Raw genomic sequence first — 72,089 nt, 5'->3', positions numbered from 1 at the left:
TTTAAATGTTATTTTGAAATGTTTATTTCTTTGGTTTCATAAATGTAATTAAATATTGTATATATTATTTTGGTCTTCAATGTTTTGGTCATTTGCAATGTTAATCTGGGAATGGAGTAGTTGTGTTGTCTATATTTTTGTCTATGTTTTTTTATTTGTACGATTTTTTTGGTAGCTGATATTTGTTTTGTTCATATTTGACTCTTTATATGTATTGAAAGTCAGTATACTTGTGCACTGTATTAAAGCAATAATAGTTTTTCCCCACAACATTTTCGTTCTCAATACTGTGCCATAAATGTGATGGGTCATGAAGACTGCACAGACCTTTCAGGGACCCTAGCAGGGTTATTTTATGAAAGCCCTGCCATTATGGTTCTATGAAATCAAGGAATACAAAGAAATTGTATCTAAATTTTTTTATTGACTGCTCTTATGCAGCAAAAATGGTAATCAATTTTTTGCAGTGATTATAAACGGATTAGAGCAGGCAAACAATAAAAATGAAAATGCAAAGAAATAGGTTAACATCTCACAAAAATGGTGTAACAGAATCAGTCTATATATCTAAGCAACACGGCTCACCATGCAATTAAAGTACACCGCAGGGCACTGATGCCTGTTAATTTTATTTGCACACATATCTCTGAATTCATGCAAAAAAACAAAACAAAGAATCCAGAGGAAGAAAGAAGCAATGAATTACTTAACAAACAATCTAGGAACTCACTATATTTACTCCGGTAGATGCACTGTTAATTCTACTGCCATATTTAGTCATATTTAGTCCTCCCGGTTTCACTGTTTCCAGGTTAATAATGTACCAAGGCTCCATCGTTCTAAGGGTTTTCTCCCAGTGTCCCTCTATAGGATATGTTTCCACCCTATACATACCATAATATACCTAGTTTATTTGTTAAATAACTAATAGCTGATTTGTTTCGCTGGCTTCTTTGTTTTGTTTCTTTAAATAAATTCTGAAATTTATATGATTATCACTTATTATTTTTTAATTCACAGCACACCAGAGCTGAAATATGGTGATACAATTTATAAGAACTGCTTAAGTCCTCAAGTTGGAGTATGTGGAAATCACTGGACTTTATTTTGCGTTGAGGATTGGGTGTTTCAAACTATGAGAAATCAACATATTATGAGAAAGAGAAATAATACAAAGTAGTTGCTCACTTGGGCAAGAATGTATTACACCCATGAGAGATACTGTGCCGACTGGGTTTCAATATGATTACTGACTTTAACTCTGAGAAATTAGTATTCATTGTATGGCTCATGGCTCATTTAAAATATGAAATGTTCACTTGAAGTGGGTATGAGGAATTTTGAAAGATGAAGTGAATTATTTCAGCCTCTGTGTGGAGGAAGACAGACAATGGGGTGGAATACAATAGTCTGTTTCCAGTTTTTATACTATCACAGGGGTCACATGGGAGTTTAAAAGGCAGTGAGAGAATTGTGATATGAACCACGAGCAAGGACATTGCAGCCGAAACACATTTGTTTTGTTGCTGACGCTGCAAATAAAAGTCACAGGTCTCACTATTCTCGAGGCGTGTGTTTATTTGTGTGATGTGACACATTGTGTGTACATTTTTGAGGTACCTGGCCCGCGCATATCCCACCCCGCCTGGCAGAATGGGCGGATTGGGCAAAAAATAAAGCAAATAAATAGTCACCATTGTGTTGCTATGGTTCTATGGGGAAATTTTTGTTTGGTTAAAAACTTTGGTGCTATTTGACAAATCTTGCCGCAACTTTCCAAAAAGGTTTATCCACCTCAGCTGGGAAGTTTCAGGTTGATCTGTCTAGCAGGAGCTGAGGAAATGGCGGGCATTTTCCCATGCAAATTACCATAGGAATATTCAGAAGTAAAACAGAAAAAATGGCTGAACAGAATTACACCACATTTGGCAAAAAAGCTAGATCTTTACTCAGAAAGTATGGTTTTGGTATTTGGTGTAAATCAATTTACTCTTTTCAGAGACACTAAGGCCCTCATTATGACCCTGGCGGTTGGTGATAAAGTGGCGGTGATATCTCCCATAGACAGCCAATGTACCACAATGACCCCCAGGGTAGAAACAACACTCACCACAGCGGTAGCCGTCTACAGCCAGGCGGAAGACGAAGTACCACCCACCATATTTTGACAAATGATTCCGCCACCTTTGCTGGGGCGGTACCAATGCCATCAAAAGCCTGGCGGAAACACATCACAGAAGAGAAAGGACTCACCATTGGAGACACAGGGAAGAACCACACCACCATGGAACCAGAACTACAAATCTTTCAGATGATCTTCTACGTTATGCTCGACCAGGAACACCAATGCTAGCGAAGATGACAATGGTGAGTACAGCCGCCTAGCACACAAGGGAGGGGGGAAAAAACGAGAGTGACACACACGCATAACACACACCCGACACACATGTGCCATACACACAACCATATGCAATACAAAAACAATTTGACCATGAAAATCTGCAGAATAATGCAAAGGCAACAGGAATTTATGGAAATGATTGTAATCAGTCCAACAATAAAGCGAAAAATCTGATTTGGCCACTAAACAGATCTGTACATGTGTATAACAAAGGGACACTGCCTAGTTCATAGTTCACAGGGCCCACATGGCCACAGGGCACAGTCCAAGGCCCCACTCGAATCCTGCACCAATCCAGAGAAAACACTGCAGGGGCATCAGTTGCCAAATAGGAGGGGGAGGGAGGCACCTCAGCCGGATGTGGGAACAAGGCCACTGGTTCTGGAGGGGGCAAAATGCCCATTGCTCTTTGTCCTTAGGAGTGCAAGGCCACAGTCTCTCGAAGTGGGTGAATACCCCACTTGGTCTGGATGGGGTAACATGCCCTGTGCTTTGTCCTAGGGAGTGAAAGGCCACAGCCTTGCAAAGTGGGTGTCTTGCCCACTGGTTCTGGAGGGGGCAACATGCCCATTGCTCTTTGTCCTGGGGAGTGCAAGGCCACAGTCTCTGGAAGTGGGTGAATACCCCCACTTCTTCTGGATGGGGCAACATGCCCTGTGCTTTGTCCTGGGCAGTGCAAGTCCACAGTCTCTGGAAGTGGGTGAATACCCAACTGGTTCTGGATGTGGCAACATGCCATATGCTTTGTCCTGGGGAGTGCAAGGCCACAGTCTCTCGAAGTGGGTGTCTTGGCCACTGGTTCTGGATGGGGCAACATGCCCATTGTTTTTTGTCCTGGGGAGTGCAAGGCCACAGTCTCTCAAGTGGGTGTCTTGCCCACTGGTTCTGGTGGAGGCAGGCCACACAACGACCCTGGAGGCTGGACTACATGGCGTCCGCCGGCGGTGACGGCTGCACTGTGGTGGTGGTTGTGGGAGGCTCCTGCTCAGCCCCTGCACCCTCCAATGGCTGCAGAACCAGGGCTGGCGGTGGGGGCTCTGTGACGGCTGGTGGTGGTGGCGGTGTTTGTCTGTCAGCTTTCCGCTCGTGCAGATTGCCTCCTCTCCTCCTGCTCATGGGTTGGGGATCCCTTACCCCCCTCTGCCTGGTGCAGGGTCCCTCCCCTTCTTTGCAGCTGGTGCAGGCTCCTTCCCCTTCTTAGCATCTGGTGCAGGCTCCTTCCCCTTCTTTGCAGCTGCTGCAGGCTCCTTCCCCTTCAGTATTGTTGGGCTGGAATCCTTTCCAACATGAGTAGGTGGTGCTACCACTGGGCCCGTGGACTATTTGGCTGAGGTGCTTGGTTGGGTCCTTGCTACCCTGCCCATACATGCAGGATGGGGGAGGGGTAGGGAAGAGGTCAATCTGGGAAAGGAAAAGCTTTTTAGGGACATTGGGGCGGGAAGGGGGAGGAGTAATGGAGTGGAGGATGAGGTAGTGGTTGTTGGAGGTGTTTGTCTGCTGGATGTGGGTGCAGGTGCATGGGCTGTATGCTGTTGTGAGGTGGATGGCTGATGGGTGCCTGAGTGCCTGCGTTTGTGTACTTTAGGAGGGGGTCAGACACAGTGGGAGAGGACACAGGGGACGCGCGCATGGATGTTGTGGAGGTGTCTGCCAGTGAGGTGTGTGTTCTGCTTGGTGTGGTGATGATGCTGGTAGTGGATATTGACGTAGTGCATGCAGGTGTGAGTGTAGACGCAACTTGCTAGGGGGTGGAGGAGGAGGAGGAGGAGGAGGAGGGGGAGGCAGTGGAGATAGTGGATGTTGTCGTGTCTGCAACTGAATGTTGTTTGTGTGAGTGCCTGTGGGATGAAGTGTGGTGCTCATGTTTGCCTGTGACACTCTTGGGTGTTGTCTTGTGTGCATGCTCGTCTGGCTATGTGCTTGGGTTGGGTTGGGGTTGAGGAGAATGGGACTGGGAAGTGGAAGTTGGAGGGGTATGATTGAATCAGTAACAGTGGCTGCCATCAGAGAGGAGGCCAGAGCCTGAATCGATCTCTGTTGGGCAGCCAGTCCACCATGAATGCCCTCCAGGAATGCATTTGATTGCTGCATCTGGGCTGGATGGTATTCACAATGGTTGTTTGCCCTACAGAGATGGATCTCAGGAGGTCAATAGCCTCCTCACTCAGGGCAGCAGGGCTCACTGGGGCAGGGCCTGAGGTGCCTGGGGCGAAGGAGATGCCCACCCTCCTGGATGAGCGGGCACGAGCAACTCACTGAGGGGCTACTGGGAAGGCGGTGCTGGTATGGGGTGGCAGATGTATCTGCAGCTGAGAAGGTCACAGAGGTGTCTGTCACCACCAGGGAGCTCCCATCGGAGGAGGAGGTATCAGAGTCTCTATTGTCCCCTCCATCCTCCGCCGTGGTGCTCCTCTCGCCCTCCATCCCACTGGTGCCCTCAGCGGCGGGGAAATCTGCCTCCAAGGTCCTGTGGAATGCAGCTCCCTCTGTCGCTGGTGCCTCTGCTCCTCCGCCAGGTGATGCTAGTGCACATAAGGACAGGAGGACAAAACGAGAAAGGTGGGGAGAGAGACAAAGGATACACTAGGTCAGTGACTGCACCAACATCATCGTTGGCGTACACAGCACCATCACACACAGGGAACAGGCCTACGCACTATGCATGACACTACCAGTGAAATGGCTAGTCACTAAGGAATGAGGAGAGGCACACACCACCAACTGCAGCACACCTGGTACCCACGCAGCACCTGCCCAGGAGTGAATGCTAACAAGCTAGGTAAGCAATATTTCACATTCAAACCCTTAGCCACCAGAGGACCGATGCTGCAATGTCTGGCCTGGCCTAGGGGCACTCACTGACACACAACCACCACCCCAATACCACCCCACCAGCTGTACGTTTTAATTATAGCCACTGTACTCACCCCCTTGTGGCTGCTGAGATGCCCTCAAGCGCCCATCCAGCTCAGGGTAGGCCACCGCCAGTATGCAGGCCATCAGAGGGGTTCAGGGTCTGAAGGGCACCCCTTCATCGTTGGGAAGCCATCCCCGGCTAGGCCTCTGCGGTCTTCCGTGCCCAGCGTCTCAGGTCCTCCCACTGTTTCCGACAGTGGGTGCTCCACCTGCCATACACCCCCAGGGTTCACACCTCCTTGGCGATGGCATGCCATATTTTCTTCTTTTGATGGGCGCTGACCTGCAGAGGCAATACAGACAGGAGAACACCATTAGACAAACAGTCCAGCCTGTCACACAAATGGCCCACCAAACATGTTTGCATCACCATTGGCACATACATAGCCCAGCCCACAACATGTACACCGCCAGAGGACATCCACCCACCCCCCTTACATGAGGCCTTCACACACAACTCCAAGCATTCATGCCACATGCATTGTGCACAAGGTGTACTCATCTGTTGGTCTGGAGGCCCATACAGCAGTCTGTGCTGGGGTAGGACCCCATCCACCAGTCACTCCAACTCCTCAGAAGTGAAGGCTGGGGCCCTTTCCCCGGTCACACGGGCCATGATAGGTTCCAGACACAGGTCACAGCAGCACATGCAGTGTAGGTCCTCTCCTATGGAAGGTCAGGAAACAAGTGAGGAATCTTATAGAAAATGGCGGTCACGTCCGCGGCAGTGCATACTGTCACCGCTGGTGTAGATCGCCATTGGCCACTGTACCTCATAGAGCCTAATATTAACCAATGAGAAATTGCACGGCGGTTCACGACCTCTTACCGCCACGGCGCACAACGTCAGCGGCATTACCTCACTTCCACCTATCCCTACAAACAGGATAGGCAGATGCCATTTCAGGGGGGGTGAACAGGCCTATCGATTATTGCTACGTCACAGGATCAATAGGCACTTACTTCACAAATTACACTGTCCCATAACATGTTTGCACATTGTGGACTGCTGTTGTGGCACCATTGTTCAGTTTGTGACAGCCTACTGACTCTTGTGTCCCTTAGATACCTTTGTGGATGAATAAGAGATGGAGACATACCCCGTGTACAGACCCCTGGTAGACTTGACTACACTGGAGGGCAGGCACATAATACTCACCTATAGACTGGTCAGGGCCACAATCACAGAGCTGTGTGCCCAAATGGTGGTTTACCTGGTATCTGCTATCCTTCACCCCACTGGGATCCACTCTCTTGTGCAAGTGCTATCAGTTCTCCATTTCCTGGCAACTGGTTCTTTCCAAGAGACAGTGGGCTTGGCAGCAGGAATGTCGCAGCCAATGTTCTCAAACGTGCTAACAAGAGTGTTGTCTGCCCTCATAAAACACATGTGCAGCTACATTGCATTCCCCCAGGTTGAGGATCTGGCCACTGTAAAGGCTGGATTCTATGCAATGGGACATATCTCCATTATAATTGGGGCTATTGCATTTGTGCCCCCTGCCAGAATGAACAGGTGTTCAGGAATCGTAAGAGTTTCCACTCCATAAATGTGCAGATGGTGTGCTTGGCGGACCAGTACATTTCCCACGTCAATGCTAAGTATCCAGGGTCTGTGCATGATGCCTTTGTCCTGAGGGAATATTAATTTTGCAGATGTTGGTGATATGACACATTCTCCTGGTGTGATCACAACAGCCAGCTACAGGTTAATCATTCCATGCTCATTGTATGTACAGCTCATTTGCAATGGATGCAGCTGTTTCAATTAATACAAATTTGAAATACAGGATATACTAGTAGTCGATTTTTATCCAAGGGTGTTTATTGTAGTGCTAAAATATAGAGGGGAAAGTGCAATAGAATGGGGTGATGATGGAGGAAAGTCCAGGGTATTGTTCCAGTCTGTTTGTAGCACATGTGCATTGTCCATGGGGACATAGGAAGGGGAGCAATGGCAGTTCAAGGTGGACAAGGTGACTGAGTGGGACACAAAGGGGACAATCAGTAGAGTCTCATTTCCTGGCGGTGTTCTTGGCAAGTGTCTCTGGCTTCTGTCTGGTTTGCAGGGAACGTTTGCGGGGTGGTTCACCTTCTGCAGGGGGAGGGGTGCTGGTGGCCTGTTGGTCCTGTGGCGGGGCCTCCTGGCCACTAGCAGCAGTGGAGTGGGGCTGTTCAGATGACTGGCTTGTGGTAGGGGCCTGCTGGTGTTCTGTTGCCTCCCTCATAATGTTGGCCATGTCTGCTAGCAACCCTGCTATGGAGATCAGGTTGTTGTTGATGGCCTGCAATTCCTCCCTGATACTGTCCCTCCTGCAGCCGCCTGTTCACCTGCACGTTCTGCAGGATCTGGCCCATCCTGTCCTGGGAATGTTGGTAGGCTCCCAGGATCTCAGAGAGTGCCTCCTGGAGAGTCGGTTCCCTCATCCTGTCCTCCCCCTGGTGCACAGCAGTCCTCCGAGTGTCCCTGTTGGCCTGTGCCTCTGTCACCTGAACGGTGTGCCCACTGCCACTGACCCCAAGTCCCTGATTGTCTTGGGTGTGAGGTGTGGACTGGGGTACCTGTACAGGTGGGCACACTGCTGATTGAGGTATCCTGGGGACAGAGGTGTAGGTATGCTGGGTGGGTGCTGTGGTGTTGGTTCCTGATGGGGGAGGCTCTGTGGTGGTCTGTGAGTGGGCTTGGGTGACCGACTGTCCAGTGGTCCCTGATGGGCCAGGTAGATCGTCCAGATCCAAAAGTCCTGAGTTACTGTCATCACTGTGGGCCTCTTCTGTTGGGGGACTGGATATTGGTGGCACCTCCTCTCCAGTGACATTGGCCTGTGGGGATGTACTCTAAGTATTATGCTTCAGGTGTTTGACATTTGTACTTCTGTAGCTTCCCCTAAATGGTTTTTGTTCCCCTGTCAGCTTTTGCTTGTTTATGTTGGTGTATTGTGGTTATGTTAGTTTCCCTATGCTGTACATGCTTTGGTGATGAGTGTCCATACAGGGCTGGGAGGGGTGTCCATGCATTGGTACAGCATGCAGGCCTTTGCATTGGGATTAGTGTGATGTGATGGTGGAGTGTGTGGGATAGAGTGGAGTGATGGGAGTGAGGGTGTGTGATGGCATGCAGGTCTGGGGGGTGATAATTGTTGACAATTGACTTACCAGTGTACAGTCCTCCTCCAACTCCGGCCAGGCCCGCAAGATGCATTATTGCCAGTACCTGCTCATCCCATGCTGTGAGTTGTGGGGGAGGAGGTGGGTGTCCACCACCAGTCCTCTGCAGGGCGAGCTGGTGTCTTGCTGCAATGAAATGTACCTTCTCCTGTAGGTCATTCTACTTCTTCCTGATGTTGTCCCTTATTCTTGGGTGCTGCCCGACGGCGTTGACCCTGTCCACAATTCTCCGCCATAGCCCCATCTTCCTTGCTATTGATATCTGCTGCACATGTGCTCCAAAGAGCTGTGGCTCTTCCCTGAAGATTTCCTCCACCATGACCCTTAACTCCTTCTCAGTGAAATAGGGGTGCTTTTGTGGTACCATGGGTGTTATGTGATGTGTGTTGGTGAGGGTGTGTTGGATAATGTATTGGGGTGTGTGATGTGGAGTGCGTGAGGGGTGTCTGGGTGTAAGTGGTGTATGTGTCTAGTTGTCTCTGTACTCTTCTTCTGAGTCTCGTGGTGGCAATAGTTGTTGCTAAAGGGTTATGGGTAATGTGGGTGTGTGTTTTATAGTGGTGTGGGTGTGTGTTTTATAGTGGTGTGGGTGTGTGAGTGTGGTGTGTGTATGAGTGTCAGGTGTGTGTTGTTTGAATTGTCCAATGTAGTGTTGTTTTGTATGTGGGTGTCCATTCTTTGCGCTGCATTATGTACTGCCTATGGTTTATCGCTGTTGAATGTCCACTGTAGTAATTCATGGGTCATAATGTGATGGGCGTTGTTCTGTTGGCGTAACAGTGTGGGTTTTGGGACCACCATTTTACCACTGACTTTTGGTCTGGTGGATTTGTATATGTGGCTTTATTCTGTCGGATTGGTGTGTGTGTCATAATATGGTGAACGGTGGTAAGTTGGCAGCTGTTAGCACGGCGGTAAGCGCCAATTACCACCAATTCATAATGAGGGCCTAAGTTTGAAAATATAGTGATATCTGGACAGTTGATTCCACTAGAGTATTGCAGTACTGCAAATTAAAAAAATAGAGCATTCTGATTTGCCGAGAGGTCTTTTTTCCTTATGGAACTTTTGGTCCTATGGAACTGAGGGATCTGACTGGTTAGCCACAACTGAAATAGAAATGTTGAGGCCACCATTTCAGGACTCAGAGACAAGGGGCCAGATGTAGGTAGGAAAAAAATTGCGACTCGGAAATAGCGATTCTATGCGAATTGCTATTTCCGACTCGCAAGACCAAATGCCAGAAAGTCTCGCCATTCCAAATAGCGAGTCGCAGAGGTGTCGCACCGCATTTTGCGACCTCCGTTTTTAGCAAGCTCACAATTTACGACCTCACTAAAAGCGAGGTCGCAAATTGCACGAAGGGTGTGGTCCGGTGTAGCAAATTGCGACTGACTCGCAAATTGCCTGCAGGTGGAACAAAACAGTTGAAATACCCACCTCCTGGTTCTCGGTGATGACATCAGAACCAGGAAGTAACCAAATAGAACTGGGAGGAGAGAGGAGCCCACCCAGCCCAAACTGCAGGTGAGAGGAGCTGCAGCAACAATGGCGAAGGAGACACCCAGTGCTGGCAGGAAAAGAAAAATCAAGTTCTCTGACAAGGAGTTGGAGGTGCTTACTGAGGAGTGCTGCCTGCACCATGACCAACTATTTAGCAAGGCAGCAATGAGTGTCCCTGACACCCCAAAAAAAAAGATATGACAAGACATCCAGGACAAGATCAATGCCATTGGGGTAAGCCACCACACCCTGGATGAAATAAGGAAAAGGTGGTATGACCAGCTCCATTCCAATCTAGCAACCTTTAGAATAGTGCATTATGGGCAATGTAGTACAGTAGTCCATGTATACAGTAGGCAAATGTTTATTATGAGGCAAAAAACAGATGTGCAAGACTGACAGTGTATCCCCTATGTCCCACAGGTCTCCCACAAGGCCCCCCCCTTTAGCGCAAAAGTGCAGGGAGAGGAACATGGCCCAGACCCACAGGAGGAGGCTGTCACAGACACTGCAGGGGACTGCAGAACAACACCACCCATGGAAGTGACGCCGGAGTCCATGGAAGATCCTGCGCTGGTTATGGAGGCAGCCGTAGAAACACCAGGGCCAATGCCTACGGAAAGGCACACACAGCCATCATCAGGCGCAGTGCGTAGATGCCACCGCAGATTGCAGTCTGTGCACAGTGAGGATGTCGAAGATGTTGAGTGTACGGGACTTGAGGCATCCTTGTTGCAGGGTCAGCACCTGCAAAATAAACAGTTGAGGTTGAAGAACCGGAACCTCACAAGACTGCAGACCACTGTGACCCATGGGCTGGCTAATGTGGACAATCAGTTCACAACAATGAACACGCATCTGGGGAACCTGACAAATTCAATTGACACTTTGGTCAGGGAACTGGTGGCTGACAGGGCACAGGCATGGAGCAGGGAGCGCAACACTGCAGCCCGTTTACACAGACTTCCTGCATCCATAGGGCACCTGGCTACTAATACCACCTGTCTGTCAAGGCGCACTGTCAGCCTGCAAATAGAACTGGGGCATTTTGCTGGAGATGTGGCACGGGGACTTGGCCGTATCAGCCATGTGGTTGATATCCTGGAGACCAGACAGGCTGCAAGGGGCACAGGGGATAACCTGCAGGACAGTGAGGAGGGCTCAACAGTCAGCAGTGAGTCTGCCATGGATGCACGTGTGCCTCGGAGTAGCAGTGCACGGCAGGGCTCAGGGGACCAAGCTGAAGAGAGCCATGGTGGCCACAGTCGAAGGAGACTGTGAGCCACTGACATGTAGTGGTACACAGGCACATGAACATAATGTGTCTGAATTGACTGTTTCATTACCAGACTGTTGCATAGTGCACATTCATATCAACAATATAGTTTTGCAATAAAAAGGTTTGGTTTGTTTGACTACACAACTGGGCTATGTGTGTCTTACATTAGTGAGTGTGGTCACGGTTGCCACGTACCTGCCAAAGTATTGGGTTGCAATGTGGTTCTGTCTCTGTCTGCCCTCATTTGCGATGCTTCTATCCAGAGGCTGTTGGTATGGTAGCTCTTGCTTCTCATCCTCCGTGTCTTCAGGGGTGAGATGTAGCCCACGTCTGGTGGCAATGCTGTGTAGGATGGCACAGGTGGAGTGCTCCTCCACTTTTGTGGAGGCATAGGAATCTTGACTTTAACAAGCCAAAGGTCCTCTCGACTACAGTTCTGGTCCACCGATGTGCAATGTTGTATCGTCTCTCGTTCTGATTGCCAGGTGTTAGGTATGGGGTGAGTGTCCATGGTCTAAGGGCATATGCACTGTCACCTGTTTGACAAAAGAGGCAAATTTAGCAGGGCATCACAGGGTTACACAGTGACCTGTATGTAGGGCTGCAGAGTGTAGTCACCAATACCTAATAAATATCCTTCTCCAAACTCCCCAAGTGCAAGGCGTTGGTGTATCCCACTGTGCCTGAATATGTATGAGTCATGTGTACTCCCTGGATATTTACTTACAATGTCAGTAATGACATTATGGGCGTCACATACCACCTGGATGTTTAGTGAGTGGGTACATTTCCTATTGTGGAACACATATTCCAGATTTGCAGGTGGGCAAATTTGTATATGTGTCCCGTCCACACACCCTATTACTTAGGGGAAGTTGGCAATTCTGTAGAAGTCCAACTTGGTGCTGTTCATTTCTGCCTCATTTCTGGATAGATATATATATCTGGACATGTGTGTGAGTATGGCATCTAGGAAACGTCTGAAGAATCTTGAGAGGGCACTTTGGGATACCCCACCTGCCACTGCAATCACCCCTTGATAGCTACCAGAGGCCAAGAGGTGCATTGAGCATAGCACTTGCACATGTGTGGGGATGGTGCTGCCGCACATTGTCTGTCGTTGAAGCTGAGGTTTCAGCAGTTCAATAATCTCTAAAATAACAGCACTGCTCAGTCTATATTTATCATAAATCTCCTCCTCTGTTTGTTCAAATAGTGTCTGCCTGGTTCGGTATATCCTCTCCTGTCTCTGTCTCCTCCTCCTCTGCTGGGCAGCCTGGACTCTCCCCCTCCATGCAATCACGTATAGTGCAGCCATTTTGAGTAACCCAGATGCCTTCTGGGTCTCCTTTTATACTTTGGTTCTGGTTACCACCTGCTCTGAATCAGTGATAATCTGTGTGTGCACAATGGGCTTTTTGCGACTAGTCGCAATTTGAGTCTGGCTTTTGCATATGGTTTGCGACTCGCAATTTGCGGCTTCCTGATTGTGGGTCGCAAAATCAGGTCGCAAATTTTGTGAGTCGGTAATGGGTCGCATCGCTATTTGGTGATCGGAAATGGGATTTTCAGATTTTGCGGGGTCGCAAATAGCGATGCGAGCCATTTGCGACTCACAAAACTTTGCTACATCTGGCCCTTAGTGTCTGTGTCCTGTGTGTAAGGAAAAAACATACAAGGGCCCTGACAATTAGCCCTTGTTGGGAGATCCCAGAGGGACCCCCTCCCACCAAAATAAAAAAAACATGTCATGCCTGTGGGGCCCAGTCAGCCCTACATTTAGGACCTGTGGGAGTACAGTGGGACCATGCCTGCATCACAAAAGTGAAGCTTGCACTGTTCTGCAGCACCTTGAAGTGCCACTTGTGCTGCAGCACAGTGCAAAAACTACAGAGGTGGAAAATATGGGGTGGGGCTCCATGGTGGGAAAATGACACTCTGATTTGGCCATGATGGGGGTTGGCTGCAGACCAGCTCTGCTACCAACACCCTACCCCCACAACACACCTCTGAAGACCGTGTGCAGCGTTGATTTGTCACCCATGTGGTGGATGGGTGTAGTTGTGTCCAACTCCCTGCTGTGTACAGTCAAAAGCTATGCTCCTTGAGGGAACTGATAAATATGATTAAAAAAACAGTAATTCACTGAGAAAAACAAAGCTTAAAGTGATATCATAGGTATGGAAATAGCTTATTTTACGTTAAACAAACCCTAAAAATTCACTTTAAAAAAAAAAAAAAAAAAAAAAATGAAGTTATAGCTAGGTAAGGTACAAAGAGTTTAGCTTATATCAAAAAAACACTAGAGAGTCACTGAAAAAAAACAATGAGATATTATAGTTAGGTCATGTAATAATATAAAAACTATTGTTTGAAAAACAAAAATCCATTGAAATCACCAGCTGTAGTTTACTGAGCTAACTATAACCTATGCCCCGCCATGCACTGTTTGTGACCTCATGTATTGAATAACTCATGACATGTTAAATAACACCATTGATGTCATTGATGACATCTCAAATTATGTCACTGATGATATCATCCATCAGATAAGACAGTTTGGACTAAACTTTTCATACGAAAAGGTATTCAGCAAAGTACACATAGACCCAATATTTCAATAATTGTCTGTAGAGCTTATGAGGGCATCCTTTCAGAACATGCAGATCGTGAAAACATACCTCTAAAATCACTCACATTAAGTAGATAATATTCTGTTTTACTAATATAAAGGTGCAAAAGAAATGTCATTTCTCTGAAGAAATTAATCAAACTCACAAAAGGTGATGTGAGGAATGCTTGCAATTTGTCCAACCACTGGCAGTCGCTCATTGTAGCATTCCAAGCCAGTGTTCTTTTGCCCACCGTGCCACCTCAGTTTGGACCCAGCTGCATGCAGATCAGTCTTAATCCTGCTCCAATAGGAACAGTCCAGCCCAATCTGTCAGGCTCGGTCCTCTCCGTAGTGGAACTCAAGCAACCCAAGACCATTTTCACACTGATTCAGGGGCATCAGTCGAGTGTAGCCTGGTTCTATAGAACCGAATGACATCAGCAACTTCTTAAACCCCAAATACGAAAAGCAGAGGTTAGTTACTATTTTCCTTAATGAAATGTGTCTATTAAATTCCTCATACTACATAGAATTTTAGAATCTTATGTCAACTGCTTCACTTCGGAACATTAGCCAGTCATTAGGCAGGTACTACCAAGCGCTATGGACAACCCTTTATATTATAAAAATGCCTTATGCATATTCCCAAAATGAGCAGAATGGTGTGCAACATTTTAAGAATTTTTATAATCATACTGTAATTTGAACTTTTTGCAAATGAGTCAGCCACACATTATACATTCTAAAATAATGTATGTCACAGAATTTTCAGTGAACATTTGAAAATAAATATCTCAACTTTATAAATCTCCATATTTTATTGAAAAGTCTGTAGCACTACATGACAACTCTTTCATGTCTGCATGTGTACAGATTTCCATTGGACAATAATGTATTGCAAGAAAATGCTTTAGTTGTTCTGAGATATTTTTAGTAACAGGCCTTTGAATTAAGGCACAATATATTTGAAACATATGTCTGCAACTTACACAATTTGCGCTCAGTCTCTACCTTGTTTTAATGAACTAATGCTTCCACTTAAATCTTCACTTGTACCTAATTTTTGGACAATATAAGATTTAATATACTGAAAGAGACTAGTCTCCAAAACTATACTTCTTCGATTTGAGAATCAGTAGCTTGAATGATGTCATCATTAATGTCATGTATAATGTCATTTGAGATGTCATCACTGATGTCATCAATGATGTAATGTGCGAGCCCATATGCAGTGCATAGCGGGGCTGCAAGTTATATGACTTTCTCTGATTTCTCCAGATAAGGTAAAACTTTCAAGAGAAAGCACACAGGCTGAGTGTAAACAAAAGAGACTGCACACAGTGAGTGGGGACACCAACTGAAACAAAGGACATTTCACTTTCACAGAGTATAGTACTATCCAAAGACCACAATTCTGCACAAAGAGCTCACTGAACTAGTATGCACGTTCAAAACACCAGGAAGGGATTTTTCCTGAGAAAAGTGGGAAATCCCTGCATTTTCTTTGCCAAGCCAAAAATCCCTTCAAATCTATGGAAAGTGTGCACAACAAATCAAAAACAGTGCAATAACTGTAGTAACACACGAAATTAAACCACTGTTCATACAGAACAACTTTGTGATATGTTAATCCATACTACATCTAAAGTGTGTACTGTTTAAGGGGTTGTTTTGTGTATTTGGGTAAATATGTGGAAGCTTGCACATCATACTCTACAGCCTCAAATTAGTAAGGTATGTAGAGTAAGTGTCTCCCATCAGTGTACGAGACCATGGCAAAAGCACAGAGTTTGTTATTCATGCTGATCTCTTACCAGCTGTAGGCTCACTACTATCATGCCCACCGCCCATTTAACATTATCTTTCAGGATGTGTAGTAAATAATATGATATGCTGTCTAATGCATAAGCACAATTTTATTGCAAAACACACTTTTTGTTCTGTTGAAAAATAAGGGGCTAGTGTTGCTCAATACACGGATACATTTCAATAAGTACACACTCTGCAAATTACCATTGGAAGAAATTGGGTTGTTAGTTGAGGGGGTGACTATCCACCTCAAGCAACAACTACAATCCTTGTCAGGGTGAGCACTCAAAGTCACTAAAGTAACTTAAGCTTAACCCCCATGTAGCTATAGCACAGAGCAGACAGGCTTAACTTAGGGCAATATGTAAAGTATATATGCAGTACCAAAATAGTAGGAAAGTCAAAACACAACACAATAAAAATCCAAAGCTGTTAGAAATTGGGTTTCTGGTTGTCAAAGTATGTACCCTGTACAAGCAGAAACCACATTCATAGTCAGGGTAAGGCAGATACACACTGTAAGATAACATGTGCTTTCACTCTGGTAGCTTGGCACAGAGCAGTCAGGCGTATCTAAAGAGGCAATGTGTAAAGTATTTGTGCAACACAATACATAGTAATGCAATTAAAACACCACTAAATACTTCACACCAGATTAGAAAAATAGGCAATAATTTTATAACTAGATCCAGAACGTAACGACAAAAATCCAATAAGCAGAATTGGAGTTATGATTTTTTAAAGAATAAAAAGAATTCTAGCTCTTAGAAGCAATATGTGCCAATGGGGCGGTTATCGGGTCATGCTGGACTGGGCCAAAGTCAACAGTTTAGCCTGACCGCGATGGAGCACAGGCAGGTGACAAAAGCCATCCAGAACAGGTGAACAGCGTACCTTGAATCTGGTCACAACAGTGAGATGCAGGAAGCCGATGAAAGATGTATCGAGCGATGCATTGATGCTGGGCCCGCAGTCACGGTGATGTGTCAGTTTTCTTCACGCAGTGGTGGTGAAGCATCGGTTCTGAGGATGAAGCGTTGAGCTGTGATACGTTTATTCCAAAGTGCGATGTGCAGGGTTTCTCTGTGGAGGGCAGGGGATGCGCTGATCTCTCTGTGCTGCTGCAACAGTGATGTGCAGTTCTGAGCATAGGGGCTCTCAAGGGGATGAGTTGGTGCCAGCAGCGATGCACCACTTCCACTACTGCAATAGGGTCGATGAGCCAGTTCTGTTCTGAGCAGACTGGAGATATGTTGATTTTTCTGGTACAAGCATCCAGGTCTGCTTCCAGTGAACCAGGCACAGGAGCAGGGGTAGAGACTTTGATATCCTGAGTCTCAAGCAAGAGGAGGCAAGTTGACAAGCCCTTGGAGATCACTTCAGTTTCAAGGCAGAGTTCAGCTCTCCATCAGCAGGGTCAGAGAGCAGCAGGCAGCAGGGCAGCACAGCAGAAAAGCAGTCCTTCCAGGTCAGCAGTCAAGCAGAGTAACAGTCATTGAGGCAGCACAGTAGTTCTTTTGATAGAGTCCAGTCGTATGTCCAGAAGTGTCTGATTTGGTGGGGTCAGAGACCCAGTACTTATACCCATTTGTGCCTTTGAAGTGGGGATGACTTTAAGAAGGGTCTTTGAAGTGCATAGAGATCCTTTCTTCGTAGCCCAGGCTTCAGACTACCAGTGGAGGTAAACAGCCCTTTTTGTGTGGACAGACGCTGCCTATTCAGGTGTGTCAGCCCCTTCCTTCCTGCCCAGGAAGAGATATCAGAATGCAGATGAGTGCTCAGTCACACCTAATCTTCAGGTGTTTGTGGCTGTCTAGAGGGAATGCAGCTGTCATCCACCCCAGATGATTAGTCGAGACATGCTGCAGGCACACAGGGCTGTGAGAGCAGAGAAATACTCACTTTCTAAAAGTGCCATTTCTAAAATAGTAATGTTAAATCTGACTTTACCAGTAAAGAGCATTTATCGTTACCATTCCAGTGATATGAAAAACGGCATAGCTACTACTTCTCAATCAAGAATTACAGCTTAAAAGTTTAATTAGGCATTCCCAATGCTAACCCATGAAAGGAATAGGCCTCACAGTAGTGAGAAATAAATGTAGGTGTTTTTCACTATTAGGACATGCAAAACCTAAAAGTACATGCCCTACCTTTCACTTACACAATACCCTACCCTATGGGCCTAACTTATGTGTGATAAAAAAGGGAGTTCAAGGCTTGGCGGAGGCTTTTAAATGCCAAGTCGAAGTGGCAGTATGACTGCACACAGAAGCTCTGCAGTGGCAGGCATGAGACATTCTTCAAAGGGCTACTTGTGTGGGTGGCACAAGCAGTGCTGCAGGTGCACTAGTAGCATTTAATTTACAGGCCCTGGGTATATGGCATACCACTTTACAAGGAACTTACAAGTAAATTAAAAATGGCAATTGTGTATGCACCAATGTTGCCATGTTTAGGGGAGAGGCACATACTCTTTTGCACTAGTCAGCAGTGGTACAGTGCTCAGAGTCCTATGGCCAACAAAAAGATTCAGCAAAAAGATGAGGCAAGCAGGCAAAATGTTTGGGGAAAGACCATCCTAAGGCCGACAGGTATAACACAAGCCTAGAAAATAAAATGACACCAAAAAGACAAATGTCTAATGAAGTGTACCAGAGTTATGAATTTTAACATTTTAATTAAAGATAGTGGCAAAACATTAAACGGCAACCTCGGTCAACTGTTCGCAGTAGATCAGTAGACCAGAACCTAGGAACAATTTGAGGCAGACTGCAATGGTGCACAGACCTGATACATGAACTGAATTCAGTCGGGTCTGGGTTTTTACATTCGTTCTCAAAAATGGAAATCCAAAATCTTTTGCAGGGCTAGGAAGCAGGCTGTCGCCAAGAGGGGCTCCTTGAAGTTGGATAGCTGCTGGACACGTTTCAGGTAAAGCTGTTGGTTTTTGGCAAGAAAGCTCAGAGCAGAAGACATTTAAAAACTGCACCCTGAGAAGGTCCCCCATGGGCCAGTTACTTTTGGCACCTCTACCTGGTCAATATTTCCTTGTTTGCTCTCTGTCTCTTTTTTGTACCACAGAATCCTTCAGTGGGGCAAGGCCGCAGGTTGTAGTTGAAGAGGCCTCCACAAGGCTGCACACTTTCCTATTTAAGGCCTGGTGGCACGATGTATATGGGGCACGATGTAAGTGTGAAGTAGGTACAGGAGATGTTGATTTTAAATCTGACTCTGGGCCTTGGTTGACCATTACTAAAGAGATCAGTTTTTGAGGGAATCCCTGTTTCGGGTATCCATGCACTTTACAAACCTGGGAATGTAACGTAATGTAATGAGGGTGGTATAATGTAATCACCCGGTAATGTAATGTAATGTAATGAGGGTGAGATTGATACATTTGTTCCTTCTTGTATAAAGCATGAACGTTTTCAAGGGGAGAAACTCAGATGTGTGCCACTTTGTGCAAAATGTTTATTTTACAGGAAGGCCAGCTGAAGTGAGAACAAATATGCAAATGTGTATAAGTTCTGGAATACAAGAATCCAGTTAAAATAATTTGAGAACAAGACTCTTGTTCTGATGGACAGGTTGAAATGTTGGTGGTGGACGGTGATAAAACATGTTTTCTCAAAGGTTTTAAAATTTAAGAATTATGCACACACGATTTGTCTTAAGCAAGGTGTGAAACCAATGAAACGTAAATATCTCTTGGTTTCAGTATTGGTCAGTGTGTATCTTAAGCAATTGATAAAGGATATGTACAATAAGGATTTATCGAAGAAATTGAACCATCTGGATGGATTTCCCCTAATGTTCTAGCATGCAAGAGGCACAGTAGTTTGCGCCTATGCATTGATCTATGAAATTTCAACATTAAAATACTAGTTTTTTTTATTTTTTATTATGTCCTCATTCACCCTAGGCAGTGTGTGAAACCTCCTTTGCTTATCAGCCAGCATGTGGGAAGTTTTTCTCGGCCAGGGGTTACCCTCTCTTCTCGACCAATCCTTAGACTGTCTCAATTCCCTAAGGATTTCAGAGCAGGGTGTGTAATCATTTGACCAATAGCACAGAACCGTTTCAATTTCAACATTCAGTACAATAAAATTACATACATCAATTATCTATTTTCCAATCCAACAATGGTACCCAAAAATCCCCTTGCACCCTATCCTTTCCCCCTATTGCTTGATCCAAATCTGCTGTGCTGAAAACATCCCTAAGCCATTCTACATGGCCTGGCGGGGCCTTCGACAACCATTTTCTACAGATTTCTTGCCTCCCCAGCACTATTGCATAAAATACTAACTTCTTGTCACTCGATGTATCAGGCCGCCCCAGCCAGACGTGGGCTTGACCGAAGATTATCAACTGTAAGGAGGGTTCTATTCTCCCCTTCAATATACTCGAAATTGTTCCACATACTTCTTCCCAAAAATGTCGAACATCCACACATTCCCAAAACATATGAATATCTGTTGCTTGAGCCAAGCCACATTTTGGACATTTCACCTCCTGCCCCCCTTTCATTTTGGATAGCTTCTCAGGAGAGATGTAAACTCTATGTATCGTGTAATAGTGGCTTTTCTTCAGCGCAGCAGGTTTCACAATACCATAAAGCAATGCTAACAACTCTTTCCACCACCTCTTAACCGACTCTTCTGGAAAGAAGTCTCCCCACAATTTTGTGGGAAGATCAAACTCGCCGCCTACTCCTTCTAGGATCCCCCAATACCAAGCTGACACTTTGTGGGGACCTACCAAAGGGCTCGGGATGATCACATCCAAGGGGTTATACATCCCAACACCTTCCTTAATCCCCTTAGCCCATTCTCTTATTTGCAAGAACTTCCACCTAGACAGAGCACCCCCCGTTTTTAACACCAATTCTTCCCAGGGAAGAAGATCCCCTTCAGGAAACAACTCTCCCCAGTGCTCTACTCCAGCCTGCTTTATCGGTAACGCTAATATATCTTGAAAACATTCTGGAGTACCCGGGGAATCCCAAATAGGTGCATTAAAATTATAATAGGTAAATTTTGCCGATCGTCTGATCTGATACCAGCATTCTGCTAGTCCCCGCATAATTTTCAGCCTTATCTTTTTGTAGAATTTAGGGTCCCCGAATTTAAAAATGAAATTAGTTGACGCACCCTTGATATTGGAAACCATTATCTTGAACATTAAACCCGTGGATGTAGAGTCCGAAGCGGAGAAAGCTCTAAAATTTTTCAAAAGAAAAGCCCAAGCATAATATTGCAGTTCAGGTAATGCCAAACCACCCTTATGCTTACGCCGACTCAACTTTCTCCTGGAAATTCTAACCCCCTTAGAATTCCAAATAAAGTCATTTATCAAGAATTGCATTTTTTCTATATATTTTTTCTGCATAGGGAGTGGAGAAGTAGAAAACAGAAAATTCCACTTTGGAAAGATAGACATTTTTACCAAATTAACCCTGCCAATAATTGATAAAGGGAGATGGGTCCAGCCTTTTAATAGGCCCTTACATTCCAGCAGCAATTTTACCTGGTTCCTCTCTGCTAATTGATTAAAGTTTTGAGGTATCAAAATTCCTAAATATCTAATTTCCTTCTTGCAGTAAACAGAATTATAATCCATGTTCCAGGCCATAATCTCTGTTTTTTCCACATTCACTGCATACCCAGAAACCTTACCAAACTCTTCAGCTAGCCTGAGAGTCTCAGGAAATGCCGTTGATAAATTGTCTGTAAAAAGCAAAAGATCATCAGCATACATGGCTAGTTTTTTCTCCCAACCCTGACAACAGAAGGGGGAGATCACCATATTCCGCCGATTCTTCCTTGCAAAGGGCTTCATATATAAATTGAATAATACAGGAGATAATGGGCAGCCCTGTCTAGTACCCCTAGCAATAACAATTGGGCCGGTAAGATTCCCATTCACAAGTATTCTAGCAGTTGGGGCTCTATAAATTTGATTTACTACCCCGCACAAATTACTTCCCAAGATAGCTTTCCTTAACAAAAACTTTAAATAGCCCCAACTTACTTGATCAAAGACTTTAGCTGCATCAATTGTGATAATACCCAAAGGGGAATCAAACGATACCACCAAATCTATGGCCCCAATTAATTCATATGTCAACTCTTGGAGGTATCTGCCCTCCGAAAAGCCCTTCTGATCTGGATGTATTAAGCTGTTTTCGACTCTATTTCATCTATCCGCTACGATTTTGGAAAACAACTTATAGTCACTATTCAGTAGTGAGATAGGTCTGTAAGATGCACGCTTAGTCGGATTTTTACCAGGTTTCAAAATCAACGTAATAACTGCGTCATTCCATGAGGAGGGCATATCTATCTCGTTAAAAAAAACCTTACCAAATAGTTCCAACAAAATCGGACTTATTAAATCGCCTAAAACTTTATACACCTCCACCGGGATACCATCGGGGCCCAGAGCTTTCCCTTCTTTGCCCCCCACTAGGGCCGCCCATACTTCACCAGCCGTAATAGGGCCATTCAACAATTCCTGAGCTTGTTGCGAGATTGCTGGTAAAATATCTTGAGCTAGCCAATCTTCCACCCACTTTTCTTGCCCGTCCACGTGTTCCGTATACAAAGATAAATAAAAATCTTGAAACACACGTTCAATATCCTCACTACGGGGGTTATTCTAACTTTGGAGGAGTGTTAATCCGTCCCAAAAGTGACGGTAAAGTGACGGATATACCACCAGCCGTATTACGAGTTCCATAGGATATAATGGACTCGTAATACGGCTGGTGGTAAATCCGTCACTTTTCCGTCACTTTTGGGACGGATTAACACCTCCTCCAAAGTTAGAATAACCCCCTACGTGTCAGTTTTTCACCTGTATCCTCAATCACTATTTCCTTAATCTGATTCCTAACCTGATCTGATTTAGCTTTCCAGGCTAGCAATTTCTTTGAATTTTCCCCATATTCAAAATGTTTTAATTTGCTAACCTCCCAGCTTTTCGCAATGCGTGCCTGTAGAATATTAGCCAATTGTGTTCTTAGCTCGGCCAGTTCCACTCTTCCTGCCTCCTCCTCCTGAGACCCAGCCCCTTTACCAACCAACATTTCGGTTTTCATCAACATTTCCTGTTCTAAAGCCCTTATTTTGTCTCTGAACACTTTGCGTTTATAACATGAAATACTTTTAAGCACCCCCCGTATTACCGCCTTAAAAGAGTCCCAAACCACTGATAATGATGCCGACCCTATATTGATATTGAAAAAAGACTCAGTTTCCCTACGTAATTGCAGCAAGACATCTTCATCTAATAATAGCGCACGCTCCAGTGTCCATCTCTTAAACAGCCTTCTCTGGGGGGAAGTCAAGTGCAGTACTACCTCCGCATGGTCTGATAACTGTTTAGGCAAATATTCGACCCCATCAACATTTTCCAACAACCTTTCATCCACTAAGAAGTAATCGATACGTGACTATATTTCTTATTAAAAAAGGAAAAGGCTCTAGCCTCCCCTTTCTTCTTTCGCCAAATATCACACAAGCCATGGTCTTTCATCATTCTCTTTAAAAAACATTGCGATTTGGGTGTACCTAAAGATCTGCAAGAGTCAGTTCTATCCAATCTATTATCCAGTGCCACATTAAAATCACCCGCCATAATGACCGAATCTGAAAATTCAATTAGCTGAGAAAATACTTTCTTCAGAGGTTCGCTATCGTCGCAATTCGGACCGTAAAAACCAACCAAGACCAACGGTACTTCATTAACCTGTAATTTTAATATGATCCACCGGCCAGCTTGGTCTGCCCGTATTTCGAAAATTTCTGGTCTGGCTTGAAATCCTTGTTTAACCCAAATAACTACCCCCCTTGTATGAAAATTATGGGAGGTGCAGAAACACATTTGCACCCATTTTGGGTCCTAAATAGCTCTTTACACTCGTCTGCCGCCAAATGAGTCTCCTGTAAAATTAAGATTTGAGCCGGCGAATCCTTTAGATATTGTAAAATTTTGTTTCGTCTCAACTTAGTCCTCAAACCATTAATATTCCAAGAGAGAAGTTTTATCGTAGGCCTCCCCTCCCCCTGGCCCTTACCAATTTTAACCATTTAAAACTAACCCGCCACCCCACCGCCTAGGTGTATGAGGAACTATTTCCGTGCTTATCCCAAAAAGCCAACCCCCTTGTACTCACCCCTCCCTGCCCCCTCCCATGGAGAACCCCCCCACTATGTCAGCCACCCTGGGCCTAATTTTAGAGTGCCCTGCCTACCTAGGGGGCTCAAAATTCCAAAACTTATTACAGATATTACACATGATCGGCCTGTTCTTTCCTTATAACGTCTAACAATTCATCCGCCTTATCTATCTCCCTTATATTATGCATTTTATTATTGTACATTATTCGCAAGAATGCCGGGAATTTCAGCTGTGCCGTAACTCCAAGTTTTTTAAATTCATCCAGCCTTTTTCCCAGCTCCCACTGTCTATCCATTGTAATTTTAGATAGGTCAGATCTAATCTCAAAAGTCACATTATCCATCCTTAATGATTTCTGTTTTAGCGCATTAGTCAATATTTTCTCCTTTAGATGATAAGTTAAGAAATTAACCAACATTTTTCTCGGTCTTGTGCTGTTCGGCCGCCTCATAAAGGGATCACGATGAACTCTCTGAATGTCTCTTTCAATCTCTTTATTGCTCTCTTCCAACTCACAGACAGATTTAATTAGGGAGACAACATATGACTTAAGATTTGCTCCTCTACTCCTTCCGGAACTTTAAAAATGTTTATATTGTTCCTACGTGAATAGTTCTCCAGATGCTCAATCCTAACTTGTAATCCTTGCTCTTTTTCATTCAAGCCTCGGATTTCATCTTTGTGGAGTTTCAGCTCCTCCTTCATCCCCCCTACCGTCTCCTCCAATGTCTGAATCCTCTCCATCAAGCTATCAAATTTTTTTTCCAGTACCTCACAGGCTTCTCGGTTTTCCCCTTGGTTACACTCCGAACTTGCAAACGCTTTCTTGATATCCTCCGAGATGGAGAGGATCACTTCCTCCATAGAGGGGGTATACCTCAAGTCAGGGGCCACAGATTGATCTAGGGGGGGACTGTCGACTAATACTACCAGCCCTTCTTCCTCCTGTCGTGGGGTGGGCAAATTGCCACCTTGACACGTCATGGAGGCATCAGATCCAACCTGTATATTCTCATGAAGAGACAAATTCTCGACTAAGGAGGGGAAACCCTCCTCAGCCCCCTTGCCAGAGCCTATAGCGTTTCCAATATCCTTGACCACAAGGGTATCCATTTTTCCTTGCCCCGGCACTAGCACAATATCCTCTGGCCTAGCCCTGAAATAGGATCTTAAAGAAGGTGCCAATCTATGCTTTTTTTTAGATCTCCCTTCAATTCCTTCTTTTTTTTTAAATAATTTGCCTGGTCCGAGGTTTTTCCCTTCAGCTTCACTTGATTATCGCTGACCGCCCGATCCCTTTTATCCACCCTTATCCCCAACCCCTGCCCCCCAACCTGCCATAAGCTGATGGAGGACTGGGGTGGGGAGGGGCTCTTTTCTTCCTCTTGAGTCCTGGTTGTGGCCCCAGCACCAGCTGCCGCCTTGCTGGCTGTTTTAACATTTTCTGAAAAAGCACGTGTAACCGCGCTACCAGGCTCCCGGGACGCCTTCCCGGGAACCTTGCTGGTACTGGTGCTGCCCGTATTCCCCCTGAGGGGAATCCTTGCCGAGCCTCTTTGCACCCGGCGGAGCTCCAGCACGGCACGTCCCCAGTGCTGGAGTCTCCCGCCAGGCGCCTCGTCCGATCTCCAACGCGGCCGGCTCCCAGGAATTGGCGCGTCCGGCTGACACATTCAGCCGATCACTACGTGCAGGTACCACGCCCCCCTGGAACGGCAGAAGGCGCGTCTAACGAGCTGCGGCCATGACGCAGCCCGCCATGTCCTCCTCAATAGCCCTCCAACCTTCCACGGATGGCTACATTAAAATACTAGTTGATGCATATCTTTTACGCAGTATTAATGTGATGGAAGGTATTTTAAATGCAACCAAGGTATTCTTTACTCTGAATTTGATAGCAGCATACCATCAGATTGATGACATTATCAATGCAGTTGTATGAGCAGTTTACATTTTCCTAATTGTAAGGCATGGAATTCAAAATGGTTACAGATCATAAATCCCTTGTCTTACATTTTTCTCCTGAGAGAACTACAAACTCTACACTGTGTTATTGGAAGACATTTGAAAGATAGTGAAATATGCACCTGAGGGTAAGTGTGCCATTATTTTTTTTAATATATATTTTTACTGACGTTTCAAACGTTCTTACAGTGTCACATTCAATACCTTATTTCAGACCTATGGTACATCAGAGCATGGTGCATAACAATATGTCAAATGGCAAGGTATCACTCCACTCATAATTCTGTTGACTACTCTTGTCTCAATCAATTTGATTACCCCATTTCTAATAATCCCTAGTTCTGAAGATAGCAACCTGGGGGTCTCATTATAGCAGCTCCCGTTATACTGGTTAATTGTGGCCCTTTTCTAGTGTTATAGTATCACTGTCGCCTCTGCGTGTCACATGCTAAACGCAATCGTAGTTTGCAGAAAAATATGCACAGTGGAAACCGTATTGTGACAGTCAATATATAAGCAACATAAAAGGGAGGGAAATAAAAAGGGGGAAAACAGCATAACAAACGGGAAAGTCTCCGGGCGTTAGTATTTGGGGCGTTCTGTTTTATGCAAGTGGAGGAGGGTACTGGGCAAATGGTGTCTTCCTAATTGTGCATGGTGAGTTCATGTGTAGGTGTGTCTATCAGACCTTAGTGTGGAGAATGAATATGTACATGATACAGCTATCTGCCTTACATCTGTGGCACAGTCCTTGCGCCCAAGGAGTGACATAGCAAAAGGGAATAAAGGTTCATTCTGGTCTCATGTGGTCTTTTCCCACCCTTCATCGGGCTCCCCCTCACGCCCCACGCCTGCCTATTGTCTGACACTGTCTTTGGTCAGTTCTGAGTCTGTGTCCTCTTCTGGGTGTTCCCAGCTTTCCAGAACCTCAGCCCAGATCTCTGCCACAGGGTGCCTCCGGATCCCCCAGGCATCCTCCCAGATGAAAATGCTCTCCTCAGCCCTGGCCCACATGGTGACATCCCTTATCCATGCTTCCATCCTCTGACCACTTATGGATTTCCATGCCAGTGCAATTCAGCACCTGGCTAGCACTAGGGCCACATCTAAAAATGTAGTTCCAACTCTGCGCACTCCATGTCTGGAAAATCTCCACAGAAGGCACACTAGCAAAGCACAGGAGAGGGTGCACCCCAGCATTGTGTGTAAGCAGGACAATACAGTGGTCCATTAAGTCTGAAGTGTCAGACACCCCCATGTCATGTGGGCAAAGTCTGTGTCAGGTTGGTGACACCTTGGGCATTTTTGGGGCTCTCCCCTTTATTTGATCTGCAGCCTGTGTGGGGTAAGGTACACAATATATTGAACTATATATTTCAATCTTGTATTGCGAGAGACTGGGGGTAAGCCAGCATCCGATCTCACTCTTTGTCCATGACCACATGACCCAGGGAGCCTTGTCATCTAGCTCTGAGTGCCACCAGTGGTTTCTGCCCCATCTAAAGTAGTACTTGGTAAATCCACGTCACCTGGCATCACTTCATGCCCAGTGAGAGCAGCAGCTACAACACTGCATGCTGTTGAGGGTGCTCTTTCTCCCTGGCCCAGAGGTCAGCACATGTCTGCACAATTGCTTCGTAGATCAGGAACTGTCTGTGCAGCAGATCAAACTGTTCTATCACCTCTTCTAGTGGCATCAAGATCCCCACCTAGAAACAATCACCCACTGCCTCTACCCCCACCTCAATCTAGTCTTGGAGTTTGACTGCTGTAAAGAAGTTAACCGGCGTTGCGTGCGGCAACCCCACTAGAGGCAGGGACGGTGCATAGAGTGGGGCCCTCTTTGTCCATCAACTGCGAAAAGCCACCTACAGCAAGGTTCTGGGTTGCAAGATCTTCACATCTGGGTTGCAGTAGCTTGGCCAATAACCGGCCTGATGTTGCGCCAATGCAATAAGGTCCAAGGGGCTCCTGTGAATGTCACCAAGGCATTTGGCAACCCATTGCAGCTGTGCTGCAAGGTAGTATACTTCGAAGTGTAGGCCTCCATGACTACCTTCAGCTGGGGGATGCCTTAGTACCTCCAGTGACACCCAATGATGGCTCCCACCCCATACCAGCTCTCAGAGGAGGGTATCTAGTTGCTAGAACCAAATCACTGGGATCTTGACTGGGAGGTTGATGAAAAAGTATAGCAGTTGTGGGAGCATCACCACTTTAGAGATTGACAGGCGAGCCATGAATGACAGCCGCAGCGATCTCCAAAAGGTAATACAGGGATAAAGGGAGCATAGTGCCAGGTTACCCTTGCGTAGGTCCTCCAGTTGGTGGTACACCTGGATACCTGTATATTTAAAGGTTCCTGGTGCCCAATTAAGTCCTGTGGGGATATGTATTGGGAAGGGGACCCTTTGACATAGGGGAATAGACACCTTTTGGCTCTGTTGACCTTTAATCCAGACATTGAACTGAGACAAGCAGATTACCCCCGTTACCCTGGGCTGCTGCGGGCCCACACACCGTCATAAATCTGTTCTAAGAGGAGCAATAGGTGCAGATTTAATCACAGAGGCCCTGGAAAAACTTATAGTAGTAAAGCAAGCTGGTGAAACAAGCATGGGCCATATTCTCCAGCCTTTTAATGTCCTGTGGTCTCCTACATTGCAAAATCGTCTCTGATTACAGGCAAAAGCAGGGGGGCCAAGGTTCAATTAGTCCACACACTAATTTCTGCTCTGGGAACGCTTATCAATGCTCAACAGGCCCATATGTTAACATCTGTTCATGGAATGTCCACGGCATTGAATTGATTTTAAACGATCCAGTAGTGATGTCCTTTCTCCACGACCACGATATCATCCTATTACAGGAAACTTGGAGCTCCAAGCCAATTCTGGTGTCTGGGTACGTAGCTTTTCATAACCCGGCAAAGAGCATCAGTAAGTACGGCCATGCAAAAGGAGGCCTAGTAAGTTTGGTCTCCACAGCTTGTATAGGTCATAAAACCTCAGTTGCGGAAACCAAGGTCAATTTTGGCAAGCGGCACAGTAGGCAAATAGAACGAATCCTCATAAATGTGTACATCCACCCAAAAAAAGCCCTGCGGGGGGAGTGGAAATACTGGGCAAACTAATTAAGGCCCTACAAACACAGCACATGGAGTCTATAATTATTGTTAGTGGTGATTTTAATCTCAACCTGCTCCTCACAAAAGAGGGAACCATAAATAATCGAATGGCAAGTACTTATAGGAAACATCTGGAAGTTTTGGGCCTAACATTATTAAACAGCAACAGCAAAAAAAATCACCCAGCATCCATAACCTTTGCAGGTGGAAAAACAAGCTCAACCATCAATTACACACTGATAAGTAACTCCGCAGCGCCCTTGGTGAAGAATTTTCAAATCATATGTAGAGGAGAGAGTGACCATTTTCTACAAACACTGGAATTAGCTTACAAAACTGAAAAATTGCAAACCTCACATAACTTAATCTCAACCCCACTGATGTTGAACCTTAAAAGATTAAAATGGCGCCAAACAGGGATAACGGCTGTGATGGATGAGGTGTTTCTAAGGGCCGGGTCACTCGAGGAGAGATCAAACATAGCAGCCCTGCAACAAAAGGAGCTCACACGCAAAGGGAATTGGAACGAGGATTGGACCGAGTTAAGTGTCGGTCTGCTTTTAAAATTCCCTGCAACCATCAAGGCAATTCTTCAGCGATCGGCTTTTGGTATAACAAGGGCACGAGTCAGACAGTCCTGGTATGACAAAGCCCTGCATACACAGAAATCACAAATAGTGCAGCAGACCAGAAAACTGGCAAAAACAATTAGTCAGGGAGAAATCAGAGAAAAGCTCACCCTGCGGCCATGAAAAATAAGTATCGCTCAGATTGATGGCCGCAAAGAAAGGTTTTCAAGAACATTTATGGACCAAATTATTGCGGGCAAGCAAAATGCCAAATGCCAAGTTTTTCTGGGGCCTGGTCAAGAACTGGCACTGGGGAAATACAGACATCATAGCTTTGGGATTGACTTCGTCTTTTGGGAGAGTTATATCTGCAGCCTGTACGAACGAACAGAGGGAGTGGCATCATCCGCCAACTATCCATCCAAACTGGTGGAGGCGTATGTAGCATTGAGTAACAACCACCCATCATGTCAGCAAACAGAAGGGACGTCTTCAAAAACCTTTGTGAGAGAATATCAAGATCAGTGCTGGGATCCTGAACAAATAGCTGGTTTGATAAGGAAAATGAAGTCCGAGGGGGCAGCTGGACCAAATGGGCTCCCCAACGCAATCTTTAAGTGTAATCTAGATTACTGGGCACAGTACTTTTTGCCTCTCTTCAACACCGCTGTTTCTACCAACAGGATCCCAGAATCATGGAGAGGTAGCATCATTCACACCATCTTTAAAAGTGGAAATCCGGCTTCACCCTCAAATTATAGGCTAATAGCTCTCATCGATTTAGAGGCTAAGCTAAATGGCTCCTGCCTGTTTCAACATCTTCAAACGTGGGCCAATGACAAACATCTCCTCCCGAGATTCCAAATGGGCTTTAGGGCAGGCATGGAAACGCTAACAAATTCAACCGCCCTTTCCTTTACCGTGAAAAGGCCAGCCACAAGAAGCTAAACTCTACGCATGCTTCGTTCTCAAGTCAGCCTTTAATCGAGTCACCAGGAAAAGGCTTTGGTCCAAGCTGGCCAAAAGGGGCATCCCACCCATTTTATTAAGGACCATTATAGATCTTTTTACGGACACCTGGGTTCAGGTTAACATCGGAGATGGCACCAGCCTCACAAAAAGAATACCCACAAAGTCAGGTTTAAAGCAAGGCTGCGTGCTGGCCCCTATTCTTTTTAATCTATATTTGACAGACCTCGCTGGCACACTTGCACAGGTAAATAGCCTCCCCTTGACCCTAGGCTCAGAAAAAGTCGGGTGCTTACAATATGCGGATGACATCTTACTTCTAATTCATACCCCATGAGGCCTCCAACAGTGCCTATCAACACTCAAAGTCTTAATGGACCAGCAAGGTCTACTGTAGAAATAAATGTGGCCAAAACACAACTGATGAGGCTTTCAGGGGCGAACTATAAATCATTTAATTGGTTTCTTGGAGGTATAAAAGTGGAAATAGTAGAGTCGTATAAATAGCTAGGAGTCCATCTTGAACCAAGTCTGAAATGGAAACACCAGCTTTCATAAATCCAGGCACTGGTTTACCGCTTCAAGCTACTAAAGAGGTCAATGGATTGTCCAAATTGGTCCCACGTTTTAAAAATTATGTCAGCTCAGCTGCTCCCCGCTATCTCGTATGGGACTGAAATCCTGCAGGGCTGGGAGATTCCTTTATTAAACTCCAGTCAAGTGAAAGTTTCCAAAGCCCTCCTTAACATTCTGAAAAGTGCCTTACCGGCCAGGTGAGATTAGAGGTGGGCCTAAAAAAGCAGATTTTTCAGCAACAGGGAGCCTTTCTCAAGACATCATGGAAACTACGGCTCATCGAGGATACATTCATACTCCATTTCTGTTGCAAGAGGTGCAGGCACAACAATCCAGTAATAGAAAAGAATCCTGAGGATGCTACTTAAACCAAGTCATCACAAGCCTGGGCATGGAAGACGCCTGGAAACAGGGCATGGGGAAGTCAGAATTCAACAGATTAGTCAACATCTCCGTAGGTTCTCTCTTGGTCCTTACAGATAAGGCCTCCCTAACCAAATGATGGCATGCCTGGGCAGTCTTAGGGTCCTACTCGTCACTGTCCCCTCAAGGCTATCTAGCCGAACACTTCTCCAATCAAATAAAACAACAGTTCCTGCGCCATCGCATGGGATTTTTTGACACCAAGGATGCCCATCCATCTTGGAAAAAGCAGTACTCCGACCAAAAGTGCTTATTATGCGGTTATAATCAAGAATCACTGTTGCATGCCTTTTGTACCTGTCCAGCTCTTAGACTAGAAAGAAGGAAGTAGCTAAAACTTGTTTTTGTAACTCACAATATCCATTCCTTCAGACCAGCAGTAATTGCTTGGCTCAAGGGTGAATCATTTTCTTTCTGCTGCCGGGGGACAAAGTTCTTACAATTGGCCTAAAAGAAATTATCCTTGGTGGACTCGGGACAATTGTAGAAAAGCATAGATTTGTGGAAAACACATGTTTTATCTTCTTCTTGACAAAATTCCAGTTCTCACTGTTTTTAAACATTTTAAAGAACTCTCCCTCAGTTTCAGTAATTGGTTACTTGGTTGTGTTTTATAAGCTTTTACACTGCAATGGTTTTTATTAATCAAGCAATAATTATTTACTTAAAGGCAGGGCCATGAATTTGTCAAGGTAGCACATAGCATCTCTGGCACCTGCTGGGCCATTGGCCAGGAATAAGAAGAGGTCATCCGCATAAAGCGAGATAACATGTGTTAACGCATCCCTTTATGATAATTTCTTACACATCAGGACTCGTTTTAGGCCAATGAATCTTTTGACCCAGTTGAGAGACACCTTAGGACGAGATAGCTAATTAATATGTCAATCAATACGTCAATAATGTCATCAATATTTATCACAATAATTATCACAACAATGCATTTCACTTTAGTCAAAGACATCAATCAATTCAAGACACCACCATGACCTGGCAGTCATGAATAACCACACCAGTTTAGTAGAATTTTATGAGTTTTATTCCCAATTAATTACAATTCTAAGAGCAAATGTGTTAATCTCAAAACCAAGAAACAAAATAGCATAGTCACGATGTGGCAACTCTGATAAGATTTCATTAAGGCAAGAATTACAAACATCAAGACACAGCACGGCGTGAACATAGATCAACTTTAGCAGAGTGTTGTTAACGCATCAGTTCAACAAAGAAGAGATTCAGTTGTTTGTCTATTTGCGTCAGTTTAGTGAACACCTGTCCTAACCACTGATTAGCATTAGCATGTTGGGCTTCATGCAAAACAATTTAGAACACCAATTTGGAAAACATCTAGCTATGTCTCTGTCAAAAGTAAGCAGCTGGTACCTAGAAAGGAAAAGCAAACAGACAAATCACAATTTCATTGTCATAGTTACCCTCCAAGATTTAGGTCAGCACTCAGGTTCAGTCTTCGTCTTCAGGACATCAGTTAATTCACCATCAGTCAAAACTCAGCTCCGGGGCAAAAGGGCCACTTCCCTCATAAGGAGGCAAAGTGTAAAATGGGTGATCTAAAAGGATGGTTAATTAAAACCATATAAGTCACCAAACAGAGTGACAGAGTTTCTGGATAAAATCAATAGCATTCCCTAACACCTCTCTCAGGCTCCCCGTGTCATGGGTTTTTATCCCTTTTTCATTGTACATTCCCCTAAAATCTAATTGGCTAAGGGGTTGCACCCCACTATCTCTACCCAATTAACTTTGAATTAGTTCATCAAATTTGTCACCCCACGATCGTTCTCAGAAAGTTTATTGGTCCATATGATTGACGTCTTCAGAGGTAGCACGTCCGGTATGATTTCCTCCTTCTGTAATTCTTCGCACATCTTTTGGTCAGTAGCTCCATTGTCTTCACCGGTTTAAGTGACCTTTTACATTACATTAATCTACACTGTTGTATTTTGGCTAAACATTTCTACAAGCAATATGAATTTCATGAGAACGGATCCACTATGGTTACATTCAGCTTCTAGTTGAAGAAAACAAGAGGTCATGTCCTTTTGCGAGTCAGCACACTGCACGTTAGAAAAACACATTTAATATGAGAGCCAGGCAGCTAAGCTTCGGCTCATGCTAATTTAAGGCCTACAAGACTTATTTAGCATAACTTTTAATAACATAATCATTAATAATTAGTACAAAACTATTTAAATGCAATAATTTCATAAACATTAGTCATCTTCATTAGTTCCCGTATACATTAGCGGTCACTCCCCGGGGTCACATTTCAAGTGCACGTTTTAGCAAAACAGGTTAATACAACTTCTATGTGGCATTAGTTCATAAACATTTCACGTAGATTTTATAAGCTACGCTCTCTCACATGCATATGGCCCTCAATCTGCATGCCACTGCTCCTCCCCTCCCTCCAGAATAATTCCGCCAGAGGTTCTATGGCTATGGCAAACAATAAGGGCGATAGCTGGCAGCCCTGTCAAGCGCCTCTGGAGGTCTCATAAGCAGTGGAGATGGTATTACCTGTCTTAACCCATGCAGTTGGTCTTGTGTAAAGTAAAGTGACCCATTTAATCCACCTCTCCCTGTCCCACTTTGCACATGACCTTCATTAGGCAGTCCGATTGTATTGAGTCAAAGGCCTTTTCAAGGTCTGTTGACATGAGCATCATGGCAGGGATCGTTGGAACGCTGGGTGGTACAGGATATGGTAAAGTCTCCTGAGGTTGAAGGGAGTACTGTGGGAGGGAATGAAGCCATTCTGGTCCCTGTGCACCAAAGCTGGCATATGAAGGAGTAGTCTAGTTGCTAGGACTTTACTCTTAATCTTGAAGTCTGTATTGAGCACAGACAGCATGTGTAACGCTGTGACCGGCACACCAGGGGTCGAATTCTTGGGAAGAGGACTATCCGTTGCACTGTGTGTTGTATCCAGCAGACAGCCCTCTTTCAAGGACTCTGCACAGTGTGCCTCCAACTTCGGGACCAGCAGACCCAGGTATGACCCATAGAACTCCACCAGGAGGCTGTTTGTGCCACTGTCTGTGCCAGGGGTCTTACCTGTGGCCATGCCTTTAATGGCTTGCCTTATCTCTTGGCTGTTACTAGCCCCTCCACACTCTCCTGTGCCACCGGCAAAAGCATCAGCAAGGGGAGTTGATCCAGAAACTCATCCTGCGCAGTATCAGGGAGGTCTTCTGGGGTGCTGTATAAGGTTTCATAGTATTTTCGGAAGTCGATGATAGGCCCCAAAAGCAGAAGGCTGTGGCCGGATAGAGTGTGACCCAAATATTCTGTGAAAGTGGCATACTCAGACAGTCTAATGGAGTCTGTATAGCCTAGTATGGATGGAGTAAAGGTGTGAGTAGAAGGAGTAATCTCGCTCAGTTCCATGTTGTGTGTGCCTGATGTCTATTAGTCTCTATTGCTGTATAGACTCCCCGAAACCTATTGCTACCCTATAGGCTGGTGTCCCTTGTGGTGGAGATGTAGCGTGGTCCAGGGGCACATCAGTGACACAGTTAAAATCTCCACCCATTATTAAATCACCTCCCACCAGCTGACCCAGTGAAGCCGACAACTGAAGAAAAGCCAACTGGTCGTGATTGGGTGCATATATGTTTCTAGTCTCACTTCCCTGTCCGCGATCCTGCCCCGCACCAGTACATATCATCCCTCCACATCCACCAGGGATTGTAAAAGATCAAAAGGGGTCCCGGCTCTAACCCAGATCAGCACCCCCCCCCGCTTGCATAGGCAGAGTAAGCAGTGGCGAACATCTGACCACACCAAGTGTGATTTAGTCGTTCAGCCTCAAACCATGGTATGCCAATTTAGATTGTTTGTCACATCTTCTGAAAGTGGATAAGTGCGGGAGTGTGTTTTGTGAGAGACAGGCTGAGCTTTAAGATTTTGCATTGTCTAAAGTTACAGAGTCCATGCAAGTTAGTTGGAACAGCACCAATGTGGTGGAAGGGTGGGCTCTGGATGGCCAAAACATAACTATACTCATGACATACACCCCCAATACTGATGATCCCATGTTTTTCCACTTAGCACCGGACCTGATTACCCAAGAGACTGACATACCCCTATTATGGTTGGGTGAATTCAGTTGCATCCTGGACCCACACTTGGACAGGACTCCTCCTAGAATGGGCACAACAACCCACATGACATCCGCCCTTTGGGAGGTCATGACCAAAATAGAATTAGTGGAAGTATGGCAAGTAAAACACCTGGAACAGAGAAGATATACCTGCCACTTGGCCATGCACAACACATTCAGCAGGTTGGACAGAATCCTGGTGGCAGGGTTTTCTAGACTGGAAGACATTCGGATCACACACTTGACATGATTTCTTTCAGACCACTTACCGGTCTGCTATGTTTTTATAGTGGGGCCCCTTCTTTGAAGTTGCGGACGTGGTGCCTTCCAGAGGGTATACTAGATGACCCCAGGACCTTAAAACCTGGATCTTCGACTGAAACTCAGAGGACAACCCCCATTAGAACCTTGAGACCCTTACGGGTGAGTAGTTGTGCTTTATGAACCCGATTTGATTTGATACCTGGTTGTAGCACTGGCATGAACCTCATATACCTGACCCATATCCTACACGAAACCAAACACTGGTGCAAGGACTTGTGCTTGTGTTGATTGACCTGGAAAAGACCTGTGACACTGTGGACTGGGGTTATTTGTTTCAGGTATTGTCGATCATGGCATTTGGCCCTAAGTTCTGCAGATGGGTCCAACTCCTCTACACAGAGCCAAGTGCAAAAGTGCAAAAGTGTGAGTGAGGCGTCACCGTTCAAAGGCGTGGTCGTTAGGCGGGGTACACGACAAAGGTGCCCATAATCTCCACTCTTGTTTGCAATTGCAATAGAGATGCTACCTACATGGGCATGTGAAACATTTCAGACCTGGCTAATACAAGATGGTGAGTCTCTGTATGTCATCTCCCACTACGCCTTGTTTTATTTCTCCTCGCCCAGTGTTGCTTTACCATGATTGCTTCAACTACTAGAGGACTCTGGCAACGTAACGGGCCTAAACCGACACAAATCTTTGATATTCCCACTGGCTTCCTTAATGGGTTTGCCTCTAACACAAATGCTGACCATGAGCTTGTGCAGGGAACTTGAACAATTCAGGTACTTAGGGATACAGGTGGGTCACAACAAACCGTTGCAACTGCGATTAAATGCAGGAAGAGTGTAGGAGTCACTACGGGTTTATGTGGTCTTCTGGAACACACTGCCACTCTCCTTAATGGGCAGGATGGCTATAGCAAAAATTGTGCGCATTATGCTGAAAAATTCACTTAGCCCACTCCCACCCAAGTTTTTCAGGCAGTTAGTCTCCCTCTTCATCTCACTTCTTTGGGCGGCCTGTCACAGTAGAGTGGCACTGACTACACTGACAAAACGTTTTGTGGATGTGGGACTGCAAGTACCACGCCTTCACCTATATTATTATGCATCACACCTTCAGCACGCTGCTAAATGGCTAGATGCCAATGACAACTGGGAGAAAAGATTACTGCTAGGCCGAGTTGAGATTGCACATATGCCTGCGTTATTAATCGAGGGTGAGGGGTCACCTGAGGATTTCCCTTACATAATCCGACACACAGCTGGAATCTGGCAGCACTTTGTACAATCTATTCTGAAACAGGTCCCTTTCATAGGGAACTAGAGGTGTGGACACTGAAACCTATTACACAGATGATGTAACACATGTCCTTTTAGGTGTGGCAGGAGTGTGGCTGCTCTCAACTAGGAGACTTATATACCGGAGAACAGTTTATTTAATTTGAGGAGGTTCGCCAAACATTTAGACTCGGCCTGGGCCATTTTTTACAATATACTGGCCTGACTGAAGTAGCTAAGGCTGCCTAGCCCACCGATCCGGTGGCTCCTCCTGTTACGCATACACTTGAGATATTGTTAACATGTGGCTCTGCCTGTGATAACGCATCCAGCCCTTATAAACTACCTGTACCTGGACACGTTGGAGGTCGGTGAACCATTTAGCCAAGTTGGGCTCTCCTCATCCTTGAATAGTCGGGTTATTTAAATCAATAATCAATAACTGTTGTGCGCGACACATTAGAAATCAATAACGGTTGGTATTTCGACGCACCATGACCTTTCGGTCATGAATAACCACACCAGTGTATTAAAAGTTAGTGAATTTATTTCCCTATATTAACAAGGCTAGCACAATGTATATAAGTCTCAAAACCAAATGATATATGTATACGAACATTACTAGCTGTCCATAGCGGCGGAAGAAACGCAACCTACGCAAAATCTGAATAATGATACATTCAATTATGGCAATACAAATCACTAATATAAGCAACTGAATTTGACTAATTTCATACATCGGTCATACATCGGTCAGCATGACAAGATTTCAATTCAACATGGTGTATCAATTGCATACCTCGACTAACCTCTAATTAGCATTGGCATGTGGGGTTTCATGCAAAACGAATTTGGTCAACACAAATTTGGAAAACTTCTAACTTGGGCCGTATCAAAATAGCAGTTGGTACCTAAAAGGAAAAACACAAGGCATAATACAATTATCCTTTCATAATCACCAATTACATTCAGCATTCAAGAAAGTCTTCGTCCTTCAGGTACAGGTTCGATCAGCATGGGGCAGAATTTCAAAGGGGCAAAGTTAAGGGCAAGTTTCCTTGCGGCAGCAAGGAGAATGGGCAAAAGTACTGCATGGGCAAGACGGGGCAAATTAAAGTTAAAGTCTCTAGGGTGAGAATTCTCAAAGTCTCTTTCTCAGTAATAGAGAAAGGGCATCAAGATGTTGTCTAAGATGGCGTCTGGCGTTTGGCTTCAAAGATGGCATCAAGGAAAAATGGCTGACTTCTCTTTGTCCAGTGGGTTTAAGTAAGAAACAATCCAAATTCTGCAGGGTCTTCCATTGAAGGGTTCATAGGGTGGCTTCAAATTGACCAATGGAAAATGTCTTTCTCCTAGTACTCATTTATGCATACATTGTCCTTGGAGCCTTGGAACACAAGTTGTAACAAGGTTTGCCAATTATTTTGATATCTGTACCCTCATTGTCCGCACCTGCAGAGGCTGACCTTGCTGGCCTAGTACGAGACCTTGGAGATAAGTGTCATCTCTGCTTGGAAAAATACAACTTTAAGCAAGAATATATGATACATTAGTTCAAGGAAAAGCCACGCAGTTAGAATTTGAGACCAGGCAACTAGGCCAAAGCCTCTACTAAATTTAAGCTAAGCACAAACAGTTTCAATGAGAAATCGTGGCACACATTTGCAATTATGACGGATTACTACAAATTTCAATTCTTCATGATTAATAAAGCACGTTTATAATATTGGCGAACTACCCCGAGGGCACAATTTCCCTCGTACATTATTTTCTTTTCTAAAATCACACTACATTATACGATTCTGGTTACATGATATATGAATATATGTCGAACCCTCTTTTTCTGCGTCATCACCTGTCACCTAATTACAGTCCTGTGCAGGGCTATGGGTCTTGACACAACTGGGCCCCCTCCTTGAGCTTGTGCGGCATGGAATCTAGACCTTGACGCTCCACTGAAAGAGCCAGACTGGGAACAGGCTGGAGAGTTAACGCACATGGTATCATGTAATGCCTGCTTCAAATTGGTCCTTTATAATTTCTTACATCGAACTTACTTAACTCCCAAGACCATGAAACGTCTAGCTCCATCCCGCACAGACCACTGCACGTGGTGTGGAATCAGTGGTGCAGACTTTTTGCACATGGCATGACAACGGTGCCAGGTCCAAAACTTCTAGAGGCAAGTGGTTGCTGACATAACAAGATCCACACACATACTCCTACCCTGTAGCCCCCAAAGCAGCCTCTTAGGCAACATCAAGCGACAGAGGAAGGGCGGCAAAATCAGGTATAAGTTTCTACAACTATCCTTGGTTTTGGAACGATGTAGAATAGCCATCACCTGGTTTGGGCAATGGGCCCCCGACACCGTGCACTGGCACAAGGACGTCTCAGAATGGTCCCTGTCTGAGGAAATACACATGAAACTTTCCCGGCTTGACGATAGGGAGAGACTTCTGTGACACCTTCTTAAACCCAGACTTGCACAATAACATCATAGACAGCGACTGACAGAGGGATGAGGGCAGGAGGCTTCGACACCACATACATATGACTCATCATGTACTGGAATGGCGATTATTGGGAACATGGTATTATATGCACAGCATTCCGAACATACATAACGCAAAAATGTCTTAATAACGTGTACGCAGATCCCTGTCGTATGCAATATTGCATAATCTCTATACTGTTTTCATGAAAATAAAAATAAAGGTTATTAAAAGAAGTGGTGGAAGAGTAAGTGAGAAGTGGCAGCACAACTTTTGTGGAATTAGTTTTGTTGTACAGTGGTTAGTATTTTTCCACCTTTGGGAATACACATGGAATTGATAGCTTTGGAGCGTTGTGTACTTGGTATAGAATCAGGGGCAACTTAAGAATTTTGGGGGCCCTGGGCCAAACGTATTTTGGGGGCCACTGTTCAGAAAGCGTTGGATTTATGATCCAATTTTAGCTGTTTTGGCCCTTTTTGGCCAGGTCACTGAGAGTGCATTGGCACACTCATCCAAATTCTAAAGTTGTGGACATCTAATATATAGGGATAGTGACATATGTTTTCAATATTGTTTAACAACAGCAACTCACTAATATTATTGCAAATAATCTCTGTTACATCCTCCCATTTCTTATACCAGAGGTCCTGTTTTTGATCTAAAAGACACTTTTTTATGGATGTTGCATGAAATATAAACACAGCATTTCTCTGCAAAATGTCTGTAATAATCCATCACGCACGTTCAAAAAATAAATTAAAGGAAAACAGTATTTAAAACAATCTGTTTAAGAATTATTCAAGGTCATCGGGGCAAGACTCCCTGCAGATCAGAGCTGGCCCTATCAGAGGGACCTGAAACACTGGGGCCCTGGGCCAGAACCCACTTTGCCCATGCCTTAAAACACCCCTGTATTGAATGAAGAGTTTGTTGTGGACATTTTAATATTGGTTGGAATGTGTGCAAACTAATAAAATGGTGAAGGTGTGGAACAAGTTGTGGACCTGATTGTGCTTTGAAAGTGGGTCAAAGTTCATGGCACCTTTGGAAGGTTCACTAAACCCTGGCAATTAGTTTCTTTTGACACCTTGGGTCCTTTTAGAAGGATACCAGCAAAGGAGAGACGTGTCAGGCCTTTTGGACTATTGCCATGTATCAAAAGGTAATGGTGAACAAGTGTGAGTAAGTTCCTGAGTGTGAGACGATGGGAGGGGCAGGAAAGGGCGCACCAGAGGAAGAAGCGCACTGTAAAATTGTGAGTTGGATTTAGGACATCATGGTGGTGAAACTGACATGAAGTGCGAGCAGTATTTGTGTGAGGGTGGTGTGAATGAACGTCTAGAGAGCTTCCCTGGCGGAAAGGGCGGGATGCAAATGTGAGAGTACGCAATGTATATGAAATGTTCAAAGGCTATGAGATGCAGTTATCGTATTTTGTGTTTATTTTTTTCTATGAGAAATGTGTCACATGTATGAGTTACTCGTGCGTGGCGTGCAAGCAGTGGTCCTATGGCTAACTGAGTAACGTATAAAGAGTTTGGGGTTATAGTGCTTTCGGAGTGACAGTTGAGAGACTGGTGAAGGGAATCCCACTTCATTGTTCTTTGGCCTAGACACATGTTCTTCCGTCTTTATTAGCATATAGGGTGTTCTTACTCATCCCACGAACCACATTTTAGTAGGAGCAGGGCCTGGCGTCTCCTGTGCCACATGCACTGCACTGGTGTCAGCAAGAGCAGGGCTCAGCGTCTCCTGTGCCACATGCACTGCACTGTCAGCAGGAGCAGGGCTCAGCGTCTCCTGTGCCACATGCACTGGTGTCAGAGGCAGCAGGGCTCAGTATCTCTTGTGCCACATGCACTGGTGTCAGCGGGAGGAAGGCTCAGCATCTCCTGCGCCACAGGTACTGGTGTCAGCGAGAGCAAGGCTCAGCGTCTCCTGTGCCACAGGCACTGGTGTCAGCAACAGCAGAGCTCAGAATCTCCTGTGCCACATGTACTGGTGTCAGAGGGAGCGGGGCTCAGTGTCTTCTGTGCCACAGGCACTAGTGGCAGCAAAAGAAGGGGCAAGCGTCTCCTGCATCACAGGCATGGGAGTCAGCAACAGCAGGGCTAAGCTCTCCTGTGCCACATGCACTGGTTTCAGCAGGATTCAGCAGCTCCTGTGCCACATGCACTGGTGTCAGCAACAGCACGGCTCAACATCTCCTGTGCCACATCCACTGGTGTCAGCAGAAGCAGGGCTCAGCATCTCCTGTGCTACAGGCACTAGTGTCAGTGGGAGCAGGGCTCAGCGTCTTCTGAGCCACAGGTACTGGTGTTAGCAACAGAAGGGCTTAGCATCTCCTCTGCCCCAGGCACTGGTGTCAGTGGGAGCAGGGCCCAGCGTCTCCTGTCCACAGGCACTGGTGTCAGCAACAACAGGGCTCAGCATCTCCTGTGCCACATGCACTGGTGTCAGAGGGAGCATGGCTCAGCATCTCCTGAGCCACATGTACTGGTGTCAGCAGGAGGAAGGCTTAGCATCTCCTGAGCCACAGGTACTGGTATCAGTGAGAGCATGGCTCAGCATCTCCTGAGCCACATGTACTGGTGTCAGCGAGAGCAAGGCTCAGCGTCTCCTATACAACAGGCACTGGTGTCAGAGGGAGCAGGGCTTAGCTCTCCTGTGCCACATGCACTGGTGCCAGCAGGAGCAGGGCTCAGCATGAGCCACAGGTACTGGTATCAGTGAGAGCATGGCTCAGCATCTCCTGAGCCACATGTACTGGTGTCAGTGAGAGCAAGGCTCAGCATCTCCTGTGCCACAGGCACTGGTGTCAGCAACAGCAGGGCTCAGCATCTCCTGTGCCACATTCACTGGTGTCAAAGGGAGCAGGGCTCAGTGTCTCCTGTGCCACAGGCACTAGTGGCAGCAAAAGAAGGGGCAAGCGTCTCCTGCATCACAGGCATGGGTGTCAGCAACAGCAGGGCTAAGCATCTCCTGTGCCACAGGCACTGGTGTCAGCAACAGCAGGGCTCAGCATCTCCTGTGCCACATGCACTGGTGTCAGAGGGAGCAGGGCTCAGCATCTCCAGTGCCACAGGCACTAGTGGCAGCAACAGAAGGGGACAGCATCTCCTGCATCACAGGCACGAGCGTCAGCAACAGTGGTGTCAGTGGGAGCAGGGCTCAGCGTCTCCTGTGCCACAGAACACTAGTGTCAGCAACAGCAGGGCTCAGCTCTCCTGTACCACATGCACTGGTGTCAGCAGGAGCAGGGCTCAGCATCTCCTGTGCCACATGCACTGGTGTCAGCAGGAGGAAGGCTTAGCATCTCCTGAGCCACAGGTGCTGGTATCAGTAAGAGCATGGGTCAGCATCTCCTGAGCCTCATGTACTGGTGTCAGAGAGAGCAAGGCTCTGTGTATTCTGTGCAACAGGCACTGGTGTCAGAGGGAGCAGGGCTCAGCTCTCCTGTGCCACATGCACTGGTGTCAGCAGGAGCAGGGCTCAGCATCTCCTGTGCCACATGCACTGGTGTCCGCGGGAGGAAGGCTTAGCATCTCCTGAGCCACAGGTGCTGGTATCAGTAAGAGCATGGGTCAGCATCTCCTGAGCCATATGTACTGGTGTCAGCGAGAGCAAGGCTCAGTGTCTCCTGTGCAACAGGCACTGGTGTCAGCAACAGCAGGGCTCAGCATCTCCTGTGCCACATGCACTGGTGTCAGCGGAAGCAGGGTTCAGCGTCTCCTGTGCCACAGGTACTGGTGTCAGTGGGAGCAGGGCTCAGTGTCTCCTAAGCCACAGGTACTGGTGTTAGCAACAGAAAAGCTCAGCATCTCCTGTGCCACAGGCACTGGTGTCAGTGGGGGCAGGGCTCAGCGGCTCCTGTGCCACAGGCACTAGTGGCAGCAACAGAAGGGGCCAGCATCTCCTGCATCACAGACACGCGTGTCAGCAACAGTAGGGCTCAGCTCTCCTGTGCCACATGCACTGGTGTCAGCGCAAGCAGGGTTCAGCATCTCCTGTGCCACAGGTACTGGTGTCAGTGGGAGCAGGGCTCAATGTCTCCTAAGCCACAGGTACTGGTGTTACCAACAGAAAAGCTCAGCATCTCCTGTGCCACAAGCATTGGTGTCAGTGAGAGCAGGGCTCAGCGGCTCCTGTGCCACAGGCACTGGTGTCAGCAACAGTAGAGCTCAGCATCTCCTATGTCACATGCACTGGTGTCAGCTGGAGAAGGGCTCAACTCTCCTGTGCCACATGCACAAATGTCAGTGGGAGCAGGGCTCAGCATCTTCTGAGCCACAGGTACTGGTGTTAGCAACAGAAGGGCTCAGCATCTCCTCTACCCCAGGCACTGGTGTCAGTAAGAGCATGGCTCAGCATCTCCTGAGCCAAATGTACTGGTGTCAGTGAGAGCAAGTCTCAGCGTCTCCTGTGCCACAGGCACTGGTGTCAGCAACAGCAGGACTCAGTGTCTCCTATGCCACAGGCACCAGTGGCAGCAACAGAAAGGGCCAGCATCTCCTGTATCACAGGCAAGGGTGTCACGAACAGTGGGGCTCAGCTCTCCTGTGCCACCTGCACTGGTGTCAGTGGAAGCAGGGCTCAGCGTGTCCTGAGCCACAGGTACTGGTGTTAGTAACAGAAGGGCTCAGCATCTCCTATGCCACAGGCACTGGTGTCAGTGAGAGCAGGTCTCAGTGTCTCCTAAGCCACAGGCAAAGGTTCAGCAACAGCAGGGCTCAGCATCTCCTGTGCCACATGCACTGGTGTCAGCGGGAGCATGGCTCAGCATCTCCTGAGACACATGTAATGGTGTCAGCGAGAGCAAAGCTCAGCGTCTCCTGTGCAACAGGCACTGGTGTCAGAGGGAGCAGGGCTTAGCTCTCCTGTGCCACATGCACTGGTGGCAGCAGGAGCAGGGCTCAGCATGAGCCACAGGTACTGGTATCAGTGAGAGCATGGCTCAGCATCTCCTGAGCCACATGTACTGGTGTCAGCGGAAGCAGGGTTCCGCGTCTCCTGTGCCACAGGTACTGGTGTCAGTGGGAGAAGGGCTCAGTGTCTCCTAAGCCACAGGTACTGGTGTTAGCAACAGAAAAGCTCAGCATCTCCTGTGCCACAGGCACTGGTGTCAGTGGGAGCAGGGCTCAGCGGCTCCTGTGCCACAGGCACTAGTGGCAGCAACAGAAGGGGCCAGCATCTCCTGCATCACAGACACGCGTGTCAGCAACAGTAGGGCTCAGCTCTCCTGTGCCACATGCACTGGTGTCAGCGTAAGCAGGGTTCAGCATCTCCTGTGCCACAGGTACTGGTGTCAGTGGGAGCAGGGCTCAGTGTCTCCTAAGCCACAGGTACTGGTGTTAGCAACAGAAAAGCTCAGCATCTCCTGTGCCACAAGCATTGGTGTCAGTGAGAGCAGGGCTCAGCGGCTCCTGTGCCACAGGCACTGGTGTCAGCAACAGTAGAGCTCAGCATCTCCTGTTTCACATGCACTGGTGTCAGCTGGAGAAGGGCTCAGCTCTCCTGTGCCACATGCACAAATGTCAGTGGGAGCAGGGCCCAGCATCTTCTGAGCCACAGGTACTGGTGTTAGCAACAGAAGGGCTCAGCATCTCCTCTACCCCAGGCACTGGTGTCAGTAAGAGCATGGCTCAGCATCGCCTGAGCCAAATGTACTGGTGTCAGCAACAGGCAATAGTGTCAGCGGGAGCAGGACTCAGTGTCTCCTATGCCACAGGCACCAGTGGCAGCAACACAAGGGGCCAGCATCTCCTGTATCACAGGCACGGGTGTCACGATCAGCGGGGCTCCCGCTCTCCTGTGCCACCTGCACTGGTGTCAGTGGAAGCAGGGCTCAGCGTGTCCTGAGCCACAGGTACTGGTGTTAGCAACAGAAGGGCTCAGCATCTCCTATGCCACAGGCACTGGTGTCAGTGAGAGCAGGGCTCAGCATCCCCTGTGCCAAATGCACTGGTGTCAGCGGGAGCATGGCTCAGCATCTCCTGAGCCACATGTACTGGTGTCAGCGAGAGCAAAGCACAGCATCTCCTGTGCAACAGGCACTGGTGTCAGAGGGAGCAGGGCTTAGCTCTCCTCTGCCACATGCACTGGTGCCAGCAGGGCTCAGCATGAGCCACAGGTACTGGTATCAGTGAGAGCGTGGCTCAGAATCTCCTGAGCCACATGTACTGGTGTCAGCGAAAGCAAGGCTCAGCATCTCCTGTGCCACAGGCACTGGTGTCAGCAACAGCAGAGCTCAGCATCTCCTGTGCCATATGCACTGGTGTCAAAGGGTGCAGGGCTCAGTGCCTCCTGAGCCACAGGCACTAGTGGCAGCAAAAGAAGGGGCAAGTGTCTCCTGCATCACAGGCATGGGTGTCAGCAACAGCAGGGCTAAGCATCTCCTGTGCCACAGGCACTGGTGTCAGCAACAGCAGGGCTCGGCATCTCCTGTGCCACATGCACTGGTGTCAGAGGGAGCAGGGCTCAGCATCTCCAGTGCCACAGGCACTAGTGGCAGCAACAGAAGGGGACAGCATCTCCTGCATCACAGGCACGAGTGTCAGCAACAGTGGTGTCAGTGGGAGCAGGGCTCAGCATCTCTTGTGCCACAGAACACTGGTGTCAGCAACAGCAGGGCTCAGCTCTCCTGTACCACATGCACTGGTGTCAGCAGGAGCAGGGCTCAGCATCTCCTGTGCCACATGCACTGGTGTCAGCAGGAGGAAGGCTTTGCATCTCCTGAGCCACAGGTGCTGGTATCAGCAAGAGCATGGGTCAGCATCTCCTGAGCCACATGCACTGGTGTCAGCGGAAGCAGAGTTCAGCGTCTCCTGTGCCACAGGTACTGGTGTCAGTGGGAGCAGGGCTTAGTGTCTCCTAAGCCACAGGTACTGGTGTTAGCAACAGAAAAGCTCAGCATCTCCTGTGCCACAGGCACTGGTGTCAGTGGGAGCAGGGCTCAGTGGCTCCTGTGCCACAGGCACTAGTGGCAGCAACAGAAGGGGCCAGCATCTCCTGCATCACAGGCACACGTGTCAGCAACAGTAGGGCTCAGCTCTCCTGTGCCACATGCACTGGTGTCAGCGGAAGCAGGGTTCAGCATCTCCTGTGCCACGGGTACTGGTGTCAGTGGGAGCAGGGCTCAGTGTCTCCTAAGCCACAGGTACTGGTGTTAGCAACAGAAAAGCTCAGCATCTCCTGTGCCACAAGCATTGGTGTCAGTGGGAGCAGGGCTCAGCGGCTCCTGTGCCACAGGCACTGGTGTCAGCAACAGTAGAGCTCAGCATCTCCTGTGTCACATGCACTGGTGTCAGCGGGAGAAGGGCTCAGCTCTCCTGTGCCACATGCACAAATGTCAGTGGGAGCAGGGCTCAGCATCTTCTGAGCCACAGGTACTGGTGTTAGCAACAGAAGGGCTCAGCATCTCCTCTACCCCAGGCACTGGTGTCAGTAAGAGCATGGCTCAGCATCGCCTGAGCCAAATGTACTGGTGTCAGTGAGAGCAAGTCTCAGCGTCTCCTGTGCCACAGGCACTGGTGTCAGCAACAGCAGGGCTCAACATCTCCTGTGCCACATTCAATAGTGTCAGAGGGAGCAGGACTCAGTGTCTCCTATGCCACAGGCACTAGTGGCAGCAACAGAAGGGGCCAGCATCTCCTGCATCACAGGCACGGGTGTCACGAACAGCGGGGCTCAGCTCTCCTGTGCCACCTGCACTGGTGTCAGTGGAAGCAGTGCTCAGCGTGTCCTGAGCCACAGGTACTGGTGTTAGCAACAGAAGGGCTCTGCATCTCCTGTGCCACAGGCACTGGTGTCAGTGGGAGCAGGGCTCAGCGTCTCCTGTGCCACAGGGAAAGGTGTCAGCAACAGCAGGGATCAGCATCTCCTGTGCCACATGCACTGGTGTCAGCGGGAGCAGGGCTCAGCATCTTTTGTGGCTCAGCCACTAGTAGCAGCAACAGAAGGGGCCAGCATCTCCAGCATCACAGGCACGGGTGTCAGCAACAGCAGGGCTCAGCTCTCCTGTGCCACATGCACTGGTGTCAGCAGGAGCAGGGCTCAGCATCTTCTGTGTCACATGCACTGGTGTCAGTGGGAGCAGGGCTCAGCATCTCCTCTGCCCCAGGCACTGGTGTCAGTGGGAGCAGGGCTCAGCGTCTCCTGTGCCACATGCACTGGTGTCAGCGGGAGCAGGCCTCAGTGTCTCCTGTGGCTCCAGCACTAGTAGCAGCAACAGAAGGGGCCAGCGTCTCCTGCAGCACAGGCACGGGTGTCAGCAACAGCAGGGCTCAGCTCTCCTGTGCCACATGCACTGGTGTCAGCAGGAGCAGGGCTCAGCATCTTCTGTGACACATGCACTGGTGTCAGCAACAGCAGGGCTCAGCATCTCCTGTTCCACATGCACTGGTGTCAGCAGGAGCAAAGCTTAGCATCTCCTGAGCCACAGGTGCTGGTATCAGTGAGAGCATGACTCAGTGCCTCCTGAGCCAAATGTATTGGTGTCAGCGAGAGCAAGGCTCAGCGTCTCATGTGCTATAGGCACTGGTGTCAGAAACACCAGGGCTCAGCATCTCCTGTGCCACATTCACTGGTGTCAGCGGGAGCAGGACTCAGCTCTCCTGTGCCACATGCACTGGTTTCAGTCAAAGTAGGGCTCAATGTCTCCTGTGCCACAGGCACTGGTGTCAGTGGGAGCAGGGCTCAGCATCTCCTGAGCCACGTGTACTGGTATTAGCAACAGAAGGGCTCAGCATCTCCTGTGCCACAGACATTGGTGTTAGCAACAGCAGGGCTCAGTGTCTCCTGAGCCACAGGTACTGGTGTCAGAAACAGCAGTGCTCAGCATCTCCTGTGTAACATGCACTGGTGTCAGTAGGAGCAGGGCTCAGCTTTTCCTGTGCCACAGACACTGGTCTCAGTAACAGCAGTGTACAGCATCTCCTGCATCACAGGTACTGGTGTCAGCGAAAGAAGGGCTCAGTGACTCCTGTGCCACAGATGATGATTTTAGTGGGAGCTGTTTCGCCAACTCCTGTGACAAGGACATTGCTGTTAGCAGAAGCTGGACTCAGCGTCTCCTGAGCCATAGGCACTGTGTCAGCAACAGCCTGTGTGACAGACACTGTTGTCAGAAACAGCAGGGTTTAGTGTCTATTGTGCCATGGGCACTGGAGTCAGTGGGAGCAGGATTCAGTGTCTCCAGTGCCAAAGGCACAGGTGTCAGTGGAAGCATGGATGAGCATCACCTGCGCCAAAGGGACTGGTGCCAATGACAGCAGGGCTTAGCATCCCCTGTGTCTCAGGCACTGGGGTCAGCAGAAGCAGGGCTCAGAAACTGTCCATAGTTGGACTGGACTATTGGACAATCTGGCAGTGCCCGAAAGGCTAGTCTGACAGGTTAGTGTATGATTTTTTTGGGGGGGGCTGTCTGTGGACCTGTTTATGGTGTGATGTGCTGGTTTTTACTGTGGATTTCTCTGATATTACCACAAACAGTGCTGGAAAATAGAGGGAATATGGTGGATCCCAGCTCCGCCAGGCAGCAGTGTAATGAAACTAAAGGGCCCCTCCTGCAAAGTACAAGGAGGGTCCCCCCCTCCAAACTCAGGAGCTATCAGGCCAGGGTAATGAGCTGAAGGTGGCCCCACAGGGGTTGCAGGGGCCTTTGTTACGCCACTGCTGTCAGCTATTTTTGGGATGGATACGGGGTCCGGCCAACACAGGGAAGCATACTGAATTTGTCTTGGTGTAATTTTCCAACACCAGGACACAATTCAGCAGCGCCCCCATGTTTACTGCTTTTCATTCATTTGGAGCACCAGCCTGCAGGTGGCAAGAGGGTCTTTCTTATTTTAACTTCCGGGTGGGCAAACACAAAGTCCTGATTTAAAGGGCCATCAGCTCTTCTTTTGTTGAAGCATCATCCTGCCTGGGAGCCACCTCGAACCTAACACCTAGACATTAACACAATGGAAGGAAAGAAAGTTACACAGCTTGTTGTCACTTGACAAGTACGTAAGAGAAACTATAGAAGGCAGGTTTTTAATTTTGTTCAACCCCTCCTATGTAACAGATATTCATGCACTATAATAATGCCAGATGTATCTGTGTGTATTTACTGAAATAATGATTTAATTGACTCCTACTATTTTTTTTTTATTATTATTTTTTTATAGTGCTACTCATCCCAGTGTAAGGTGACAGGGTGTTTTGCATCACACGCAGACACATTAAATCATACAAGAGTGTAGATAAATGTTCAGGAAATATTACACAAGACAACGGGGGCTATAAGGTGTACGAATTGTCCATTATCATAGATGTTATATGTTAAGAGTAAATGGTTGGGAGGAAATCAAGTCAGGATATAAAAATGGAATGTGGTAGTTGTGGTTGTCTGGACTATAGTACTCCCCAAAGGAATTATTCTTTGCAATCTTAGAATAACAACAGATTAAGAAACGCAAGGATCTGAACTCATGATTTACAGTTTGCATACAGCTCTTTGATGGTGGTAAGTAGATCACTGTTCTATATTAGGATGGTTACAATATGTGAACTGAAAGTAACAAAATGATATGTGTCAACAGCAGTAGCCCACTTATTTATCTACATAAAATACAAATCTATGATCTGTATATTACAGGATGTGCTTTGCAGCAGGCACAGTAACCCTCTGGTACTTTATCAGCCACAGCTGTGACTGAATAACACACAGAACTCTCCTAGCACTGTGTTTGCCACAATTATAATCCCCTAAACATTCTGGGGAATATAAAGATCTCTGCAACAGGCGCCTTAACCCTGTCAGATATTTTTTTTTTAAACGCCCTCTGTGTGACCAAATCAATAACCTAGAAAGGATTTACTGTCACCTTCGTCTGTGCTGCCAATTTCTTTACAGCAATTTTTTTTTTTTTTTAAATAATACATAAGTTGTATGTTAGGTTCTGCAATCCAAGTCCCGCCCATCGTGATTCCACCTTCTCTCCTTTGCCACTCCTTGACCCCCAATTTAAGGGCTCCCAGATTACATTTTTTCAAATTCCAGCACTGACCACAAACATTGCCTACAGCAAGCACAAATGCACTCAATCTTCCATCCGATTCACTATTGGGGGACACTTTTAATATGGTACCCAGGCTATTTTCCATCCCAGGCTGGCCCTGCTGGTGTCAGAAAGAGCAAGGCTCTTCCTCTCCTGTGCCATAGGCTATGGTGTCAGAGCACAGGTGCTGGTGTCAGCAGAAGCCAGGGTTTGAGTCTCCTATTCCACAGGCTATCCACTTAGGGGGGCTCAGAAACGCCCTTACCTCTAACCATGGCTTTAGGTGGGATGAAAAAATTGTGGGCCTCTGAAGGGGATGTGGCCTATGTAGTTATGGGCGTGGCTTATGCATCTAAGCTACATTTCTGTGATTCCCATAGTGTGCCACCTGACGATATATTCGTATTTCTCTGCGCTTTCTCTTTTCTCTGAGATTTCTGTTATTCCACTGACATATAACACAACTGACATACACCTAAAACCAGCCTGGACTGCTGGCTTTGTCAATGGTTGTCTGTGTGCTTTCTGGAGAGAGGCCAAGGACTGGATGAGCATGTATCCTCAACACCTTTTTGACCTACTGACAGGCGCTGCTAGAAGCTCGTACTGCCTGCAGTCTGACCTCCAGAGCTCTCACTTGTGGCCATTATAAACACCTGGAAGCGACTGAGTTCAAAGCATGCACTGTACGAGTAGTTGATACATGAAAAAAATATGAAAACAGAACAACCTAGGGACAGCTGGCACTCCGATGGAGTGAAAGATTCAGTAAAAATGTGAAATATAAACGGGAACTAAATCACTGACATGGATTACCTGAACATGCATTACATTAATTGTACAGAAATTGTCAGTATTTTTCCCAGTAAAGTTAAAGACATGAATATAGGACCCCATATGTTCTAAAATACTGGGGTCTGAGACCTGGAGGGACCAGGCCCATTTAAAGCCCTGCCTCTAATGATACTTTCAGGGCTCAGTGACTTTTGTGTACTGCACAAGGTGCCAGTGGGAGCTATCCCGATACAAGCCTAGAGACCCAATTCAGGTGGGAATCTCCCGATGTTTAAAGCCAAAAAATGACTTTCTTTTAGCTGTCTCCCATCTGTAATTGCCTCTGTATCAATAGAAGTGAATGGGTGAAATACATGCTCCCGATTATATTTTTTGTTAAATCTCCCACTTTCCTCTTCTAAAATGTTTGCACGTTTGACTACACCCTTGCAAAAAACTCTGCTTTAACTGCAGCCGAGCTCAGGGACATGACAAGCTTCGTACTTGCAAGCACAGGCGGACTCAGAATAATATAATAAAACGACTTTCCAACATCTACAGTTGCATTCGTGCAGGTGATATTTTACTGAGATGCGCCATTTTTTAGCATTCCTGGTCAAGTTCACCCTCTATCGAGGCATTCTAACATAGGGCCAACCCCAAGGCACATTTTCAGGGTAATGGCCAGCCATGTAAATTACCACTATTTATACTCAAAGTATTTAAATGTAGCTCCTGTGGACATTCTGAAAGTCTAGCCTCTCGGATATAAATCGGCTTTACTGCTCGAACGGCTGTCTTATTTGTTATTTCAGTGTGGACGCGAATATTGCAAGAAAAAGTTTACATCTGAACGTAGACTCCCCCATACCAATCAGAACGTCTCACCGTCTAACTTCACAAAATGGATAAAGTGTTAGTTGGAACGGTTTTGAAGATCACCGTTCCTCGAAGAAAATGAATAGTTAATAGTTCATTTAAAGTTCCGTGTTCATTTTTGCGTGAAATTGTATGTTATCGTTTGTAAAACGTTGTGGAAAAAACTAAATAAGTGGGTGTTTGCTTCAGCGCGGGCGCATGCGCAGACTGTTTTCAACGCTGGCAGTCTTCTGCTTGCAATGCTTGGCCTCCCATTGGATTAATGAACGTCGCAGTCGGTAGTAAACACAAAATAGGTTTTGGTAAACATATGGTACAAATGGTTTTTTTATTTAAATTATAAATTGTGCACTTTTTTCTCCCTACTTCGATCAGAGTGCATCAGTCTTCTCATCTATTTTGAAATTCATTCTGTGGACGTTTAGTCGCCAATCCGCGACATTTTATGATTTTAATAGCACCGGTCTGAGAACTAATTTGACGTAAATAAATAACTTGAAAATGTAGTGAGCATTTTGCAGCCGCACACAGTGTGTGAAAAATGTGGAGAATGCAATGAAATATTGGTGTTCATTCAGTTTGGACAACATTCACTGTTACGATTTTCTTAATGTTATTATTTGGTCGCTGAATCACTGGTTCTCAGTTTGCCACAACATAGGTGTGCGCGCCTATTTTTATTGTCGTTTTGGGTAAAATACACATTATTCGTTGCATTAATTTTCCCGATGCTCTCTGAAAATGACGCAGCAGAAAAACTCACCAGTGGCACTCGGCTGGGAAATCAGCAGAGAGTTTGGACAAATAAATATCTGTATGTAGCGCAACTTATTTTCTCAATTGTAATTAATATTATAAACAACAATAATTCATTTCTATTTAGGTTTCAGACGGGAGAATAATATACGCACGTTTCTATAATGGGTCGGCTGTTCTTTCAGTGCCAATGTCAAAAATGTGTATACTGCCACCTGGGTTGCAATAAAAAAGTAAGTTGACATACTGGCTTTTTTGTTTTGAAGTTAAGTTTATTTTTGAAGTTATTCGAAACTGCAGACGTGTATAGTCTGTTGGGTGGGGGGGGGGGGGCAATTAGGGTGATAATCAAAACTGATGATACGCGCTTATTAAATAGTGGCCACGTTTGCATATTGCCCAGTGTCCGCGTGGTATAAATGGACTTTCGAACCCAGTTATCTCAATAAAAAAATAACTTTGAGGGTTACAATAAATCAGGCGCAGGGAAAAGGTGCATGGTTCGGCCAAGGAACGGCGATATTTTCACTATCGACAGGGCCTCACTGGGAACCCAAAGCAGCCTTTTGACAGACCAACCCCGGGTGGAGGGGGGGGAGAGTATGCCAGTGGAAAGCGCTGCTGCTTTTGTTACTGGGGGCCGATGTTGAATCGCAGCTGCAAAACCGGACGCAGTAACAAAACCGGCCCCCACCACTGCAAATCCGGCCCCACCCTTCAGGCCTCCCGGGGAAACGCCCGAAGCCCGCTACGGCCTGTCCGGCCCGGACTATCGATAAGCGATGCGTAAACAAGCTGTTGGCACCGCACAGACCTCGGGGTCCCAGATGTCACCGGCTGCAGTCAACTGAGGGCCTCCTGCCGCTCAGACCAACTGTCAAGCAGGGCGGCTTGGGCCAGCGCCCCATGTGCCAGAGACGAGGTGCCTCACAGACCTGCCCCGGGAGTGCAACGGTACTCGAAAAGCTGCAGAACACGTGCCCTATACAACTGTTTTCTGGTGGTGGGAACCGCCGGGCAGTGATTTGTGGGGAACTGTATTTTATTCTTCAGTCTCTGAGTCCCGCACTCAATTTATATTTAATTGTTACAAATTAAGTACTGACCATGCTGTACAGGGCGCCCAGGGAACAGCCGAGAGCCCCCGGTCGTCACAGAGCTGCTCTCATACATATGCCTAAGGGCGCAGAGTCGATGCTAGTTAGAACCCCAGGCGACAGAGAACTGCCCCCGTGCAGGTCTCACAGAACTGCGCCGTGCAGATCCCTACAGGTAGAGCCCCGGTGAGTCGCAAAAGTGCCCCGTGCAGATCCCTGCAGGGTCAGACCTGCCCTGGTAGAGCCCCCAGGCATACAGAACTGCTACATGTAGATCCGTACAGACAACAGATATGGCCCGGGCAGAGCCCCCAGGTATCATAGAACTGCCCCATGCAGATCCATGCAGGCAACAGATGTGGCCCGGGCAGAGCCCCCAGATATCATAGAACTGCCCCCGTGCAGGTCCATGCAGGCACAGATTTGGCCCGAGCAGAGACCCCAGGTATCATAGAACTGCACCGTGCAGATCCGTGCAGGCAACTGATGTGGCCCGGGCAGAGGCCCCGGGTATCATAGAACTGCCCCGTGGAGATCCATGCAGGCACAGATTTTGCCCGAGCAGAGCCCCCAGGTATCATAGAACTGCCCCGTGCAGATCCATGCAGGCACAGAGTTGTTCCCGGACAGAGTCCACAGGCATAACATACGTGCCCCATCCAGACCCCTAGAGGCCCAGAGCTGCCCCCGTAAGAGCCCCTGCGGATGCCTATATTCCCAGAGCTGTCCCCGGGCAGAGCCCCCTGTCTCACAGTGCTGCTCCCAGGCAGGAGTTCTGGGTGGAAAATCCAGCTCAGCGGCCTTCACAGTGAGGCGGACATCCCTCTCGGCTGACAAGTTGCCAGAGCCCGCCGGCCTCTCACTTTCCGATGGGCTTCTAAACGCAGAGGCCCAATGGAGCCGGGGAAGGAAGGATTAGCGTCTCTACGCAAATTGAGGCAAACAGGCCTCCCCGACCCACGCACATTCCAGCGCGGTTAGCAAGGATTGGAGCCCATTCGTTTCACGGAAACTATTATGGCTGAGCTGTTGTGTGAAAAGGCAAATTATATTGAAAAAATCAGCCTCAGAACACAAATCCACACACACGTGCCAACCAATGAGAAGCCACGAAAATTAATGTTTTCAGGCAATACCTTCAATAAAAATTGCCTATTCTTTTTTTTTAAATGCGTTATATAAAATACATAACTAAACCATTTTGGGGTTATTTGGGATTATAAACTAGCAGTCTGACGGACAGCGGATTCAAAATCAACAGAATAGTGAGATGGTACTATACAACCGTAACAGTTTTGGAAATATTTGATGTCTAGAATAAATTAAGTTGATTTTAGAACCGAAAATACACATTGAAAAGCAGTGACTTGGAAAATGAAAGCATAATGTACCAACTGTTTTATGCAGTTTAAAGGAATCTGAAAGACCTAATTCGTTTTTTATATTATTCACATGACTTCTGATTTTATGTATGATACATACATGTGTTGTTTGGCCTGGTGGCACCATATCCAGGAGGCCAAAGGCTGAGTGGTTTGTAAATGTCACAAGAGGCCTGAAAAGGCAACATAGGACCATATTGCACGTGTTACGAAATGTTTATTGAAACTAGCAAGTGGAATGATGGACTGCACTGCTTGGTTGTCTGCAGTAAAAAGAGGGGAACAATACTTAGTATTATAGTTAACAGGACAATTTTGGGGGAACCGCCCTTGAGTTGCATAAAATCACATACTATCTGTAGAATGAGGAGTTTGTTTAATATGTTCTCTTTAAGGTGCAGCTAGGAATGGGAACTGTTTGGAATTAGAATGCTTGCTTGCCTGTCCTGATCAGATCGTGAATGAAAAATATGAACACTGATCGGGGGAGCGGAATTATTTCACTCAGTGGCTGCACCATTTGCTGTATATTTATAGATTTATGACACAATTCGCAGGTTTTAACTAAGAATGCTATTACTGGCACAGTAAACTAAAATAATACTGCCACAACTCATTTCACGGGGTACTAACTGTATAATATGAAAAATATTTTACGGGTCCATGTGAAACATGGGTTTCATCCCATGATGCCAACCCCAAACCAATCTATATGGTTTTATCATTTTAGGGCTACTAGGATTAATCTTCACAGCAGGACCAAATTATGCAGGAAGGTTATTTAAATTATGCTGCAAAAGGCAAATTAGGTGACGTTCTCTGACAACATTATTTTTATCCATATGAGCCAGAAACATTTTTGTGAAATTTGTAAATTGTGAAAATGATGAGACAAACTATGTGATAGAGTTGGTAAGCACATAAGAGGGCACACCTCGGGACCACAGAATTACATAAATCCAGTAGCTCTGACCGATGCTTTTTTATGAAGAGCGTATTCATGATAGGTGATACGTGATATGGTAAACTGAACCTAATTTTAATTTCAGTCAGTTGCAATATATTGTTAGCTGCATGTTGAAGAAAAGGGTTTTCAGAACTAACTGCCCTCAAATAAACATTTAATATAAAATACATAACAGATATCATGCAAAATATGGGCCTGTATTACTAACTTAGGGTTCTGGTGGCATTTACAAATCACTTGGCCTTTGACCTTGTGGCTTATCGTGGTCACAATAACCCCTCAGTTTGACAATAGTGGACCAATATATTCAGGACCATTGGAACTATGCAGCATGGAAGGATCACATTCTTCTTCAAGGTTGACTAAATTGTGTGACAAGTTAAGGCAAATTATGCAGTACAATGCACCACATATTGTGATAATAGGGCTTCATAATTGTGGCATTTTTTCACATGTTGACACTGTCTTGTCAAAGGTTTCACATCATTACTACCAGTTCAACATCAAATGCAATAGTAAGCAACAGAAAGATGACCAGCCAACCTTTGCATATGGCCTTTCACTGCACAGCAATGTGTGCTGCTGAAATTTTTGTAACTTTTGATCAATTTGAGCTAGAAACAAAATTCTGTTTATAATCTGTAGATTATGCAGCAGATGGTGGATCATGTGGCAAATAAGGAACACCTGTAATTATGTTGAAAGCACCTCAGCCACATACTACACACTTACCCATTACCAGATGTGCAGAGTGTAATAGGCTAGTTATTACCATTTTATCATTATTGACAGCTGGAAAGAGATGCGACTCACAGCAGGAAAGCCTCAAGTGGGCCAGGATGCCCCTCCCTATATTTTTGTCTCCCATCTGCATATATGGTTTATGCCATGACATTTTTTCAAGTCTATTTGTTTGAAAAGTTGTGCTTACCCAAAGCAGGATACAATGCATTAAATGTGTGCAGTAAGATACAATCACATTCAAGAGGCCTCCTGACTACTGGGAGTGTTGTTTTCCCAAAAACAGTAATAGGGGAGATACTAAACTGTGTTTTTCACACGTTAACTTTGATGTACTGTGTTTGTGGTAATAAACTAGAATGTGAAGTTTGCACTGTAGTAATAAATGGGTATTTTTTAGTACGTACAGTTGCTCTAAATAACGTGTTACTGGACACACTTATTTTCACTGCTGTGGCGTGTGTGTGTGTGTATATATATATATATATATATATATATATATATATATATATATAAATAAATATATATATATATATATATTACATCACGAAAAAGCTTAGAAATATATAATTTATAATGTCTTCGCATATTGTTAATTCGTCATGTAATTAGATATTGTATATCCTACACGTCTATTGGAGTATTTATTTATGTAACATAATGAAAAGAAGCCGTATATTAGAAAAATAATTGCACTTTATGAACAGTTCGGCTGTTGGAGCTGTAAATGGACCAAAGTGTATAAACTTTTTCAAAACGTAGAAATACACCTGTTTCAAATCAATTGAAATGCTTAAAATACTATAACCTCATTTGTATATGAAAATTATGAATTCCTTTTCAGGTTCCCAACATCCCCAGTTGTGTGCTTCATTGCTGGTCTTGCATAAGATTCTGAATTAACATTGTAAATAAGACACATTTCATTATCTGCGTTAAAAATGTAGTTTATAAATAAGCACAGCGAGAAGCTTATAAACATTCACACTTGATTGCAGTTCACACACCCAACAGGGAAAAGAGAAACCAAGTTGTCCTTTTTAACAATAACTGCATTTCACATCACGGCCTGGCAACCAATAGCTTGTCGGGGCCTTGGTGGCGAAAGGCACTGAGCGGCAAATGCACCAGCCCTGCAAATACCCGAACGTAGGCAATACGAGGGAAAACTATTCACATTAAAAAAAACACCATGACCTTCTCGTTGCTTTTGGAAAGTGCTAAATACAATCTGACCCCTAAATAGCTCACAAACAATAAAGTCAGGTTGATCCATCCACAACGGTCTTTGTTTTAATGCCATTGTCGTCATGGCGATGAGGGTAGAGCGGGACAGTTCAGCGGCTTCCGTACTCACACACGCTCTTGGGGCAGTTCGGCTCCGGACAGCTCGGAGCTCCGTCCCTGTCCTTCCTCGGGGAGAAAGGGGGTCATTCAGATTGTAGTGCTTGAGTAAGCTGTATCTTTGCGTCCATTTTATTTCCTCTGACCGCCATAGATCCATACAAAAATAAAACAATATGAGAAACAGAGGAAACAACGGATGCCAGGGGTGCATGTACAAGTCTCGGGTTCTGCACCTGAACGAGAGTTCATACGATCACGGAGAGAGGTTCCTGGCTCATGTCACCCCCTCCAACTGCCCCGTGACAGGAGGTGAAGAGAGTTCAATGGTTCACGCCGAGGCCGCGGCGGGGTCACTAACCCCCAGTAAACTGTATGCGGGCTGAGGAGTCTGTCTGCTGCATGCCCTCTCTAGTCACTGCATGCGAAGAGCGCAGGCGGCCTGGAGGCCCTGAGTCCCTGCTCGGCTGCTCAGTGGTGACATTACCGGTGCACCCGTTCTGGGGGCTCAAAGTCCAAGTGAGGCCTACCTTATTTTTTCGAAAGCACCGGTGCGGCCGTTCTGGAAGTGCAAAGCTAGTGTAGCCGGGGCGAAGGCGCAAAGCACTGGCGCGGGTGTTCCGGAGGAGCCAGGCCCCGGTGCAGTTCTCTCGGCTCAGAGCCCAGGTGAAGCTGGAGTGCAGACGCAAGGTCCCTTCTTGCGGGTTTGTTGATACAGGGCCTCTGTAATGCCGTCAGGCCCTGGTGCACTGGTTCCGTAGCCACCGGGCCCCGCGTCAGCCATTTAGTGGGCGACTGTCGTTCTATATACGGCAGGCCCCGGTGCCGATGTTTAGCTGACACCGGAGCTCCGCTAGGCCCTTTTGTAGACGCAAGCGCCGGGGCAGCCATTTTGTCGGTGCCATGTCGTGGGTGCAGTCTTTCTGGAAATGCACGGACCTTTGGCAGGTGTTTACCATTTGTCTGGGTTCACTCAGGCCCTCCTGTAGACACAAGGCCCCCGCTGCAGCCATGTTGTAGGTGTCGGCACACCGTGCAGTCTTTCTGAAAATGCAAGGCCCCAGTGCGGCTGTTTAGCACTTGTCAGAGTTCCTGAGGCCCTTGTGTAGCCACTAGGCCCCCCGCCGCAGCCACGCTGTAGGCGCCAGGCCCCTCTGCAGTCATTATGTAAATACCAGGCCCCAGTGCGGATGTTCAGCAGATGCCCGGGCCCGTCAGGCCCCTGTGTAGAGGTCAGTCCCCGCTGCAGCCGAGCTGTAGGCGCCAGGCCCCGGTACCGCCGGCCCCGGTCAGGGCGTGCCCCGGGTGCAGGCGGCGGAGAGCGTCCACCCGGGCAGGCAGTAGTAGGGGTAGTAGTAGGAGGGCTGCAGGGAGAGCAGCGAGGGCCGCAGCAGCTCGCCCGGCTGGTACTGTCTCTGGTCGTCGCGCACTAGCACCTTGACGGCCACCTTCTTGGCGGCGCCGGCGGCGGGGGCGGCGGCCAGGAGCTCGGCCGCCAGCTGGCGCCGCTTGGTCTTGTAGCGCCGGTTCTGGAACCAGATCTTGACCTGGGTCTCGGTGAGCTTGAGGGAGGCGGCCAGGTCCGCGCGCTCCGGGCCCGACAGGTAGCGCTGGTGGTTGAAGCGGCGCTCCAGCTCGAAGACCTGCGCGTGGGAGAAGGCGGCCCGGGAGCGCTTCTTCCGCTGCTGCGGGCCGGCCGTCCGCGGTGCGCCCTCGGCCAGGAGCCGCGGCTCCGACCGGGCCTCCTCCGCCGGGGGGCTGCGCTCTGTGGGGGAGGGAGGGATAAGGGTTAGCGAGAGGCGGGGCTGAGGCGGCGCCCACAGGGTTAACAACAGTGATCATCACAGCCCGCGATATCGCTCCCCCCACACCTTTCACTAGTGTAATAACAACAATAGCAATATTAATAATAATGGTAAACCAGTGACAACAGCAGCAATGTCATTTATATTTCAGCTATTATCAAGATTATTATTAGTAGTAACAGTATTGCTATTATTAGTCTTATTATCAGTATTAGTATCATTATTATCAATATTAGTAAATTGTTACTACTGTTTCTAACACTGATAATTTAAACTCCTAATGTGAATGCTAATAGTAGCAATAATAATAACAATAATAATACACTTTATACTGCTAATTCTATTGTTTTTATTACAACTAATGTTCCTACAATACTACACAAATGACGAGTACTACTATACGGTAATTATTATTGTATTAATACAATAGTGATAACACTTCATAATCTGCTACTACTGTTATATTAATACCTAACGCCCCTGCTACTTCTACTGTTACTGTTGTTTTCATTACGGTTCGTACTGTTCCTAATATTGATAATAAACCTATTAACAGTGTCCTAAGCCCTGGCAGCTTCATAGCAGCAGCACCACTAATATTAGCAGCAATTCTTATGCTTCTTCTGATATTATTAGACTTAGTATTACTATCATTTCTCCCTCTACAAGCAGTGATAATATTTGCGATATGGATAACACTGTGGGCGGGAAAGCTGCAGTAATACGACTACTAATATTAAGAAAGGTCACAGTTGCTACCACCTGAATATATACGTTCAAGTCCAGGACGGCCACGTGCAGGGTAAAGCAGGTCCACAGACCTACAGTGGCATGCGGTGACCTGTCACCTTCAGCCGGGCCTCGCTGGCCAAACAGACCTCTGACCGCCGTGTATGTACCATGGCGGTCAGTGGCGCCCCCGTGCCCAAAGCTCGACGGTCACCTTCTCTTATGCGGCGTGAGAGTGGTCACCCCCAAAATAGGGCGCAATTAGACTGAGCGAACAGCGCTTGGCACACGTTGCTTTTGCCAGACGGCACCATACTCTGCTTATTAAGCGACACTCATTGAGCCCTGACACAACTACTTGTTAAAATGTATTACTAGGCACGTCTTATCGTGATGTTGACATTTGTGTCGAGCAGATTCTGGCTTTGAGGCGGCTTCGTAGCGCTTTCGGCATTCCCGAGACATCGCCGTCTCGCAGAAAACGCCAAGCAGCAGGGTTTGGGGTAAAAAGTATGGTCTGGGAAAATCCACTTGGCGTGGGCTGTTTGTAAGGTCTGGACTAGGAGGTGCGAAGTGTTCAGTGGTGGCTACATTGCGGGGCCTGCCCTGTGTTTGTCAGTCAACTCTTGTCCTAGCAGAGCAGCGCCCACACGCCTCTCTTGGCGGATGCCTGCACAGACTGTAGGTTTAAATAACACGCTTTATTGATGAGAGCAGGCCACGGGGCCCCCTCTGACCCAGGTCCCATGGCATCCCACGCTGACATCTTACGGTGGGCGCTGGCCCTGGGGTTCCCCTGAAGTCTCCGGGACCACCCTAAGTTCTAGACTCAGTGCTGACCACGGCCTCTGGGCTGCGGTGCAATGGGATCAGTGGACCTACGGCCTCCAGCTTTAGAAGTACCAGGAGCGCCTCGATTCTGGCCCACGGTTCTACAAGAAGGGCCCGTTTCCTTCATATCTCGTACCAACATTCTAGGATTGCCTTACTGCGTGTAGCTGAGTCAAAACCATATTCTTGTGTTCTAAATTCTTAATTGCTGGGGCCTAGGTCCTCTAGTTTAGATGTCCTGACATACCAACAGAGAGGAACACCAAAAGGAGGTTTTCAGACATATAGAGGGAACTGTTGATCCGCAAACTCACACCCTACGGACATAGTCGGGAGTAAAACAGCCTTAAATTTATCTTTTAAGAAGTAAAAGGAAGTTTTCCTAAAAAGTGATAAGTATATCTTTTAAGTTAAATGATGTTTTCTTAAAAAGTGAGTGTTGTCTTCCATCTGATTTTTTTCGCGTTTCAGGTTCTAGGCTCTGCATTACTTTCTGTGAGCCTGTTCCCAGTTCTGAGCAGACGCCCTCTTCTAGACCCAACTCATACCTTGGAGGCTATCCGGCTATCAGTTAAAGGGCCCAAGCACAGTTTTACTTACCCACAGCAGGTTCGAGGGCGCCTTCCCTATCATCACTTGTAGGCCTCCCGCACTCTCTCTAAGTCCCAGCCCTGGCCCCTGGGCTTGCCTCCTTCTGTGCAGGCCGTCTGCACCCTGCGCTAAAATACTGATCTCTGTTTTCGGCCTTCGGCGCTCTGTTCTTTACTATCGTCGATCTCGGTTCCAGTTTCTCTGATTTCACCTCCTCCCCTCGGGTCCCCTTCATTGGTTCTACATATAGGCACGTTGTACGAGCCCCCCACCTTCAGTCCTAGGTCGCTATCTATGTCGTAAGCCCCTTATTCTTACTCTAAATTCTATGCAGTATGTTCTTACCCCCAACCCTTACTTCTAGACTTTATCTGCTCTCTTTCTCTCTTCAGACAGCTCATTCTCTGTTTAAAGTTCTGGGCACCACGTTGCTACCGCAGTTGGCTCTTGGTTCTGACTGCCCCCCCCCTTTCTCTGTTCTGCCTTCTTTACATTGTAGACTATGTTCTTCCTAATCAGTAGGTTCCCTTTGCTGTCTCCCAATCTGCTTCTCTTGGGTTCTATGTTCCGTGTGCCAGGTCCCCTGACATCTTCTGTTCTACGCACTATGTTCTAGGGTCCCCGCCAGCTCTCCCGGTGCCCCCTGCTGCCCCCCCTCCTCCCCAACCCCCCACACAGGTGGACCCCCAGTACCTGAGGCTCCGGTGGAGATGTCGCTGTCACTGTGCCCCGGGGGCTCCTCTTCCTCCTCCTCCTCCCCCTCCGTGGGGTCTGTGCGCGGCGGCCTCCCTGTCCGGCTCGGGGTCTGTGGGGTTCTCCGGTAAGCTTCTCCTTCGCTGGCCGCGGAGTCTGAGTCCCATCCGCTCACTTCCTCGGGCCCCGGGGAGGGCGACTGCGCCCCTGGCCCGGCGCACAGCCGCCTCCAGTCCCCGCAGGCCGGGCCCGGGGCGCAGCGCTCCCGCCGCTCGTCCTCTCGCTTGTTCAGGATGGCCTGGATGGAGAAGGGGGTCAGGGCGCACCCGCCCCCTCCGCGCAGCGCAGCCATGGGGAGAAGCGGGAAGCCGAGGCGACGGCCCCGGCTCTGACGGCGACCAGGGGAAGGGAGTTGCAGGCTGGGCACAGCTCAACCGGGGAATGCCATCCCCCTCCGGCACCCGCCCGAGCCCCTCCCACAACTTAAGCTGCACCTCCCGGCTCTGTGCACACTCAGCCTCTGCGGCCCCCGAGTCAGTGTAGCTCTGAGCCCCAGCGCTTCTCCGGCACTGTGCACACTCAGCCCTGCCCCCTAGATCCGTGCACACTGTTCGATCTATCAGTCCCTTCACCCTCTGCCCTGCACACCTTCTAGTATGTACACTCAGAGACACGCGGGCTTCGGATCTGTGCGAAGTGATGCAGCCCCAGCTCAGCAGCCCTCCAGTCTATGTGCTCACGGCTGCACCTCTACGGATCTGTGCATACTGCAGCCCTCCAAATCTGTGTGCCCCGATGCTGCACCACTCCGGATCTGTGCACAGTGCTGCAGCCCCAGCCCAGCACCCCCAGTCTATGTGCCTTCGGGGGCACCTCTCCGGATCTATGCACACTTCAGCCCCAACTAAGCAGCCCCTTAGATCTGTGTACCCCGTTGCTGCATCTCTGCGGATCTGTGCACACTGCAGCCCAGCAGCCCCCTAGATCTGTGTGGCCCGATGCTCCACCACTCCAGAGATCTGTGCACACTGCAGCCCAGCAGCCCCCTAGATCTGTGTGCCCCGATGCTGCACCACTCCAGAGATCTGTGCACACTGCAGCCCCCTGGCCCTGCTCCCGCCGGCTCCGTGCACACCACAGCACTGATCCCCAGTTCTCCCTGTGCTCTGCTGCAAGCTCCCTCCCATCGCTCTCTTCCTGCTCTACCCCCCACCCCCTCACCTGTGACTGACAGCGCCGGCCCCCCACCCCTCCCATTGGACGGCCCCGACTGGGAAAGTGTTGACTCTGAAGCCGGGACCTGCAAGTTCAGTGACAGGAGGACGGAGGGTGGGTGGGAGAGCCGGGCGGGGGGCTGTTAACCCCCTCCGGGCGCTGTTAACTCTCGCTGGCCCGGTGTGAGCACCTCCATACCCAGATAATGCCAGCGGGCTACGGAAAGGCCCCTTTAGCCCGTGCAGTCAGTGCCACGCGCGCCCTGTGGTGCCCTCTTGTGCCCGGTGGTCCCCATGGCACGGCTGTGCCCTGCAGACCACACCTTTGAACTGTCACAAGCATCTATCGCGCTTGCCGAGGGCCAAAGAGCGGCCAAGAAATAATGTTTAATGTTTGCCTCTTTGCTACGTACGAGGCCTGAGAGCTTCGGAAATGCGCGCGTTAAAGAGTTGACAGGGAAGCGCGTAAGTGGAAATAAGAATAACTTTCCAGGTGGAAACCTCGCAGGTGACATAGGATAGGAAACGCTCCCGTATTTGTTCCTGGCTTCATGTTTTACCCACTGTGCGGATTTAGGAGACGCATGCAGCCGTGTAACTAGCCCAGGATTTGTGGGAATTACAGGGATCGGCCGTCTTTTGCGTCTGTATTTATTCATTCAATGAGCTTTTATGTTTGCGCGAACCAGGCCCGAGGAGCGCACAGCGGTAAAAAAATATAAACAGATAGTTATAGGGGAATACTGTATATGGGAAGACGTTTTGCATATACGCTTATAGAGTCTAGAAAATTCCTTACCTAGCATGGATATACTTGCATTGCAGATGAACACTTAAAGCATTTCTATAAGTGGTGCTTGGTATTGGTATTATATAGGTCGGGCCGCGCCACTGGTGTGGTTTCGCAGCGCTAATGTTTAATTCTGGGCTTCGCGATGTTTTGGACATTATCTGGCTGGATTCATAAAACCACCCGTGGAAGATCGTTCCATACGGTCCAGTGATCGGCGTTTATGGTGTTTACAACACAAAGCATCAGTTTTGCTTCCAGGGTGGAAATGTTTCTAGGGATTCCACGGGATTACAGGGTGGGACCTTTGAAGGTGTGAAGTGTAAGGGGATTGATCTATTTATCTATCCATCGAGATCTCTCTCTCTCTCTATATATATATATAGATAGATAGATAGATAGATAGATAGATAGATAGATAGATAGATAGATAGATTGATTTAAATGGAGCTATAAAAGTGCCGGGACTTTCTATTTAGGTTACCTGTTTGCCTCTGAGAAGTGCCGGTACTCATCTGTTGCAGCAGTGCTGAGAAGTGCAGGTGGTCTCCCTTTCACATTAAAGAAGTGCAAGTACTCAGTACGGGACAGTACCTGCCCATTTAAAGCACTAAATTAAATACATTTATATGAAATAAATAATATATATATATATATATATATATATATATATATACACACACACACACACACACACACATATATATATATCAGTAATATCAGTGCACATATCAGTGCTTTAAATGGGCAGGTATACATATATATCATAAATTGCTCCTGCCTGGTTCTCGGTGAGATTCAGCGACTGTAAATAAAACACTTGGTGGAGTGGCCCCGGACACAGTGCGGGCTTGGCACCCCGTGTCATCGGAGTGACCGCTGTAATTATTTAGGTCCCCAAAATAGCGTATAGAGCAGGGCGCACGATGTATTGGCCGGTGTTGTCCATTTATCATAATTTGTTTCCACTGAGGCACACGCAGCCTCCGGGCAGTCATTAATGTCCACACCTCGAGGCGCACACAGTGTAGTGTGTGTTCATGCGCAGACACTTTCCTACTTTGGATAACACGGGTGGAAACTTTTTTTTGCAATTGGGGAATTTATAGCCCACCAGACTCTGAGTTTACAAGTCCTTGGGCCAAACTTTCATAAATTCCTCCTGAGCAGCTACAATGCTCGATTTATTTTTTGCTAATTTACCAAGACTGCTCCCCGGCGCCCCTCAACCTTCCACGGCAGTGGCACCCACAAACCTGCGCTTGCGCACACGCACACTCAGAAACATCGCACACACACTCCTGGGCCTACGGGCTCTATTCGGACACATTCAGGGGCACACACACTATACTGCAATGTTTAAAGTCAGACGCGCGCCATAGGCACAGATAAACGAAAAACAAACACACATATGCCCACACAAGAGCGACACTTTGACACACTCGCCAGAACAAGAGGTCACTCACGCACACACATAAGGAAACACAAACACACACCCATAAAAACCTTCATATTCAGACAGACGCACAACACACAAAGAAACGACACTCGGAAACGACACGTTGAAATACACACCACATGCCCACACAAGAGCGACACTTTGACACCCTCGTCGGAACAAGAGGTCACTCACGCGCCCACATAAGGAGCACAAATACATACACACACACACTCAAAAACGACACAGCGAACACAGATATATGCATACAGAAAAACGACAGATTGATATACACACACATGCCCACGCAAAAGCGGCATTTTGACACACTCGCCGGAACACGAAAACACTGACGAACACACAGGTAAGAAACACATACACACAGACATAGAAACGTTCATATTCAGACAGACCACAGACACGCAGAACACTAAGATAAATGCATACACAGAAACGACACATCGGTATACGCACATTTATATACACAAACACAAAGAAACATCTTCACATAGATAACATATACCAGAAACTCCACACAGAAACTACACAGATATACACATGCACATATATGAACAAGCAAAGACACCGAACACATGCCTTCACACAGATCGACAGACGAACACGAGATCCATACATACATATACACTCTTAGAAAGGACACAGACACACATATATATTGAAACAAAAAACACACACATGTTCACATAGACAGGTAGACACATAACAACACACAGAACACAGACATACATATGTGATTATACATTTACCGGCATACAGAAACAGATACGTGCGCACACGTGAAACATACACTGCTCCTCACTTGTTTCCTTTGCCTCTCTATTTGGAGAAAGCGTTCCTGTGCCAGGTACCAAGCCGCCTAGGTTGGCAGAGGGGCATATTGGGGCGCCAGAAGTCAGCTCACATTTTAAGAGCACTATTGGGCCCACGGAGTCAGGGCCACAGGCCCCGTGAACAGCGAGTCGTTGTTTCTGGTCATCCCCCCCCAAATATTCTTTACCCATCCCAACTTTAAAGCCGGGGCACTCTCACTCTAAGGCTCCTTGAGCCAGAGCAACGTGTGCTCCTGGGCACTCCAGCTCTCAGGCACCGTGTGCTCCTGGGCACTCCAGCCCCAGGCACCGTGTGCTCCTGGGCACTCCATCCCCAGGCACCGTGTACCCCTGGGCACTCCAGCTCTCAGGCACCGTGTGCTCCTGGGCACTCCAGCCCCAGGCACCGTGGCGGAGATCACAGAGCAACGTGTACCCCTGAGCACTCCAGCTCTCAGGCACCGTGTTCTCCTGGGCACTCCAGCCCCAGGCACCGTGTGCTCCTGGGCACTCCAGCCCCAGGCACCGTGGCGGAGATCACAGAGCACCGTGTACCCCTGGGCACTCCAGCTCTCAGGCACCGTGTACCCCTGGGCACTCCAGCCCTCAGGCACCGTGGTGGAGCTCACAGAGCACCGTGTACCCCTGGGCACTCCAGCTCTCAGGCACCGTGTGCTCCTATGCACTCCAGCCGTCAGGCACCGTGGTGGAGCTCACAGAGCACCGTGTACCCCTGGGCACTCCAGCTCTCAGGCACCGTGTGCTCCTGGGCACTCCGGCCCCAGGCACCGTGGCGGAGCTCACAGAGCACAGTGTACCCCTGGGCACTCCAGCTCTCAGGCAGAGCACCGTGTACCCCTGGGCACTCCAGCCCTCAGGCACCGTGGTGGAGCTCACAGAGCACCGTGTACCCCTGGGCACTCCAGCTCTCAGGCACCGTGTGCTCCTGGGCACTCCGGCCCCAGGCACCGTGGTGGAGATCACAGCGCACCGTGTACCCCTGGGCACTCCAGTTCTCAGGCACCGTGTTCTCCTGTGCACTCCGGCCCCAGGCACCGTGGCGGAGATCACAGAGCACCGTGTACCCCTGGGCACTCCAGCTCTCAGGCACCGTGTGCTCCTGTGCACTCCAGCCCTCAGGCACCGTGGTGGAGCTCACAGAGCACCGTGTACCCCTGGGCACTCTTGCTCTCAGGCACAGCGGGGGAGATCGCCCGAGCATCGTGTACTCGGGCCGAGAGGCGACTTAGTGGGCCGCGGCCGAGCGAGAGGGCAGAACGCACTCAACCGCCCCCAGCCCCCCACCCTCAGCTCTGCAGAGGGCGCCCAGGCCGAGCAGGAGCCACAGGTGACGGACGGAATGTTCCCAGGACGGCCAGAGGTTTGTGAGCACCGACAAGAGAAACAAACCACGTCCAAGTTCACAGTCAGACGGGAATACAGCTACTGCGAGGCGGTGTATGAACCCTGTCTCACGACACATCTGCACCGGTGTGTGCCCCTCAATCCCTGCGTCTCAGGACACATCTGCACCGCTATGTGTCAAACACACCCCAAACTATGCGTATCACGACACACCTGCACCCCTTTGTGTCACACCCCCACACACACACCTATCCTTGCGTATCACGACACATCTTCACCGCTGTGTGTGTTGTGTGTCTCTCTCACACACACACCCAATACCTGCGCCTCACACATCTGCACCGCTTTGTGTCACCTACACCCCCCCCACAATCCCCGCGTCTCGCACATACATATATACACACACACGCACACACATCCCTTCGTATCATGCTCACACACCGACACCGAACAGTAGTGGTGCATCATGGGTTCCCAGAACTGTCCTTTTAGGGCCGCAGTATAAGATTTTGCGTTTATCTTTTTTTTACTACAAATTTTGAGTAATTTTATTCCATTGCTTTGTTTGAAGCACGAACAAGTATAATGAAGGCAGTTACATCATTTTACTGTCCACTGTACACAGAAAAGTAAAAGGTCAGTTTCCACAAACATGTAGTGTTTACGTGCGCCATTTTAGTTTTACGGCGCTGCTGTTCGTCCGTATGGGTTTTGCAGTTGCCTTTGCCCTGTCAGACTAAATCTGCTACTGTTTGAGTGGAGTGACGGTGTTTTGCTTCGGCCTAGATAAATAGGGTTACCGTGAAGTGCACGGTGTTTTCATGTTTCCATATTCGTAAGCGCTTGCGTGCTTAGGAAGTAATTTATTAAAGAGAATTTCTGGAAAATAAATTCGGTGCACACCTTTATACTTGCGAAATATTGGTTTTGAAACGCTTTGACTTGTGCACACGGAGCGATAGCAGATAGTTCTTGACGCTTTGTACTGTTTTGTTCAGAAATATGTAAACACACACACACGCACGCAAAAAAAAAACGGCGTGCATTCAGATCACAGGAGGTGACAGTGTTTTTTTACAGCCGAAACGCCACATAAATGTTTTCACTGTTATTGCCTAATAAATTAACTTTACACCGCTGCTCGACTAAGGGCGATTTATCTATCTATCTATCTATCTATCTATCTATCTATCTATCTATCTATCTATCTATCTGTCTATCTATATATGGATATATAATTGTTATGTCATTGAGGGGCTTTGTGACCACAAAGTCAAAGGCTCTTAAACAAGTTACCTGTAATGCAGTTTTATAGCACAATTGTAATACTTTAATTTGAAAAATATGAACGTGTGTTTTCTTCAAACGTTGAATTGTTTTTTTAAACTGTAAGTACCATTTTGCTTTCTTTAGAAAAAATATCTTAATACTTTAATGAACAATGTAGAATTTTTGAAAACCCATTCTTTGCTTTTGTGCCTGTAGGGAAGTCAGATTGTTGGTGCTGGTCACTACAAGGTGCATCCAACAACGGTCACTCATTGTAATTAGAGTTTTTGATTTCTATTTACCTTTCGTTAGTAGAATATTGTTTGTGTCATGGACAATTGTAAAGCTGTGTAGAGTTGTTTGAACTGTCAGGTGACGACGAATCCCATATTTCACAGCGGGTGGGTATTTAAATATTTTACGGACACGTGAAATGTTTCCCATATTTCAAAGGTCCCTGTAAAATATGGGTTTTAGACCACTACACTTTGTGCAATAAAAGCATGACAAGGTGTGTATATGAGTGTGGATGGGCAAGCTCACCCATAGATATTTAAATATAGTTTACAATTTTACATAAATTCAAAAAATGTATTATAATATATAAAACAATTCATGGGTGCAGATTTCGACCAGTGATAGATCCTACAATTCAAAGCCATTCATTATTTCCTATAATTCACAAAAATACATTCTTAGAAAATAGTACTAAAAATACACCAAACCAAAATTTCCTGTTGTAGTACATGACCAGACTGTCGAAATGAAAGTTTTTCACTAGATTTGTTTCTCTATCCCCTCTCTGTTTGTGCTTTTTACACTCCCTTACATCGTTTATTTTGTAAATACCGTTACATCAGACAGGGCTTGATTAATCCGCTCTCCGCCCTTTTAATATTTGCAGAGGAGGGTATCGGTTCAGAACTGCGGCCACGGGTCCTCTAAAGAACGAGTCGTTCCTTCAAATGCAACTTTTCCTCCGTGAAACACTCCAGTCCGCGACCGCGAAGCCCGGGAACCTTAATCACACCGCGTACCCGCGTAGTCCACGGACCACAACCACAGTCCGCGCAGCCCGGGAACCGCAATCACCACGCGTAGTCCGCGGACCACAACCACAGCCCGCGTGGCCCAGGAATCGCAGCCCGTGGAGGGGTCCAAACCCGTAAAGGGGCTGGGAGGAGTCCCCGGGGTGAGTAGCAAAGCGCACTATTAACCACACTGTTCTTCAGCACTTGAGAACACCCGCTCTTTTATAAGGACTACGGGTCTTGTATGTAGGGCACTTAACCACAGCTCCTAAACATACTCTGTGTGCCCCATGATTCCAATTCCTTTAGAAATTCGCAATAGTAAACTAACTGTCGGCTTTACTTTTTAGGTAATAGAAATCACTGCGTGCAGCAGACAGTTGGGAAAAGATAGATGCCCTGAATAAAGTGTCAGCGCCGTACCCTCAGGCACTATGCTTGCTCCCCTCTAGAAACCCGTGAATAAATAGTGCCGTATAGCTCCTAGGTCTGTGTCGCATGCAAGTCCGCGAAAGAAATGGTAACACAGTGTTCCCTGGCCGGTCTCAAAGGGCCAGTACCATTAACCTACAAATATCACTGTCCGCTGGGATGCCCGCCCATACCAACGACACTGCTGGTATAAGCCTGTTAACAATGATCAGGAATATCCCTACTAACATATACCAGTACACCCCAAGCCACGGACAAATCTGTCCAGTCACAGAACCACACTCACAGACAGCACCGTAAGCTGGGACACCCACAGTCAACACCGTCCGCCAGCACACCCGCAGACAACACTGTGTGATGGGACTCTGACAGTCAACCCTCTCTGCAGACAGACAGCACCGTAAGCTGGGACACC

The 72,089-nt window shown here is 47.3% G+C and overlaps 1 protein-coding gene across 1 annotated transcript; it reads right to left on the bottom strand.

Moving 5' to 3' along the window:
• Positions 1-57,990: 57,990 nt before the first annotated feature.
• Positions 57,991-64,474, bottom strand: NKX3-2 (NK3 homeobox 2). The gene is made up of 2 exons (XM_069202772.1): positions 63,306-64,474; positions 57,991-60,421 (listed from the first exon to the last, which is right to left on the bottom strand). The coding sequence occupies exons 1-2, from the start codon at positions 63,655-63,657 to the stop codon at positions 59,946-59,948; spliced, it is 828 nt and encodes a 275-aa protein (XP_069058873.1). The 5' UTR covers positions 63,658-64,474; the 3' UTR covers positions 57,991-59,945.
• Between the last annotated feature and the right edge of the window lie 7,615 nt (positions 64,475-72,089).

This window comes from Pleurodeles waltl, chromosome 1_2 (genome assembly GCF_031143425.1).
Source record: "Pleurodeles waltl isolate 20211129_DDA chromosome 1_2, aPleWal1.hap1.20221129, whole genome shotgun sequence".
NCBI lineage: Eukaryota > Metazoa > Chordata > Amphibia > Caudata > Salamandridae > Pleurodeles > Pleurodeles waltl.
This window is presented reverse-complemented; position numbering and strand designations above follow the sequence as displayed.

What these genes read in the sequence shown, in the direction of transcription:
- NKX3-2 (XM_069202772.1), bottom strand. Translation starts at nt 63,657, where the DNA reads ATGGCTGCGCTGCGCGGAGGGGGCGGGTGCGCCCTGACCCCCTTCTCC. An exon ending in CATCTCCACCGGAGCCTCAG is followed by an intron (nt 60,422 to 63,305) that starts GTACTGGGGGTC and finishes CCTCCCCCACAG; the next exon opens with AGCGCAGCCCCCCGGCGGAG.